Here is a 66,519-nt window from a genome sequence, read left to right as displayed (position 1 = left end):
GGGGGTGGTGCGATGCTCTGGGAGAGACAGGCCCAAGCCCTGCAAGATGACCGCTGATCTGGAAAGGTCTCTGGGTAGTAGACCAGACCCACAAGGTCAATGTAGTGCCAGGGCCTGAGAGCTCACCGGGTCTTATCTGCTCATCCCGCTATGGAGAACACAGATCGGGGAGGATATTCCCAAGGCCACACAGCCAGGGTCTGGGGCCGCAGAACAGCCTTGAGGTCAGGGCAGGCCCACCACATGGATTCCTCAGACCGTTCCTCACTAACCATCGGGAATGTTCCCTGCTGGAAGTTGCTGGAAGGTGGTTTCCAGAGCCTAAATGCTAAACGTAAACTACTGAACACACAGGGCATCGATCCAGTGACTTCATCTTCTATCGGGGCCAGTGGAATCATGGGACAGAGGCAGGGTGATTCAGAGGGAGGTGGCGGGGAGTAAGGCTGGGTGTCCTGTGCCTAGTGCAGTGCCTGACATGCAGCGGGAGTTCAATCGTGGCACTGAGTGAGTACAGTCGGGAAGGGCTAGATTGCTGCAGTGGGCACTCATGAAAGTGGAAAAGGGACACACTTAGGGGATCTGAAAGGACAAGATAGCCCATGGGGAGAATAAACACGGGGGTACCTCTCCCCCAGGAGGCAGAGGTAAGCCAAAAGCCCTCCCTGAACATCTCCGATGAATTCATTCCCCACAAATCCACTCTGGAGGGGACACTGGAGGTTTAGCCACACCCTGTACCTGAGGCTTGTGACAAAGGCCCAGGCGTGTCCTCCTGCCAAGTGCCCAGGGTTCCTTGCGGCCACTGCACTGGGTGGGCTCTCTTTCGCAGGTGTATCAAGATTCAAAGCCCCTGGCAAGTGCAGGTGGCTTTCCTTTGGGCCAGTGGGCCCCCTCTCAGAGCTGTGAGTTACTTGGAACAGCCACTAACGTTTAGGCGGGTCCATCTTCCCCGGCCTTGGCCTTGCATCACCTGGAATGTGCTCTAAGCTGTGGCCTCATCACTTAAACCCCGGGACATCTGTTTATCAGGAAGCTGGCAGGACCACCCTGTCAGGGCCTGTTGTCAGAATTCAGCTCTAATTTGGGGGACAGCAAAGTGGCCCTTCCCATTGTGGGCGTGGTCCCAACTCCACCCCGAAAAGCATAAGGTGCCCAGGGATGGGCTGCCTGCGTGGCTGGAAAGAGTTCTGCTGGCTGGAAGAGGAATTGCATGCAGTCACTCATTCCGGACTGGGGACTTAGGCGGGCCCCAGGGTGAGGCTTGAGGAACAGGGAGGGAGAGAGGGAGAGAAGAAAGGAGGGTGGGAGGGAGGGAAGGGCCCCATGAGCTATTCTGGGCTCCAGTCCTGGTGCCCCCAATGGAGAGTGGGCGCTGACTCTGAGCCGGGAGAAGAAGGCTTTTCCCACACTTGCCCCGGGAGCTTGGAATGAACTTTCTCAGCTCAAGGATTTTATTAACAAGCTGCCCAATTGGTTCCTTCATTCATGAGACAAACACTGAATGCCCACCTGGCGGGGTGCCAGGCACCAGGTATGCAAAGGTAAACCACAGCCCAGAAACTGGGTCTCTGTCCTTCTGGGAGCTTATAATGGGGAAGAAAACTTATTTCTCCCAAGTGTAGGTTTGCCAAGGTGCATGGATCTTTTAAATCAAGTTCCTCCTGTAGACTCAGATCAGGGGCAGCTGCCAGGCCCCACTCTGGGGACACGAGGCAGGGGCAGGTGGTGTGGCTTCCACCCTCCGTATGCTCTCCTGAGCCCTGGAAGGTTGAGGATGCCCTGGCCACCCTGCCACCTTGACCCTACACCCAGGAAGACGCCTTGGTGACACCCACGGCCGCCACCTCCCTTCCCCGAAGCTGTGTGGTGCTCCCCACCATTCCCCGGCTCCCCCTGGTCCCCTACAGGGAAATGCCATTTCATGCCTGCTCCCTCAGATGTGTGCCCGAGCCGCCACCACTGCTCAGCTGATGTCAGGGACACTGGAGAGAAGAGCTAAAAATAGCTCCGATTTGAAGCGCTGCTCTCAGGGGCTGAGCCGGCAGCTGACCCTCCACCTTCCCTCCTTGCTGAAGACATCTCAGCTGCAGGGTGTGTGTGTGGGGGGGGGGCGGCGTGAGGGAGAGCAGAGGGGCTCCCAGTGCCACCCAGGCAATGGAAGGTTCTAGAGTCATTCTCACTCTCAGAAAGAGCCCAGGGCTGTGTGGGTGCACAGTTCCTGCTGTGCCAGGCTTGGGGCCCCTCGAGCCAGCAGGCCTTGCATTGCGGGTGGTTTTAAGGGAGTCCGCGGGTGGGACGTGTGTGTGTGGACACACGGTGGACACAGCCGTGTGAGCATTTGGGTGCCTATGATGAATGGCCGGGACTGGGAGGACCACTGGCAGGTCCAGCCAGTTACTCCTGAGCTGTGAGTGTCTGACAGCCCTCATCAATGTGCTCCTCTCTTCTTAGCTGCCCAGAGAGGGACAGAAAACCTGTCCAGTTACAGTGTTGTCCTGCCGTGCTGGGAGCAGCCTGCCCGGCTCTGCCCGGTTACAGGTGGGGTCCCCTTTTCCAGGTGAGAAAGTCGGGGCTCACCTAGGCTTAGCAACCTGGGTGGCTCCCCACTGGCTCTGCGTCCAGGAATTCATTCTCTGCTCTCCCCACTGCCCTCTCTCACACCTGCTCCCTGCCCCCTGGATACACCTGATGGTTCTCCATTTCCAGACTTTCCTGGCATGTGCCCTCTGGCTGTCTTTTATTTATTTGGAAAGAGAGAGGGAGAGGCATCGACTTGTTGCTGCACTTATTCATGCGTTCATTGGTTGATTGTTGTATATGAATGGAACCCGCAACCTTGGCGTATCGAGACATTGCTCTAACCAACTGAGCCACCCGACCAGGGCTGCTCTGGCTGTCTTTGCTTATGTTGTCCCACTGCTTGCCACCAAGTCAGGGCCGGGGCAGCTGAGCTGGAAGAGCTGGAAGGATTTTGCTCTGTCCTGCTGCTAGCTCCTGCTCTGAGACCCCAGGGAACAGCCACGGGGTTCCTACCTGGCACAGAGCCAATGGCATGAAGGTAGGAGCACAGCCTTTTAGTCCCAGCAGCCTCGGAGCTCAGTGCCAGCACCCTCCCTGGGTGGCCTCTGGTGACCCAGCTCAGAAATCCTCAGCAGGTGACCAGCCCCAGAGTGGCAAGATTCCCGTAGCTGCCCATGCAGCCCGGGGCCCTCAACCCCTCCCACCCCTCCTTTGGGCCACTTTCTCCCACAGTCATTGCATGGCCGCGTGGCCCTGGACCCTTCCAGCCCTGAGGTGTGGTCAGAAATGGAAAGGACACGGAGGGAACTCCTCCACCCCTAGAAGGAGGGCCCAGACGAGAATGCAGATCTAGCAATGTCACAACAGCACGCAACCCCTTTATTGCTACCAGACCAGTGGATTCCCAGCAAACCAGGTGCAGGTGGAGGGAAGAACAGGGAGGGGCAGGAGGGGGGGCGGGGCTGGGGCTTCCCAGGTTCAGATATCAGTGAACTTTTTGGTGCTTTGGTGGAAACTAGCCCAGCTCCGCCCTTGGTATTGGGGGCAGTGCGTCCTCACTTTCCATCTGCCCCATGACTCCCAGGCCCCTGCTCGCTCTGAGGTGGCTCACAGCCTGCGAGAGTCCAGCCCTGATGCGGGTTCGGCTCTTCCTCTGTGCCCTGTGTCTGCTGTGGGGACAGTGAGGGGCCAGGAGCAGGCAGCCCTGGGGGCAGGAGGGGAGGCGGAGGCAGGGGACCACCCCCAGTGATCCAGGGCTGGCTATGACCTAGGGTGTGATCATGTGCCTCCAGGTTTGTGCAGGTGGCGCTTAGACGTGTGTAGCGGGTACATACATGTGGTTTGTATGTGTAGGTCTCTGTGGAGGATACAGTGTGTTGCCATTTAAGTGTATGAACTTCATGTGTAATTAGCATGTACACACCAGGGATATATAGTGTGCACATGTGTCATGAGTGGTGTTTGTGTGTTCCTGTAGGTGGTAGGTGTGTGTGATTGTGTGTATGCGTATGTGTGAGAGCGAGAGCGGATGTTCCAGGCCAACCAGGATAATGGTAGAGATGCCTCGATGTGGCCCCGAGGCACGGCTAGTTATATTTATTTACTTTTTATTTTTTTTAAATATTTTTCTTGATTTCAGAGAGGAAGGGAGAGATAGAAACGTCAGTAAGAGAATCATTGATCTGCTGCCTCCTGCAGGCCCCCCACTGGGGATCGAGCATGCAACCTGGGCATATGCCCTGACTGGGAATCAAACCGTGACTTCCTGGTTCATAGGTCAATGCTCAACCACTGAGTCATGCCGGCCAAGCACAGCAAGTTGTATTTAAAGAAAAAAAATATAAAGGCCTTTTTTTTTTTTTTTTTTTTTTGCAGCAATGAGGCCTTCAAGGGAATAACTGTTGTTGGTTTCAGAGGAAAAATATGTATTGCCTTTGAGGTCAGCTCTCTTGGTCTCTCCCTAAAGAGCTGGGGGTCAGGGAACAGCCTAGCTGTGCGGCCCACAGGCCTGCCTGCCCTGGCGGAGGCGCCGGGCTCTGGGACCACAGCCTGGCCAGCCCCGGGTGCCCGAGCACTGCTGACCAGCCCCAGCCCCATGGGGAGCAGAGGCTGTGCATGTGGTTTGTTCCAGCCTGGCCAGGGCAGCGTCTGCAGATGCCCACAAGGAGGGGACGCCTGGGTCCCTGAGCAGAACCCACCTCCCGCCGCCTCGCCGGGCCTGCTCTGCTCTGCACAGTGGGATGCAGGTGAAACCAGGGTCTGCATGGCCTTTACCCGGCACACGCCCAGCAGATTTCTAGTGGCCTCCTGGGGTTGTGTCCCCTCCCTGACTGGCATGTGGGCTCTGGAGGGACAGCCTTACCACAGTGCCCCACGCTGGCACTGCCCGGGTGGCCTGGACACCACAGAGAAAGGAAGCCTGGATGTTGAATAACTTAGAGCTGGAATCCAGGGTGAGTGCTCGCCAGGGCCAGGCCTGCTGGCCTCCTGCTCCTCTCTCAGGCTCCTCCCTCCCTCCTAGGGGGAGTTTGAAGAACCAAGGCCAGACTGGAGTCTCAGGGCCCTCTGAGGTGACCACCACTCCCTGGGCAGGGCGGGGCGGGGAGGTAGAAGAGCTCACAGCATTGGGTTTTGGAAGAAGACCACTCTGCTCATGTGGCTACCGGAGTAGATGGTGAGATCCCCAGCCCTCACCCTGGCAGTCCCCCCTCAGCAGTTGGTTTGGCCCTGGGATAGGGCTATGGGGCCAGCTGGACCTTAAATCCTGTAGCTGCTACCCATTCTTCCAGGCTCAGAGCAGCCCCACAGCCTGGGGTGTCATCAGGAGAGTCTTCTCGGAGGCTGGGTCCTCAGGGTCAGGCCCAAGGGGACTCTGGCCAGAGGAGAAGGAACAGGAAGGGGTGGTGAGGTAAGGAGTCTTATCACTTATTTGCTCAGGTTCCTCCTGCCTGCCTTCTTGCTGAGTTGGCCATTTTGAGAGTTCTGTATATATTCTGGGCACAAGGTCTTCATCAAAGATGTGATCTGCAAATATTTTCTCCCAGTCCGTAGCTTGTTTTTTTTTGTTGTTGTTTGTTTTGTTTTGTTTTTCATTCTCTTAACAATGTTACTTACAGAGCAAAAATTTTTAATGTTGATGGAAGCCAATTCGTCAATTTTTTTCTTGTATGGAGCATGCTTTTGCTGTCCTATTTCAGAACTCTTAGCCTAATGCAGAGTCATAAACATTTCCTCCTATGTTTACTCTTACAAGTTTTATAGCTTTACATTTTACTTTATGATACATTTTAAGTTAGTTGTTGCTTACGAATGACTAATTGTTCCTACATCATTTGTTGAAAACACATCTTTTCCCCATTGAATTATCTTTGCACTTTGTCAAAAGTCAGTTGATCATATATGTGTGGGCCTGTTTCTAGACACTGTATTCTGCTCCACTGATCTGTGCTTCTCTGTCTTTGCCAATACCACACCTTCTTAATTACTGTAGCTTTATAGTATGTTCTAAAATCAGAGAGTATGAGTTCTTTAAATTTATTCTCTTTTTTTTTCCCCAAAACTGTTTTGGCTGTTCTAGTTCTTTTGTCTTCCATATAAATTTTAGAGTCTTCTTGTCCATATCTGCAAAAAATAATTCTGCTGGAGTCTTTATGGAAATTGTGTTAAATCCATAGGTCAACGTGGGGAAAATCGTCATTATATTGTCACACTATGGATTCTTTCCATCCATGAATATGGCATATCTATCATTTAGACTTTCTTTTATTTCTCTTATTAGTATTTTGTAGCTTTAAAGTATAAATCCTGCACATTTTATTAGCTTTATTTCTGGGCATTTTATTTTTTGAGCTAATTTAAATGTTATATTTTTAATTTTTTAAAAAATTTTCAATTGTTCACTAGTAGTCTATAGAAATACATTTAATTTTTACATGCAGACCTGGTATCATGAGACTTTGCTGAACTTACTAACAGGTTCTATAAGCTTTTTTTTATTTCTTGGGATTTTATATTTAGACAATTGTGTCATTTACAAAGGGACATTTACTTCTTTGCAAAAGGTACATACTTTCTTTTTCTTGGCTTATTGCACTGGCTGGGACTTCTAGTATGTTGTCGAATAGGAGTGGTGAGAGTAGACATCATTGCCTTGTTCCTGATCTTAAGAGGAAATATTTCAGTCTTTTATTATTAATGATGATATTAACTGTGAGTTTTTGTAGCTGCTTTTCCTATTTGTCAGGTTAAAAAAGTTCTATTCCTAGTTTGCTGAGACGTTTTAAAAATCATGCATGGATGCTGATTTCTGTCAAATGCATACTTTCTGTATCAATTAATGTGATGTGTGATTTTTCTTATTAACATCATTGATTACATTGAATATCAAACCCACCTTCCATTCCCAAGAGAGTCCCTCATTGACTAAGCTGTATCATTCCTTCTGTATATCATTGGATTGGATTTGTTAACCTTGTGTTGAAGATTTTTACACCTATATTTATGAGGGCTATTGTCTACCTTTTTATTTTCTTATATGGTATTTGTCTGGCTTTGATATCAGAGTAATGCTGGCCTCATAAAATGAATGGGGAAGTATTCTTTCCCTTGTATTTTTCTGGAAAAAAAAAGTGTATAGAATTAGTGCTATTTCTATTTTACTTGTTTGGTAGATGTTACTACTTTTCCTAAAGGATTCTCTAAGCTTCAGTCCCCACAGTCTGGAATGAACCCTGTTTGGGGCTTTGAGGGTGGGTAGTTCTCTGCAATCAGAGGTTTCAAAATGCCATTTCTCAGAACTGTGTAAGAAGCAGCAGGGGACTGTAGGCCCCCAGAGCGAACCTATTCAGCCTCCTGCCCTTGCAGAAGTCACTCATTTCGCATCCCAGCCAGTGTCAGGCACAGCTGTAGCTAATTCCCAGTGGGGCAACTTAGTTTAGCCAAGACCTTCTCTGATTTGCCTGAACTATGATAGGCTGTGTGACTTTGGGGGAATCACTCAGCCTCTCTGAGCCTCAGTGGGAAAAAGGAGATGATGATTGTGTCTCCCTCTAAGTCAGTGGTTCTCAACCTTGGCTGCACATTAGAATCACCTGGGAATCTTTTTAAAATCCTGATTTCTGGGCAGAGGCCAGAAAAATTTGAGGCTCCCTGTCCCTCCGCGGGGCCATGATTACATACATTTATCCGTTGGGTGTGTCCTGGTGGCCTACTCGGGGTAAGGCAATTAATAGATGAGGAAAGGTGGTGGGGGAGGGGGGATTAGAGAGGTTGGGAGATGTTCCCCAGGGTAACACAGCCAATGACCGAGCTGGAAGAGAACCCAGGTATTCTGGGTGATTTGTGCTTTTCCACTGAACCAAATTCAGAGGAAGAGACCAGCGGTCCGCCTCTGAGAGGCATGTGGAGAGAGTTAAGAGCCCGGGCCCCAAAGCCAGATGCTGGGCTGGAAGCCCCGCTTAGCCACCGACGTAGCTGGGTAAATGGTCGCGCAGTTCTCCACCTCAGTGCTTCAGGTGCCCTCTGTAAAGTGAGGGTAACGGTGCGCCCACTTCCTCAGGCTATTGCCAGGATTAAATGAGTTACCAACTGCAGAAGGCCCAGAGCATGCCTGGCACATGGGAGAGCCGGGCAAACACCAGGTATTATCGCCGGTAAACATGCCAGGCTGTACGTGCGGCCCTGCAGAGCCACTCACTTACAGAAGGCGGAGGTTATAAATGCTGGCAAAGCTCAGAGGTCCTCCGGCCTGGCCCCTGAGGCGGGGGAACAGTCCAGGCCCAGCCCTGGGAGGGACTGGCCCAAGGTCGTGCAGACCCGAGACCAGCCTTCCTGAGTCCTCGCTCACGGATGACCCGCTGCCTGCCTGCTTTGAGACCCACGCATTTCACGATGTCACGATGCGATGCCCTAGGAGAGAGACAGTGTGTGTGACAGGCAGTGACAAATCCAGGGGGAGGAGAGTTGGGCGCCTTTCCTCCCGGACTACCTTCCTGGGGGAGGTGAGCTTGCTGGAACCTCCCAATTGAGAGTTAGGAGGAGCAGCAGCCCACCTTGTGTCTCCTGCCGATGCCACGCCTCCCCGTAGGGACTCAGCATGTCTGGGCCCGCCACTCCTTGCACCCCACGCTGCCGCAAAGGAGGGTGCTGAGCCTTGCTGGGGATGAGATCACCGCCTGGAGCAGTCTTCCTGCGTGGCTTAGGCTCCGGCGCCACCTTGTGGCCATAGGCCTGCACGGTCTTTGCACAGGGGCTGGTGCCCCAGAGGTCACTTAGACCCACTCTGAATTTTACACATACCTCTCAGTTGTCCACCGGGGACGCAAAGACAGCGGTTCTCAACCTGTGGGTCGCGATCCCTTTGGTGGTCGAACGACCCTTTCACAGGGGTCGCCTAAGACCATCCTGTATATCAGATATTTACATTACGATTCATAACAGTAGCAACATGACAATTATGAAGTAGCAACGAAAATAATGTTATGGTTGGGTCACAACATGAGGAACTGTATTTAAAGGGCCAGAAGGTTGAGGACCACTGACTTAAGAGAAGATGAGTTTTCAGGAGCCAGAAGGGGCAGAATAAGTAGAAGGCACTTGATCAGGAAATTCTAGACTGGACTCCAGGGTGGGAGGCTGTGTAAGCATGATTTCCAAATTAGGTTTCAGACTGATGCAATCTGGGCTCCCAACATCCCTTTGCTCATCAGCACTGGGGAGAGAAGCTCTGGTTTCTCCCACTCACACCCTTATTTATTTGCATACATTCCCCTGGATGCTCGCACAGAGGGAATTTGAGTTTGTTTCTCTGGTAGGCATTCTCATTGAGTCAGCATGTTCTGGGCTCATTGCCGTCCATTGCCCTCGCCAAGATGGGCAGAGGGGCTGGTAACTTGGGGCAAATGGGAGCTGGAGTGACAGGTCAGGGGCTGCTTTTGCCCTGGGAGGGCCGACCTAGGTGAATCTGAATGTTGCTGTTACTTGACCTGGGACCTGCCTACATAGGCTTGGCTGCCACATCATCATTTCTCCACCATGGTCCAGTTTTTGAGGCTAGGAGAGGAAGAGTCTGTGGTCTGAGAGTACCCCTGAGAGAGCATAGATCTGTGGTCTGGTCCCTGTGGGAGTCTGTGGCCCTTGGCATTGGGTATTGCAGGTGCTCATGTAGGTGGAGCTGAGTGTTGGATCACAGAAACCACATCTGACCTGTGAGGCCACAGGCACCAAGCCTCCGCGGGCACATGGCTGTGCTGGGTGCTGGTGCAGAACTTCTGGACTCGCAGCTCTGCCTCAGCCCCTCAGCCAGTACCTCCTTGTCCCTCCGCCCCCGCTCTGCCTTCCCAAGCCACCCTCAGATCTGCTCAATCTGACCCTTCCCTCCACCCTTGATGCAGTCTGACGTCCTCAGCTCCTTGTGACCTGTCTCCGTAACACCTGCCCGCCCTGCCCAGGTTTATTGTTGCCATCGCCTCTTCCAGTTGACCCTCTCCTTCAGGCCCCCACATTTTGGCACTGCTTTCCTCTCCTTTCCCACTTTCTCGTTCTTCCCCACATCCCTCTCTCTGTCTCTTTCTATGTCCCTTTCCATCTCTCTTTTTGCCTCTGCCTCTCTCCCTCTCTCTCTCTCTCTCTCTCTCTCTCTCTCTCTCTCTCTCTCTCTGCCCTGGGCAGGCACAGTAACCTCCGTGCCCTTTTCTGAGCCTCTTCCCTGCTCCCTTGATTTTGGGAACTTAGCAACTGAGGCCGAGAGAGAGGCCATGGCTCATGCGAAGTGCCACCGCTAGGAAGTGGCAGAACTTGGAACAGAACCAGAATGCGGTGCTTCATGTCACTCCCCAGCCTCAGTTCCCTGATGTGCTGAATGATAACCAGCCGGTCCCACAAGGCCTGGCAGGGACTCCGGAGGTGATGGGCCCAGAAACACCTGCCCTGGGCCTGGTGCACCTGCCCTTCTCCCAGCCCCTCCCCGGGCGCCCACTGCAGTCGTCCTCCCAGTGCCTGCACCTCCTGCCTCCCTGCCTTTGGTTTCCTGCAGACCTGTTTCTCCACGCACTCCTGGGAGTGTGTCTGCAGGGAAACAGGTGTCTGCCCCAGCTCCCCTGTGTGCGCCTTCAGAGATGCTGCGCCCGAGGGCTCTCAGGAATCCAGAAAGACAGACCGCCCATAGGTGTTGGGTGGGCGCCCATTGCCTGCGTGCTGGTTGTAGGCTTGGAGGGTTGCTTTGAGTTCCGAAGCGCATCCTGGGGGACCCCGGGGCACTGGGTCATCGTGGGGTCCAGTCCCTGGTTAGCTCTGGAGGGAGGCCCACCGTTTGGAAGTGGAGAGGAGCGTCCCTCGCAGTTTTAAATTATTTTACAAATGTCTGGTCGTGCGTCTTCGCCTCTGAAGCATGGGCTTCAGTAACATCGACGCAAGGTTCTTGGACAGCACCATCTCCCATTGCTCCCAGGGAAATACACAGCCCCTCTCAGCCACCAGCATTATGATCCCTCATAAGTTTGCTGCAAATGTGAGCATGGGCTGCCTCCGCTGTATGGTGACAGAGTGGTCCCACCAGGCTTCCTCAGTCTTCCTTCTGTATCTGTAGGCGCTGGGGACAGGGCATGGACAGGCAGGCTCATGTGCTCCTTGGAAAGGTGGGATAGAGGATGGGAGGGGAGGCTGGAGGGGCAGGCAGGGTCCCGTGAGCCAAGGGAGGAGCTGAGGGTTTGATTCTAAGCATTACAGGGGGTGACCTGATTGCATTTACGATCTGCAAGGAGCACTGTGTGAAGAGCAATGTTTCTGGGGCCAGAATTGGTGCTGGGATACCAGTGAGGACTTCACTTCGATTCAGGCAGGAGGGATAGTGGTGGGGACCAGACGGGTGGTGATGATGGGACAGAGAGAAGGGACAAGCCCACGGCCACAGGTGGGCACTGGCAATGCTCAGGCAGTGGGGACGATGCCAGGCATCAACCGTGTTCACAGCCTCAACGATTCAGGCTTGGCTGTGTAGGAGGCCCAATGATTACATTCCCTGCGATGGTCAGGGACCCATGTGTGGCTCCATCCAATTGGCTGTGGGCCCTGGTTTGTGGTTCGTGATCTTGATCCTGATTGGGCCACAAAACCATGCTTTCTGAAGCTGCTTTTTCCTGGCCCGGCCTCCGAGACCACTGGCCGACTTATTCCTTGGATATCCGCCCCCCCTCCCCGCCCCGCCCCTCTGCCCCCGGTGACTGTGGCTTGGAGACAGCTCCCAAAGTTTCAGGTAAAAGTGAGGCAGGGAGTTTTCTTACTGGACCCAGGATGTGCGCCCACCATCTTTATCTCCTTAACCACCCCCAAGTTCGACTCTTTTCCCATGTTAAAGAAGAGTAGCAAGACACAGAGTTGGAGTGATAGTCCAGGGTCCCATTAGCAAGCAACCAAGTTGGGGCTTGAACCTGCATCCTTTGCCCATGTCCTCTCCAATGGAGGGGTCAGTGCGTCTGTCTGCCTGTGCCCTGGCCACACCTGGACACAGCCTCAGGGTCTCCCTAGTGTGGAGGACACACGAGCTTTGCTGTCCAATGGCCTGGGGCCGACGCCAAGTTACTTCACCCGCCGACTGTGGGTCCCTGCCTGTTCCCACTCTGTGCTGTGTGGGGATTTCACCTGCCGATGGCCTGTGCCCTGCCATGGTACTGAGTAGGAGCTCCACAAATGCCACCCAAAGCCTTAGCACCATGTCCATGTCCGTGTCCGTGGGCTCAGAAGACCCCTAGAGCTGGGTCAAGTGTCTGGAAAACCTCAGAGCGAAGGAGAGACACCAACATAGTTGGCTCTGGTTTTGGGGGGCAGCATGGCCCTTCCAGAGTCCCACCCCCACCCACACTCTCTGTTCTGTTCATCTCTCTCGGCAGGTATATCCGCACCATGTATCTGGGGATCCAGAGCCAACGGCAGAAGGAACACCAGCGACGCTTCTACTGGGCTATGATGTATGAATATGCAGACGTCAACATGTTGCGCCTCCTGGAGACCTTCCTGGAGAGCGCCCCCCAACTGGTGCTACAGCTCTGCATAATGATCCAGGAGAACAGCGCCGAGACGCTGCCCTGTGAGTGCCCCGCCCCCAGAGCCGGAACCGTGGGCTGGGGCAGACCCCCATCCCATCTGGGGACCCCCTGGTGGCCATTTCCTATACACTCCGTGTCCCACAGACTCTGTGGGTGTCGCCCATTCTGATCCCTGAGTCCCTGGGATGCCCAGGCCCCCATGGGATGCTGACCCGACCCACATCAAATGCCTGAGTGGCACAGACCTTTCCCAAACACCTTTGCCCACCGCCCACGCCACTTTGTTGTAATGAGTAGAGCAGAGCCGGGGCCTCTCATGTCCCTGGAGCAGCAGAGGGAGGGCCCTGGTCCCCTTGGGCCATGCCTTCAGTGCTGGCCTGAGCTGTGTCCCTACATATGCAGGATGGGGAGCTGCCCAGAGACGGCTCGTGACGAAAAGACTAACTCTCCGCAGGCAGCGGTTTCAGACATTGTGAGGCTGTGGCTATTGCTTCAAATCAAAGCTCACGTAGAAGCCCCATTTATAAAACAGGCTCCGGTGGCTCTGTTCTAGTTAGATGGGGGCCAGGGCCCGGCACACTCCGACCCCTGGCCTTCTCTCCGGTCCCGGCCCCTGTGGCCCCAGGTGGTCTCCCAGGAGACCCGGGAGCCCCCAGCGCCCAGCCTGGACGGCACTGGTCGCCATGGCAGCAGGAAGTCTGAGGCCTGGTGAGGTGAGGCTTCCCCGGACAAGGGGGAGTCTCACCCCAGGTCTCGATGGTCAGACCGGCCTTGCTCCCCCATTGAGGGAGTCCTCGTGGGCCCTGGTGACAGCATGAGGTGCCCGGGCAGGCGTCCTTCCTGCTCATGAAGCCTCCACACCCACGGCCCCGAGCTCCCCAGGCCAGGGTGACATGCTCCAGGGGGCACATTGGCTGGGGGCTGGGCCGGGCCCCTTTCTTTCCCATCCGGGTCCTCCTTTTTCCAACCCTGTTTCAGTCTGAGACCGGCCCCCTCCCCCCCAATCCAAAATGCCCTTTGCTGTTTCAGTTTCAAATCTCCTTCCCCTACCCCACAGCCCAGGCAGCCAAGATGTCCTTCCAATGTTTGATCACATCCCAGCACCACAAATAGACAGGGCAGATGGCAGGGTGACGCAGGGGTGAGCTCCCAACAGGGCATTGGTCCCAGCCGGGGTCCTGGTCACCATGTGGACCCTGCAGTGACGTTGGAGATGGCCCTTCACCTTTCTGAGGCCTCCTTTCCTCTTTGGAATGAGCCAGAGGGTCGGGGGGCAGTCATCCCGGATGTTTAGGGGATGCAGTGATGTAATGCCCGTGGATCACTTTGAAACAGTCAGACTCCGCAGGAACCTTGGGGGTGTGCTTGTCACATCCAGGCCTGGCAGTGAGCGGCTGGGCAAGGTCCTAGGGAGTCCCACCCCACCTGTGGGCCATCCCTGCTGAGCGTGTCCTTTCTATGATAGTTTCTCAGACTATGAGCCTGGGCTGCACCTGAAATCCTGGAGAGGAAGCTCAAGGGACAGCAGATGTTGCTTCCTCTTGACCTGGGAGCCCAGTGGGGCCAAGGTCAGTGAAGATCAAGGGGCTGCTTGGCAGTGTGCCCCCAGCAGGGACCAGGGTGAGGAGCTGGAGTGGCAGGGTCGCGGGCTCTGGGGAACTCCCTGGCCCTTCACCCCATGCGCCCCTGCAGCTCAGAGGTCGGGTGAGCATTCGCCCACATTCGTTTGGTGTATGGAATAGGTATTTCTTGAAATAGTCTTTCGTGGCTCAATACATTTGGGAGCCACTGGCTAAACAAAGGTCAGGGCCTGTCTTTGCTGTTGGTTGTAAACCCCCAAACAGGGGGGATGGGGTCTGTGACATAAGCAGCGTTGATGGGAAGGAAGGAGCCGGGCACAGACGCGAGGGGCTTGGCGTTTTGCTCGTCCATCACTACCAGCCGTCTGTCATCACCGCACCATTTCGTTATGATAACAGGTGCCTTCCCTCTCTTTCCCCATTGGAGGCTGCATAGCATGTACGTGCTTTAAAGAAAATCAGTTCAAGCATTAGAAATTGGAGGAGGGGAGAGAATGTTGTGAACTTGAGAGGGACCCAATGGCCACACAGAAGGAATCTCCCAGCCCAGACACCTGGGAGCTCGGTGCGCGGCCCACTGGACAGGTGGCCAGCTCCCGCCCTGCTGCCCGATCACTGCCGGGCTCTGGGGAGGGATGGCCTTTCTGTTCCTTAGTTTCATCGTTTCTGAAATGAGGGTGATGTTAGCACCTACACAGAGGGCTGTTGTGAGCATTTAATGACATGGCAAGTGTCAGTGCCTCGTACGACATCTGGCTGTTTTGCTGTTGGTGGCAGTAGAGCTCGTACTGTAGACACACTGTGTGAACTGGACTGCAGCTTTGCCAGCAGGACCCATGCTGACTGGCCTTGCTTTCGTTGGCCTTTGGGGACACCTGTCCACCTTGTGCCGCTCATGCTAGTAGATGGTTAGAAAAATCACTATCACCTAGCAGGGGGTTTTCTGTTGATCTTGTCCAATGCCAGCCTCTCTAACGTTTGCCGTCTCTCCACCTTCTAGTCCTCACTTATTGCTGGCTTAACAGTGCAATAGTCAAGCCTGCAATGTGGATTGTGTCCAGTTTTCCCATAAATCAGACTCAAGTGAAAAACCCTATATAATAAAAGCCTAATATGCAATGTGCCAGGTTGTCCATTCAACCAATCAAAGTGTAATATGCTAATGATATGCTAAGGCAGTTCAACTGGTTGCTATGATGTGCACTGACCACCAGGGGGCAGACACTCAATGTAGGGTCTGCCCCCTGGTGGTCAAGTGAGCTCCCACAGGGGATGCGCTGCTCAGCCAGAAGCCGGGCACATGGCTAGCAAGAGCAGCAGCAGTGGTGGGAGCCTCTCCGCCTCCATGGTAGTGCTACTTCATAACTGTAATGTTGCTACTGTTATGAATCGTAATGTAAATATCTGATATACAGGATGGTCTTAGGCGACCCTGTGAAAGGGCTGTTCGACCGCCAAAGGGGTCGCAACCCACAGGTTGAGAACCCCTGGCTTAGACCCACTCCCCAGACATCACCCGAGGGCTCCCAGACTGCGAGAGGGTGCAGGCCAGGCTGAGGGCACCCCCCCCCAAGTGCACAAATTTGTGCACCAGGCCTCTAGTATAATAACAATAATGATAATGACCCATACAAATATTATGCTAGAGTCATTTGGGCATTTCAGCGGGGTCTTCCTTAAATCTGATGTCTTGGAATAAAGATAAAAATAGAGCAATAAAGGGAACATATACTAATGCACCATTTACACTGGTATGAGTCTCATGTCTGCTGGCAGCTCTGTCCTGGGCTAGACCCGGGCTTGGAAGGATGTCCGGAACTGTGGGCAGTCAGGCAGAGCCGCAGGCGAAGTCCACCTTGGCCATTTACCGACTTATGACACGGGGCAAGTTAACTTCCCAACTGGGTGTCTTCATGCGTGAAGTGGGCATAGTAACTGCTTTGGGAAGTATTGTAGAGGTCTCATGAGCTGCACATTTGCCTCTCCAGTACCTTGCCTGGCATATTATGGGTAGTTATGCAGTCTCTCATTCAACAAAGATGCATTAGATCAGGTGCCCTAAACATGCCATGGGCAACACAGAGCATGACAGACGTGGTCCATGCCCTCATGCATCTCCAATCTCTGGGGAGACAGAATGAAAACAATTAGAAAGAGGACATGTGGTAACTGCTTTGGAGCAGACAAATATGGTACTGAGACTGAAGGACACAGGGCGGGGCTCAGGGAAAGCCTCTCCAGACAGCTGGCATCTGAGCTGTGTGTCAATGAGGAGCCAAATCTAGGAAGAGAAGAAGAAGCAGCCTTCCAGGCAAAGGGAACAGCACATACAAAGGTCCTGAGGTAGAAAAAGCCCGGCTTGTTCTAAAAAATGTAAGGACCCAGCATGGCTGGAGGTGGGCAGTAGGGACGAGCTAGGGAGGAGAGAGGCAGGGGAGGACAGAGGGGCAGGCAGGAGCCTGGCCAGCCTGGGCGGGCTGAGCCCAGCAAGGAGCTCGGGTTTAAACCAAGCGCAGTGGGAAGGCTTACAAAGGAAAGCTATACAATCAGATTTGCTTTTAGAGAAGATTCCCTGTCCTGCTGTGCAGAGGGCAGAGCTGAGGCTGAGCTGGGAGGACCAGCTTAGCAGCTGCTGCTGCTGCTGCTGCTGGTGGAGGAGGTCCAGGCATGAGATGATGGGGTTGAGCGTTTCTGGGAAATGATGCTGGATGTGCAGATTTGATTGCGGCTCTGAAGAGTGAGTCAACAAGACTTAGCAGGGCTGGTGTGGGCCGTGAGAGAAGTGTGCATGCGGGGGTTTCTAACTGGCGTGTTGAGGTGGAGGAGGGGGAATCGGCAGGAGCACGAATAAAGGGTTAAGAGCTCTGTGACCTTTCCTTACTTTGGGGTTTCCTGATTCTTCCACTGAACATTGAGGGTGGGAGGGGAGGGGCACTCACTGCACCTACATAGCACCCAATTCTGCCTTTTTTGGTTAAGCCCACACTGAGTAGTTGCCCTACATGTGGGCTCCAATGACCACCTTCCCCTGGCATCACAGTACCACCATTTGTCAAGCACCTGCCATGGGCCTGATGTTGTGTTAGGAAGGGGTTTGCAAAGACGTCCCCTTCGGCAGTTTACGGTCTGGTGCAGCACATGTTAAATGTTTTGATGACTGTATGTACAGAGGAGGGAGTGACTGTTCCTGGGGGTGTGATGGAGGAGGTGACATTTGATCTGGGTTCTGATGGAGGAATAGGAGCTTTCCTGAAAGAGAAGGTTGGGAGGCTCTTCTGGCAGTGGAACCACAAGTGCCAAGGGACGGAGGCCTGAGAGAGCATGGAGTGGGCAAGGAGTGAATGCTTCTAGGTGCCTAGAGCACAGGGCATATTGCACTGAGTGTGGAAACCATGATGATGATGATGATGATGATGATGATGACAAAGACGATGATACTAGTAATGTTAGTTAAGACTTCTGGGGAGCTCAACTGTGTACCAGAGACTAGTTTAAGAAGTTTACATGGATTAACCCAGTAAAATCCCATAGCAACCCTATGAGTAGATGCTCTAATTATTCCCACTTTATAGATGATGAAACTGAGGTCCAGAGAGGTTAAGAGACAACCACAAGGCTTATAATTGACAGGGCTGGATCTTGACCTAGGCAGCCAGCTCCAGTGCCTGTGTCCTTAGCAAGGATGGCTGTGGGTGAGTCTCAAAGAGACAGACTTGTGTGGATTCAACAGGAACGGGTCACTGATGCAGGGAGGAAGCAGAAGTTGACATGCATTACAGATCTGTCATCTCCGGTGTCCACACGTGTGTGCATGTGCATGTGTACCCCGATGCAATTATACTGGTTAGTACAGCAGACGGTGCTTCTAGAATCTGCCCTGGGCTTGGCTTTCTGGAAATGTTCTGTCTCGGGAGCATCCGTGTGAGCCACTCTGCTCAGCGCACATGAGGAAGCCTTGCTGTGTGACTATCAGGCAGCGCCATCTGACCAGGAGGTGAGGGAATGGGCCTGAGACCCAGCTTCCCAGAACACCTCTTAGTGAGAAAGACACACAGGAGCTCATATGCTTTTGACTGGCCTTTCCTTGGGAACAGTCTCTATTCTGACCTTGGAGACTAGGAGAGCTTGGCCGGACACAGTGGATGGCCTACACAGTGAGTGAGGGGTTCGGGATTAAAATCCAGTGGCCCACATTTCCAGGGTGGCTCCCATCCCTCAGTCTCCTTAGATCTCTCTGGAAACCCTCTGAGAAAGCCCCAGGCAACCCCAGATATTCTCTCAGCCCAGCTTGCCCCTCACCCTCTCATCAGCTGGGGGGCAAGACTGGAAATCCCTGGGTGGGATCAGAAGCTCGAGACCCCCTCAGGCGCTGGGGCTGGGGCTTGAAGGTAGAGTCACCTCTGCTCCCAGCAGGGCGCCAGCTGGCCTGGTGCAGCCCAGCCCTGCTCAGGGACACGCGTGGGGCACATGCTTCTCCCAAGGGCAAGCGGTTCTCAGAGAGGACGGGAGCAGATTTCACTTGTTCTCAAAGTGGCGCTCCACCGTGCAACCTCTTACAGGTGCCTCCAAACCCTGCGAGCGGGCTTGGGCAACTGCTGAGAGAGGACGCCCAGAAAGGCACCCTTAGTATCCAAAAGCTTTACCCACCGACTTCAGTTTGCAAAAGGACTTGGACCTACAGAATCTTTAGAACTGGAGCGGTCGAGAGAGGCCATCTCGCCCACCCTCCTGGTTTAACATTTGGGAAGCTGAAGCACAGAGAAGCAAGTGAGCTGTTCAATGTCACACAGCCAGGAAGGCTCCTCTTTCTGCCGCACTGTGCCTGCAGCTGAGGCGGTAGCACAGCATCTACAGGATGTGGTTCAAACGCCAAGCCCTGCCCAGGTTACCCCCCCAGCCTATCCCCCACCCCCACACACACACCTGACCATCAATAACCGCGGATGTCTAGATCCAATGTCGTGAAGAAAGAGCATCTTTACTACGACAAGAAAGCATGAGGAAGTACTGAGCCCTGCCTTTAAATACCAACCTTCTTTTAAACAAGCGCCAGGCGCTAAGATTCAATTAGGGCTCTTGCTTTCTGTCTCTTTGGCATTAACCTCCCTGGTCATTTTCCTTCTTAACTTCAGTTGCGAGCTCCTTTCACACCCAAAGCCTTTCCAGTGACTCGGACCACAGCTGCTTTTTCTGGCAAAGCCCCGACTGACAGCACCCCAGCACTTAGGAAAGGCACGTGTGCCTTTGCCTCTCAGCTCCCATTAAGCGGAAGGTCTGTGTCTTTTGCCCCAGTGAGGATGAAAGGCCTCCCGCGTCCCATGGGAAGCCTCCACCCCACGTTAGTCTCCTGATCAGGTTTCCATGTGCAGAGCACAGCCTTCTGGGTCTAGCCCTTGGGAGCAGGGAAGGCCCAGGGGCTGCGTCTTCGCTGTTGGCTCAATTACACCGCCCTCCGCTCCTTCTCCCTGCAAAGGGAGACTTCCTCGTCTCTCCTCCTGGGAGCTTTTTTTCTTCTTATGTGAAAAGATGTTTTCTGTGTCTTTCCCCTGTGGACATTAGCTGCCACCCTATAAGTCTGGGACAGTTGATCATTTAGGATTTGGGTTACAATGAGGTGGAGCTGCCACCCAGAAAGCGATGGCGATCTGATTGTGTGGCCTGAAGGTGACAGATCTGTGCTCTACATGAGAGCCATGGATTCCCCACTGTTTCCTCCTGACCAAGAAGTAAGCTGTGTTATTAAATTGACCAACCCACTGCATCCAACAACCTCATCAACTTGTCTAGGCTTATTGGGCGTTTCTTATTTCCCATCCCTTCCCAGTGTTGGCCACAGCTCGATGGGATCCTAGAGGAGCAGAGCCCTTCTCCTGACCTCGCCCCTGCTGAGCTGGGGTTGCCCACCTTGGAGACCTATGTGGGGTTTCAGACCAAATCGGTACAAAGATCTCCCAGCCTTTGATCTCAACTTCCAAACTGCTCAGCACACGCCTGTGTCTTGGCTGGGAACAGATAAATGAAGGACAGGATGGGCAATCCCCCGTTCACCCCCTTCTCCTGGCTGTCTTGCATCTTTACCCAAAACTGAAATGAGGAGATGTGCACAAAGACACGCCTGCCTCCTCCAGCCAGCTCACAGACTAGGCCTGGCCTCTGCCGCCTCCCCGCCTCCCGGGCATGGCCTCTCTCCAGCTCTGTGTTCCTCTTCCTTCGAGGAGACACCCTTCTGCCCTCCAGTGAGACGTCTCCTTGGGTGTGTACATGGGGCCCTTCGCAGCCGGCTCCCACTCACAGCCCTGCTTCCGCTACTGGTGGCTTCACGACATTCACACCTTACGCGTTTAGGCAAAATTTTGCAAGGATTTTAGAGAGAGACCTAAATAAAGCCCTTCATGACGTCAATCAAGCCTGAATCTGCTGGTAATTCTGGGGCCTTTCATCGGAGGTTGCCCCTAACAACTGGTAAGAGAAAAAGAGAAGGAGGGTTCTTTTTCTTTTAAACTGTGGAAAGAACACTTCACATGAGATCTGCCCTCTTAACAAGTGTTTAAGTGCAAAAGAAACTGTAGTATGTACTTATACAAGGGAGAGTCCTTAAAGCTGCAGAAAAAACTATGGGAAGGACAAACTAAATCGATTTCATGACAGTTAGCGCAGACGAAACAGCAATTGTTCACCTGGAAATGTTTGTGCGTAAAATGCTGGAACAAAGAGGGACGCCGAGGCAGGCTTCCTGCGCCTGCACGGGCTGCCCACACAACCCCTGGGGGAGGCACTGGGATCTGCAAGGCCAGAGCCTGTGTATTAACTGTAATTGGGCCATTCCTTTGTTTATTCAATAACTATTTATTAAGCACCTATCATGTGCCCAGAATATAAAACAGATATTTTATTTTATATACAGGTTTCCCCTGCTATCCCAAAGTCCAATGTTTCTATAAAACGTTCTTAAGCTGAATGACATAGAGTGGAGAAGCCATTACCACTCATTTCCATGGGGGAGTTTTGAGCATCCCCAGGTAGCGGAGCACCACACTGTAGACCCACTAGGCGACACCTTCCGTTGCACGCGTTGCTGGGTGCGCACTCAAAGAGGCCGCTTTGCCACCAGCAGAACCAATAGTAACTGTGGCAGCTTTCAAGGTCCTTTCTCTCTGCATGCAAATAGTACGAATGGCGGGCAAGTTCAACACACACACACACACACACACACACACACACACACTGTGTCTATCTCGTTCGCTATCACTGACACCCTTAATTCCATCCACTTCTGCACTAAGTATAACGCCCTTTCGAGCTCTGTTAGGCTTTTCTGATCCCTTAGGTCCCATCTTGCTAACAGATGCACAAAGTAAATTGAGCTACAGCTCAGATGCTCACAGACACCATTCAGAGCTGTGGGCTGAATGCTGAGAGGCAGAGAGGCTGAGTGTGTGCCCGGGAAGAAGCTTGGCAGGGCTGCTCTCGCTGTCTGGGTGCACACTGCCTCACCATGGCTGGGCAAAACCAACACTGAACACTGTTTTTGCTTTTCACCTTTATTTTTATTTTTTTGGTGTGAAAATGAAAGTCCTTTTCCAATTTCTTTCTGTTCACAGAAACAGGTACTAATGTAGGTCTTTCATAAAAGCAAAGGGCGCAATGCCAGCTTTGGGAAATTGGGGGACACCTGTTGTAGAAAATGACCCAGCACTCTGGGGACAATGAAGCTGGGAAGAGGGGTGGGAGGGTGCAGAGCTGTGCCTGGCTTTCAACAGGGAGGCCAGGGACGGTTTCCCAGAGGTGAACTCTGAGCAAAGATGTGAAGATGGGAAGGAGCCAGCCCCACAGATTTCTGGAGGAGAGTGTGCCAGGAAGAGGTAACAGCCAAGGGCAAGGCCTGAGCTAAGAGTTTCTCAGTGTTTGAGGAGCAGCAGGGAGGCTGAGCTGAGTGTCCCTGGGCACTTCTATAGCTCAGCCCCGCCTTCCCGGGGGTCTTGCCAGCAGAGCCACTTTCCTCCTCCTCCTCCTCCAATCCTCCTCCTCCTCCACCTCCTCCTCCTCCTTCTTCTTCTTCTTCTTCTTCTTCTTCTTCTTCTTCTTCTTCTTCTTCTTCTTCTTCTTCTAAATATTTAAACAGCTTTATTGAAAAGCAATTTTCATACTGTACAATTCACGCATGTAAAGTATACAATTCAGTGGCTTTTAGGATATTCACACAATTGTACCGTTACTACAATCAATCTGAGAACATCTTCATTGTCCCACAAAAAAAACCTCATCCTGCAGAACTGCTCTCCTGTGAGCTCTGCCCCTACTTTCCCACACAGGGAGCTGGTGGCTGTAGGAGCGCTGTGCTAGAGAGTGGGGAGGGATGCTGGGCAAACCTCTCAAATCCCATCTTCTCTGGGCCTGGACAGGTGAGTGAGGGCAGGAGGAACTCCGGAAGCCCCTTTCAGGCAAACAATGACCCTAAGAGAAGAGTGGGGAAATCTCAGTGAAATCTGGGCAGCAGCGATCTTTAATTATTAGGTTGGATGTTCATGTCAGAGACAACCACAAACTCTAAGCCTCATGGGAACTTAGAGCTCCAGGAAAAACTGCAATGAAATGGTCTTCGAAAGATCTTCTCCATTCCTTAAGATGTCCAAGGAAAGAAAGGCCGCATGGTTCACAAATGATGTCTTCTCACGTCACCCATCTCTGGGTCAGGGAGGGAATGGGAGAGAACCAAACCTGAGGATGCCTGGCGGTGAGGCCCTATAGGCTGTTCCACTTCTGGGTGACTATGGGTGAGCGACCCTTTCTGAACCTCAACTTTTCACCCCATGAAACTTATGCCCCAGGACCCAATTACTTCTGGGCCCGATCACTTCTGGACCAATTGGAGGTGCTCAGTTGGTCAGGACAAGAGGAGTTCTAGGGGTGTGGCGTCCACTCCCCTGAAGCCAGAGGTAAAGACTGGGTCTGACGCTGACCCGAGGAGAGCTGAGTCCTGTATTATTTCCAGGCTGCCTTGCACGTCCAGTTCCCACGTGCCCACCGCTGCCAACCCTGGAGTTCAGCTGTCAAATCTGCCCAGCGTGGGGCCCATCACCACTTCTGCCACTGCTGGGGCCCCAACAGATCCTTCACCCCTCACCTTTCTTACTCTCCTGAGACCGTCGCCAGGAACAGAAGGTGCTGCCTCCTGTGCTGTGGTGTGGACAGCGCCAGGTGAGGCCCACCTGGACTCACACCCCGCTCTGCACTTCGTTGCTGCATCCACTGCACTCAGACAAGGCCCTTAACCTCTCGGAGCCTCAGGTCTTCTCAGTCGTAAACCACAGCTGGTTACTCCTGCCTCAGAAGGGTTTTGTGAAGAGTAAGTGACATGCATTGGTCCTTGGCCCAAAGAGGCACTCGGTTATGGTGGCTCGCATTTCACTCTCAACTGTCAAAGGCACACGTTGCCCAGCATCCTCAGGAAGGATCTGCTTTGGTGAAGTCATTTTACCTGGTGGGCTTTTCTCATCCAGGGCCACCCAGCCCTCAGAATTCAGGCTAAGGGGGCAAGGACCACTTCCAGGTCAGCCCCCACACAGTCCGTGCCAACCTCACCTGCTCAGCAGTCCTGCCTCCTTCCACCAGGCTGCTCACCTGAGCTGCCACATTGCTGAACAGTGGTGCCGCCCTGTCCAGAGCACAGCTGGCACTGCTGGGCTGTGAGTAGAGGCAGCGAGGCCACACCATCCACCGTGAAGATGATGGTTTTGGTTAACCCAGGGCTATCACCCTCAGGGACTCAGTGGCTTCAGGTAAAGCGACCCCAAACCAGTGCGGCTGGGAGAATTTCAGGGGTTTTGACGGCCACGTCATCTCTCACACCGTGGGAGACAGGACAAGCCTGACTCCAGCCTTTTAAAAAGATCTCTCAGCTTCTAATGACTACAACTTTCTGAGTTGCCTCCCACACAAAGCCTGCAGCCCACCCCTCCTCCATCACATTTCTGACAGGTCAGGCGACAGGAAGAGGGGGCTGCAGTGACCTTTGCTCTTTGCCTTGAGAGGCCTGATCTCAGTCCGCTCCATTTGCAGAATCTTAGACTCCCAGCAGGTGACTCCTCTTCCTACAAACATACTTACACAGGGGCCTGCAGGTGGGGTGGAGCTGGGAGCTCTCCTGGCCTTGGCCATAGGCCTGCTCCCCTCAGGGAAGTGCACAATTTCATGAGGGAATCATTTAGGGTAGGCTTTTGTTGAAACAAAATATTCTGTATAAGTCTGATGGTCAATGATAAAGCATTACACAAATCAAATGCGTCTGCATTGAGCACCTGCCGTGCATCAGGCTCTGAACCAGCCCCTGAGGGCACAGCGATGAATGGGGCAGGTGGGGCCTCTGCCCGCTGGGGCCAACATTTTAGTAAACAATAAGTAATACCAATTCAAATATAATTGAGTCATTTATATTATATATATAGAGAGAGTGTGAGTATATATATACATATTGTATGTATGTATATATATACAGGGTGTCCCTCCAAAAAGGTATACACATTTTAACAGCTGAGAGCTCCATTTCGAAAATGAAATGTATTTTAATAAACAGTACCTTTATAACTACTCAAAGTGTGTGTATACATTTTTTGGGATACCTATATTTGTAAATACACATATAATATAGTATAGTATAGTGGCCTGGAGGAGGGACAGAGAATACTAGTATAACATTAGCCACATCTCTGGAACTAGAGCAGCCATGGGCAAACTACGGCCCGTGGGCCGGATCCGGTTTGAAATGAATAAAACTAAAAAAAAAAAAAAAAAAGACCGCACCCTTTTATGTAATGATGTTTACTTTGAATTTATATTAGTTCACACAAACACTCCATCCATGCTTTTGTTCCGGCCCTCCGGTCCAGTTTAAGAACCCATTGTGGCCCTCGAGTCAAAAAGTTGGCCCACTCCTGAACTAGAGCATACTGTGTATAAATATTATAGTCATGTGCCACATAATGATGTTTTGGTCAACAGACAGTCCACATATAAGATGGTGGTCCAATAAAATTATAATGGACCTGAAAATGGCTATCACCTCATGACATCCTAGCTGTCATAACATTGTAGCATAACTTCTGTGTTTGTGGTGATCCTGGTGTAAGAAAACCCACTGTGCTTCCAGTCATATAAAAGTAACACATACAGTTATGTATAAGACATCTATACTAATAAGAGGGTAATATACAAATGGTCAGGATGCCATCACACGTAATGACCGAGCAGCAGGAGACTGCGTGCCCAGCAGGCGTAGGTAGGTGGGGACTTGCAGCATCGGGGAGGGGGGTGGGGCCCGACAGAGGCCTCCATGCGGCAAGGCCTGGGGGTCCCTCAGCTCCGCACGGCGCAGAGGCAGGACCCCCAGCTCCGGCCTACATCTTTGGGGCAATCCATCGAGGAGCCCCGATGGGTGGGCGCGGCCTACCTCTTTGGGGTGATGGATCGCGGGGCTCCCGCACTGTGACAGGGCACAGGTCCTTCCCCCTCCCCCGAGTGCACAAATTTTGTGCACCGGGCCACTAGTATATTGATAATGATAATAAATGGCTATGTTACTGGCTAATGTATTTACTGCACAATACTTTTTATTATTATTTTAGAGTGTTCTCTTTCTACTTCTAAAAAAGGTTTGCTGTACAACCATATGGCATGTTACATCGGCAGCAGCCTCATACATCCTGTGTCTACCGCGTCATTGATTGCATCATTTTCTCTTGTGCTTGATTTTTTGTCTTGTTGTTTTGTACAGTAACATGCTGTACAGGCTTGAAGCCTGGGAGCAACAGGCTCTACCATATAACCTAGGTGTGTAGTGGGCTAGACCATGTAGGTTTGTGAAAGTGCACTCTGTGATGTTCACACAATGACAAGATCCTCTTTCTCAGAATGCACCCCTATTGTTAAGCAGTGTGTGATCAATATGTGTATGTACACTATACATATTCTTTTTCTCTCTATATATTTGTATATTTTGTATGTAGTATAGTATGTCTATGTTTCAAAGATGTGCCTTTATGCTTTACATTCACAGTTCATCAAATCCTCCAAATCCACATTTATCCATGGTTCACAAACAATAAGCTAAGGCAGGTCTGTTTGTATCAGAGCCCATGTCCTTTCCAGGGTGTCTCACAGCCTCTGTTAAAATGTAGTCACTCTGGGAACATCAGGGCATTGAACTCGGTCAGCCATTTGCTGTAACATGAGAATGGGTTTATTGGAACATTCTAGGGATGGAAAACAGCCTTGTTGGTGTGTTCCAGGCCAGCCAGGACCCAGCATCCGTGAGGCTCGTGCCATGCCAGCTGAGTGGCTGACATTTGTTCTAGGATCTCTGAAGTGTGCCTTTACCCAGCCCGCTGTGAAGATGGCATTTTGATAGCTCTGACAGCATCTTAGAGAGAAGAGAGACGTGAAGCAGGGGCTGAATTTAGCTTTCTTCCTGCTGGGTCCTTTAAGTACTGGTGTTTGACCTTGACCCCGAGTGCCTTCGTACTGTCCACCACATGGGGAAGCACCAGGGTCCATCAGGAGGCAGAGGGAGGGAGGGAGAAATGTGAGCATGAGTCTTTATTGTGGTTTCCGTGGGAAGGAATGGGCAGGGCAGTGGAAGCAGGCGTAGAATGGGCTAGTTCAAATAGTTTGAGAGGCTCTGGGGCCCTGGGGCACTGGGCTGTCTAGTACCCGGGCCTGGGGTGACTAGAGCAGGAGGCTGGTGGCCTGGGAGAGTCAGAACCCAATAAAGGAGGTGGTTGGGGGTGCAGGCCCCGGATGGATTTGTTTGCAGGGGAAAGGCACCAGTGGCTGGCTATATCTATCAATTTGTAAACCCTGGGAGGGGTAGTCCCTCCAGAGTGATGTGGGGATCACATCCTATTCAAATACAAAATTGTGATGGAAATGGGTATGTCAGTACTTAGAAAAGACTATGCTCAAAAAAAAAAACTTAGAACAGTGATTTTCCAACTTTTTCATTTCACGGCACACAAACTAATTACTAACATTTTGCAGCACACCAAAAAATATCTTTTTTGCCGATCTGACCAAACGAATAGGTGTAATTTTGATTCATTCACACTGGATGGCTATTGTTGTGTTGGCTGTTGTCTTTTTTTTCCATTTGACAATCTAAGGAAAAGGAGGTCAGTCCTGACTAAATAGTCAGGTATTGCGTGTTTAAAAAATTCTTGTGGTGCACCCATGTGCCACAGCACACTGGTTGAAAATCCCTGCCGTAGACCTTAGTTACTGGGAACATATTTTCAGTGAAAGTTTTAAAGAGATTGGTTCTTACAGACTATGATTCTAACAGACAGCATTGGTTTGCCCAGAAGTACTGTGTCGGCATGAAGGAGAACCTTATGGGGCTCTTCTAATTTGCAATGATGCCCACCAAGCTTCTCAGAAAGGAGAGTTGGTCTGTTTAACAACTGGCTCTTAGCAGAATTGGGGGAATCCTGCTTTTGTAGCACTTGCCAATTTCTTTGGTATAAATATGGCCACCACACTTATTTTAAGGCTCCAACATGACATCAAACAGCCCACAGAATTCCTGCAAATGTAACAGTTGCACCTCACAAGACAGGAAGAGCCAGCCTCCGCACCGTGATCCTGTCTGGGGAGTGAGGTAATCCCAGGTTGCAGCATCAGCGTTCTTGCTTACTCCCTATGTAACCTTGGCCAAGTTATTTGAGTCTTTGATCCTGGCTCATAGATGGCATCCATGAGGCTTGTTTCTTTCCCCCTGGTTTCCTGCTTAGTAAAGTACCTTTATGCCATCACCTCTTGCTGTGTGCCTGGGTGGAGGTGAGGACAGGAGACAGACGGTGTTGCTTAAAGAGCCATGCACACAGCTGTGTTATCTTTTTTCTGGGAGCATTTCCAAGAAGAGACTGGGTTTTTTAAAAAATGTAGCAAGATAGGGGGAAGTTGACAGGTGGAAAGGGAAGAACTGCCCAAATTAAAGGAACTCAGTGTGGGGAAATACACAATGGGAATTTGAAAAGCAGATGGTAGAGTTTCCCCCAAACGGTAGCATCAATGGTAGGGAGGGAAGAGGTGAGGGTTGAAAGAGGGACATGCTGACCTTGACCTGCAGGTAGACAAATAGCCGTGTTTCTTGGTTTGGGGAATCTCTAGGGGACCAACCCAGTAGGGTCCAACATCCTACAAATTAGGTGAGCATGCGATGTCAGAACATAGCTGTGGCCACATTCAAGTTCAGTTTCCTCACCTGTGAAATGGGGATAATAGCTCAGCAGGGGGAGGATGCCAGACTGGGGCATAGCTAATGGTCAAGTTTGAAGAAGGACAGAGCAGGGTCCAAATGCCAAATGTCACACAGAGTTAGGAGTGCACTGAACCAATCCTCTTAATGCTGCACTTGGGAATTGGTTGACCAACTCAATGAGAACTCTCCAGGGGGTTGGAGGAGAGGTAGGAGAGTGAAGGGAGCAAGAAGATCACCTTTGAGAAATTTGGAGGAGAAGAGACAATGAGAGGTGGGGTTGCATTGGGAGAGGATGCAAGGTCCGGGGAGCTACTCTTTGTAAAATGGGAAGAACATGACTATGTGATGGGAAGAAGCCAGGGAGAGGGAACTGTGGGTCCCTGCACAGCTGGCTCTTCCCACCCCTGCCCTACCTGTGCTTAGCATCTATCCAATCCCTCTTCCTTAAGTGTTTTCCAACATGTGATTTAGTGAAGAGACTGAGCACTTTGTGGCAGAGGGTAGAAGAGGGCAGCTGATGACAGATCTAGGTGGGTACATCCCATTCTGCAAAACAGAGTCCTGCCATGGACCCCATCCACTTTCACTCAGAAGCAGTCTCGTAGTCATCTGTGGATACTCCCGTGGCTTCCCAGAGCACTCCTCAAATCACATGCTGTGGTCTCCCTCTGAGATGCTCTAGCATTTTGGTTTCTTTTCCCAGTCCCCTTTCTGGTGGTGTTTCGGGGGTCCCATATACTGGCCCCTCAATGCAGCCCTGGCCCATTCTGAGCCATGGTCCTGCCTTCTACTTCCCAAACCTCAGCCTCCCTATGTCACCCTGAAGGCTGGGCCCTCCTACTGTCTCTGAGCCCTCCCACTTCATCATAGCCTCTGGGTCTTTCACGTTATCTGTCCCTACCCTCCGATTTTAGAGTCCCGTCCTTTCTCAGATAACCTGTCTCTGTGCTTCTCACATGATGGGACAGCCACACTCACACTTTTTTGCTTTGTTTCCCAATTGGCAACAGTTCAACTGACAGTGACCCTTGGATATTGCAATGTCACCACCAAATTGGGTCTTCCCTGATGGCTACCCCTCTTCAGTAAGGAGTATCCAACTGCATGGTGTGGCCCCTTCTGCTCTGTTTTGTTGGTTATAGTTGTGGTCATTCCATTCCTGGAAACCTTAGATCCTAGGTTCAGTGATCAGAGCCTGAAGATTCCTCTCCCAAGCCTTTCTCAGGGGCGTGGCCCCCCAGGAGGCTCCAGCATAGTGACTCCTAGCTGCCTGGGCTGGACTCGGTCAGCTCAGTGGGCCAGCTCTAAGCCCCACCTCCTGGTCTGCACCGGGAAAAGTGAGCAAGCCATGAAGGTCACTGCCCAGAAGTTGTCACAGTCAAACGTGAAGTGTTTAACAATTTCCAGCCTGATCTTTGGAATGCAGAAAGTGATCGAGCTATAGCTGGAAGCAAATCATAAACGCTCCCAGGCCCATCCAAGAATTTCACTGGGGCCACAGGGCCACCAGGCTGCTTCCACAGCGGGTTCCCGTGAACTTGGGTCTTGGCCAGGGTAACGCATTGACTTCTGGGTTGACCTCAGGCAAGACAGAAAGCTTCCAAGTGAGCCACTGCAGAGAGGGAAAACCCCACACTTCCTCCCTCTGTAGTGGAATACACTGCAGGCCTTGGAAGATTAATCATTTCACAGAGGGAAAGTGATCTCAGTTAATTCTGTTGGCATCACCTCTTTCTTTGTGGCTTGAATGTTACTCCCCTGAAGAAAGTAGAATAGAATTCACATTTGGTTTTTAGTTCCATAATCAAGGGCTTCTATCAGATAGCCATGGGTACTGTACTTCTTGTCCACTCTTGGCAAAAGATTCAAACCCTCTGCACCCAGTGTGCCCAGACTTTCTTTCCTCTCCCCTCACCCAGACCCTTTCAAGGCAATGCCTGCAGGGCCCGTTAGTACAGTGGTGACTTTCAAGGCCACTGGAGCCTGAATTTGAATCCTGATTCAACTTCTTGACAGATGTATACTTTTTGAAAATCATCTTGTTTCTTCATATAAAAAAGGACACTGTATTAGTTTGCCAGGGCTACTGTAACAAAATACCACAGGCTGGGTAAACACCAGATATTTATTTTCTCACAGTTCTAAAGGCTGGAAGTCCAAAATCAAGGTGTTGGCAGGTTTGGTTTCTCCTGAGGGCTCTCACCTTGGCTCGTAGATAGCCGTCTTCCCAGTCAGCTTTGGTAGAATTTCCCTCTGATTACAAGGGTCAGTAGAACCTCTGAGACATATTATTATCCACATCAAGAAATGAGTTCACAAAGAGAGGGGTGACGTCACAGAGATGTTTAAAAGGGACTCTCCAAGGATGCTCCAGTGTTGGTAATAAGCCTAGTATAGACTATTAAGATGATTGCACATCCCTGCCTCCAGAAACCTACAGCCCAAGTCATGTGACTCCTAAGGGGACCTATTTCCCTCTCTGCACCAATCCAACAGACAACATGAACAGAGGAGGCTGACAGGTGAGGGTAACCACTGTGACATGGTTGCAGAGCATGCATGCCCTCACCAGATGCTGTGGAAATGCCCTGTGTGTACAAAGGGCAAGGCAGGACACCAAAGTACCCTGTTCAGAACTTTCCAGAAAACTAAGTGGAAAGTCATTAGGCGTTTTCAAGATTGGCTTCTATGGAGAACTTAACCATCCAGGATTTTTCTATGGTTATAGTAACATATTGGTTTTTGTTTTCACCCTATCCTGTTCTGCAAGCTGCAAACCAGAGCATCTCCTTGAAATGGAAGGGAAGGGCTGTGTGAGATGGGTCAGTGCAGGGAGGGTGTAAAATGACAAAGGACTTTGATTCTTCATTGAGGTTTGGAGATGAATGGAGAGATGGGCAAGGACCTGGGAAAGATGAACAGAAGCCTGGTGCTCTGGGGCAGTTTACTTAGTCTCTTGATGAATGGGCTCCTAGATCTGACCTTTGAGCTTAAGAGAAAATGACGAGGAAACATTGATTTCAACTTGGAAGAATGTTGTGGGGAATTGTGCTCTGGTGCGAGGGTGGGAAATGTGGTAAGTAGATGTTGTCTGTGGAACACTATTCAGGACCTCAGTTGGTTTGGCTGCATTTAGTTTTGAAATGTTGGAAGAACGGAAAAGCAGAAGAGATGCTAGATGGACTGAGTGAAGATAACACTTGCGGGAGCCAGGTGGTGATGATCTTGCTTAAGAGGAGATTGTATGATTATATCTGACCAGAGATTGCTTGCTCATGGGTGGGTCTGGAGAAACTCTATTAACTATTTGTGTGTAGTTTGATTTAGTTACTCATATCAAATAAGCAGTATTATAAATAAAATTGCCCTTGGTGATTCCAGTATCACTAGAGATCAGATACATTCACTTGCCTGTTGAGGAGAAATGCAGGGAATGCCATGCAGGGCCTTGGAAACCAAGCTGGTGGGGGAAAGGCATCCTCATACTATGAGTTTTACCGCTGCTAGGTCAGGATGGGACCTCGTAAGATCTCAGAGAACATGCAGCAGTGGTTTGTTGGAGAAAGCAACAAGGATCGTGGGGAGGCCAAGAGAGAAGAATGAGTGAGAAAGGCAGCCAGCGAAACAGACAGACTACCCCAGAGTCCTTGATCAGGGTGTCCTTAGGGAACGGATGAGGGAGGGAGAAGCTAAGTGGAAGAAGGTTCAGTGAAGGGCTCCTTGAGGCCTGAGTGAACTGATGAAAAGGCAAAAGGGTGACTCCAGTGCCTTCCCGCAGGAGAAGGGTGTGGATCTGGAGGCAGAGAGTAAGCTGTCAGCCTTGACAATGGGTGATCCCTTCTATGAGTTTCTCTGAGAGCATGAGCTCCTGGTGACAAGGACACCATCCCCTGCCACACATCTGTGTGTAACAAGGATCCCGTGAACTTGGAATTCCTTAAAATGGAACACATGTGGGCCCATCACAGCAGATGCAATGAGGCACCACAGGGGCCCCAGTTCTCAACCCCCTTGGCAAAGCATGTCAGCCTCAGCTTCACTCTTGAGCAGTGAATCTCCAGGAGTTCTGGGCTGGGTTGTGGAAACTGAAACTAGATTTTCAAAAGCTGTCAGCTTAGGGAGCAGCTGTGACCTCCAAGTTCGGTTCCTGATTTTGTGTTTCTTTCTCCCTCCTCCTTTAGATCTCGGTGTGTGTGGGCGTCTCCTCAGCTGGCAGCCCTGCTGTGCCCTGCAGTTGACATCCAAGGTTTTGACTGTGTGGGTTTGTGTCTTTCCGGCAGGTGTCTCCTCTGTGACTTCCCTGATGTCCCTGGCTTGGGTGCTAGCCTCCTATCACAAGCTGCTGCGGGACTCCAGGGACGACAAGAAGAGTATGAGCTACAGAGGGGCCCTCATCCACCTCTTCTGGCGCCTCTTCACCATCTCATCCAGAGTTATCTCTTTTGCCCTCTTTGCTTCCATCTTCCAGCTCTACTTCGGGATCTTCGTGGTGGTTCACTGGTGCGCCATGGCCTTCTGGATCATCCATGGCGGAACAGACTTCTGCATGTCCAAGTGGGAGGAGATCCTCTTCAACATGGTGGTAGGGATTGTGTACATTTTCTGCTGGTTTAACGTCAAGGAAGGGCGGACTCGATATCGAATGTTTGCATATTACACGATAGTCTTGACCGAGAATGCTGCCTTGACGTTCCTTTGGTATTTTTACAGAAACCCGGAGACCACTGACTTCTATGCGGTGCCAGCACTGTGTTGTGTCTTTATTAGCTTTGTGGCTGGGATCGCACTGATGCTCTTATATTATGGTGTGCTGCATCCCATGGGGCCACGAGCTAAGATCTTTGCCAGCTCCTGTTGTGCCGAGCTGCTCTGGGGCATCCCTTTGCCCCCCGATGTTGAGCCCATGGCGCCTCAGACCCCTGGGTACCGGGGGACCCAGGTCACGCCTACCAGAGCCGTAACGGAACAACAGGAGGATCTCACGGCTGACACTTGCTTGCCCGTTTTCCAAGTGAGACCCATGGGGCCCTCCACCCCGTCGGGGCGTCCTTACCACCCAGAAGGGCCCCTCATTAAGATTGACATGCCAAGGAAGAGATACCCAGCTTGGGATGCTCATTTTGTAGACAGGAGGTTGAGAAGGACTATTAACATTCTGCAGTATGTCACCCCCACCGCGGTAGGCATTCGGTATCGAGATGGACCGCTCCTTTATGAGTTGCTACAGTACGAGTCTTCACTCTAAGAGCGTCTTGACCCAAGTTGAGAAGGGGACCTTAAGTTGGTTTGCGGTTCACACCGCTTGCAAGAAATATAACCCTCCCTTCTCCCAATACACAAAATCACAACCACCACCACCATCACCACCTCCACCACCACCGCTACAAAAAAAAGAAAATAATACGTCACAACCCCTTCAGATAAGCTTTCTTTCCAGTCGCTGTATGTATACAAAGATATTCTCTATGTTTTGTAAGTAAAAACAAAAAGAAGACCTTTCTTTTGTTTTTTACACATAAGAAACAGTATTGAAAATCCCACACTATTGTTCATAGGGTGGAGAAGGAGGAGCTGTCTCCACTCCAAAAGAAAAAAAAATGTTTTATACCTTACACCAAGTGTAGATCATTTATGGGATTGGTGCTGATTGAAAGAACAAAACAAACAAAACAAAACAAAATAAAACAAACACAAACAAACAAACAAACCTTCAACTGCCTTATGCCCTTAGGTGCTGAGTTTCATTAAGTACTGTCACGTTTTTCTCACGCAAAACTCTCTGGTGGTTTTGGCACCAAGAGAGGGGAAATTAAACTATCAAACAAAACAAATCCAGAAACGAAAACGAAAACCAACCAACAAATAAAACACAAAGCAATTATTCTTCCTATCTGACTATTTGTATTGAAGAAAACAAATTCACCAAAAGCAAAGGCATAGAAACCCCAGTTTCTGTTCCGTTTCACTCCTTGCTCTCCCGTCCCTGTCCCCAGCTTAACAGCACCTTCTAGGAGCCAAATGGCCATTTGGAACTCAAATGGCTGGGAAAGTTCCTTGAAGGTTGATCTTGTGCCATTAACCATTCACCTAGTTCGGATCACATTTGTTTCCTGGTGAAAAGCAAAACAGAATAAAACAAACAAACAAAAAACCCACCCCAATCATTCAATGAGAACAGGAAAATCTAAAGCAAATTAAAGATTTCCATCTATCTAATCAAAGAAAATCAGTAATAATAAAACTCAGCATAGTAGCAAAAAGAACAACATCAATTTAAAGGCACAATACTTAATCAGTGACTGGCAAAAAATGATTTTGGTCTGTCCTTTTAAGGCCGTGAAAGGTATACATTTATCACACATGACATTGTGTAAGGCCTCTTCTGTTTCCATTTGGTGGGAAGCCTTAAATTGATCTGGAAAGAATTCTTCATTTTTCATTTGTGTTTTTTAAAAATATTAACACAGAGGAAAATTAGATTATATATATATATAAAAAAACACCACCATGTCAAATTGAATAACTGACCCATTTCAAAGACTGTTTGGTGCTTCTGTCTTTCACCATTGTGGTTGGCTGAAACTCATTCAGCTCACTTGGTGCATCTGGGGTGAGTGGGAAATTGTGTGTGTGTGTGTGTGTGTGTGTGTGTGTGTGTGTGTGTCCACAGCACACGTATATTTGTGTGTATGTGTCTGCTGCAAGGTCTTGCCAGAAATGTGGAAAACTGCTCTAAGGCAGACTCTGGGTATGCTAAGGTGGAGTGTAAGAGGGCTAGGGAGGGGGGAGCAGGAAGGAGGGGGTGGTGCTGGAATATGAGCCCCTGTCTGGATGGCGAGACTCACACCAGCAGCATATTCTGGGTCTTAGATGCCGTGTCATTTGGGTGAAGATTTATTATTTTTCTCATTGTACCAAATTGAATTTTGAGAGGTGTTGCAATATGTTCAACCATTTTTAAATGTTATTTTTCAAAGTATTGCTCCTGTAAGGAATATTCTGTTCTAGGACATCGTTTCAATCCCATTGTATCTCTACTTGGGCACCAAAAAAAAAAAAAAAAAAAAGGAAAAAACAGTTTAAAAGAAGCATTACTTGTCAAATAAAAGGACTCTTCAAGTACTGAAGTGATATATAAATATATATATATATACACACACACACTATTTTTTAGCAAATACTCTTAGTCTTTGTTGTGTGTAGCTGCGATTTTTTTTTTAAATTTCCAGATATAACTGTTTAGGGTGCAAGACCTCACATTGAACTATTCTTAAGAGAAGTTCAAACTCTGAGGAATTGTTTGTTTGTTTTTATGTTGGTGGGTTTTTTAAAAAGAAATTATTATTCAAAGAGGCTTCTCCTTCTTACCTTCACTGTTTATCTAAAGATTTTTTAAAAATAAGTTTTAAATTTTAGTTAGTTGTAAATCTGGATGTTCCTTTCTTTGTCCAGATCTCTTCGATTTCCTTTATTGGTATTAAACTTTGCAGTGCTTTCCTGTCCCCCTCCCTGACTCGGTTGCCCCTGGGGTGCTCCCCCTGTGGGAAGGAGGGGTGGGAGGAGAGGTGCAGAGAGCCTATGGGCCCGGGACCCACCCACTAGGAAGCACACTGCACAGAGCACACCAGGCCTTGGTGCAGACCAGCCACGTGGGCCTGTCTGTGCCCACCCCAGGCCCCTGGGCCACCCAGTGGTTAATTGGGAGTTCCAGTCTGGCTGGAGGTGCTTTTCCTTTGGACTCTGCTTCCCTACTGAGGGCTTAGCTCGCCGCTTACTCTGCTGAGGCTGGAGGACGGGAGGCCATGTGAGAGGAGCCATCTGGGCTCACTGGGTCCCAGCTCTTGTCTGCCTCAGTTCTGGGGCTCCTGTGCCTGGAGCCTTGGGGACATCTGTCACTAGAGCAACCCTTGGCGCTGTCCCCCGTGCATCCCTTTGGGACCTGTGCCACGTTGGCTTGTTTGTCTTTTTTTGGATTTATTTCCTTTCTCTTTCTCTTTCTCTTTCATTTCAACACATTGCAGCTCTATTTTTCTACTGCACATCCTGTGTGTGTGTGTGTGTGTGTGTGTGTGTGTGTGTGTGTGTTTATGTTTACATGCAAATGAGAAAATGGCTCACATTTGTTGACCTGGAGCACCTAAAGTTGGGGTGATAACTTCCAACTCAGGGAGGACCCTCTGGGGCTGTAGCCACTGGGAACAAATGAGTAGATGACAGGACCTTTCCCAAATCCTTTCTTTCAGACTTTGTTGGATCGGCCTCTACAAGACTCAGGCAGGAAGGCACACTTGTCCCGTGAAATGTCATTTCCCACACCCTTCGTCATGCCAGCTCCTTTCCTAATGATGCAAATGAAAACATGCCTCTGAGAGCAGCATCTGGGTTGTAAAGAACCAGAAGGAGGAAGAAAAGTCAGGAAAGAAGTAGCAAACGCAGGAGGGAGGGAAGGAAGGAAACATACAGGGAATGGCCAGGTAGACTTTGCATCTATCTTCTCAGTATCATCAGCCCCTACCAATCCCCATGTCTTTAGCCACCAGGAAACCCTCTCCATTGGTCCCAGACTTCACCTCCCCATGAGTGTGCTTCCCCTAGTTGGGGGCTGGCCCTGGGTGGCAGTGTGGGAATCCACACTCTCAGTGCTCTGAGTTCACCCTGGGAAGTGGGTCTTCCTACCCAGAAGACTTTGGTCCTGAAAAACCCAGCTCCTCCAGGCCACTCCACTGGGAATCTGCCTTTAGTCTGCCACCTGCCTGAGCCCCGATAAACCCCTTAAGGGTGATGAGGTGCTGCTCATATAGCCCCAGGTACTCCCTAGGGCCTTCGTCGGCCAACTGCGGCTCGCGAGCCACATGCGGCTCTTTGCCCCCTTGAGTGTGGCTCTTCCTAAGCCTTAGGAGTACCCTAATTAAGTTAATAACAACGTACCTACCTACATAGTTTAAGTTTAAAAAATTTGGCTCTCAAAAGAAATTTCAATCGTTGTACTGTTGATATTTGGCTCCGTTGACTAATGAGTTTGCCGACCACTGCCCTAGGGGGATGCCTATGATATTCTTTTTTAAAAAAAAAAATCTTTGGACCTACTTTTTGCCCAGGAATTTCTGCTGAAAATAAATGAGCTCTCAATATTTGGTTCTGGTAGCAGATAAGCACACTGTACTGGGAGCTACAGAACAAACTAGGAAGCTGTGCCCCTTACTGCCACCCCCTGCCTCCCCAGCAAAGATGCCCCCAACTGCACAGAAGATTGGTTCTTTTCAGTCTCAGAAATACAGTAGCATCTCTAACACCTGGCTGGTTTTGTAGCATCGTTTCTGCAAGCTCTGTTTCTCCCTTGCTCAGCAAATCAGTTTCTTCTCTGGGCCTCATGTCTCTTAAGACCATGGTGAGGGGAGCTCAGAGGGTTCAAATTCATCACATGAGCCCCCACTGAGCTTACTCATGTCAAGAGTTTCTTGTTATCTGAAATACATTCCTCTACTGTCTTCAGAAGGTTCCACTTGCTCTCCACAGAGGCACCATGGCTGCTGTGGGAATAGGCCCCATCTCTCTTGATTGCACACACTGACAAAATGTCCCTTTCAGTCACAGAAGACAACATTTCCTTGTGGCCCTGGGGACTCCTCCACACCTGCCAGCTTCCCCACGCTCAACATCTCAGAGCACAAAGTCACCCAATACACTATGGCCTCATGGCCTAACCTGTCCCCTCAGTAGCCATGGCCCCTTTGAGTCTCAGGGTGGTTTCAAAGAGTGTAAATACTTGTCTGGATTGTGATCATGAAGGTGAGTCTATTGGCCATATGGCATCTCATGTCACAGGCATCAGACCCTGTCCCAGCAGGGGCCTTATTCTCGGGGAGAAAAATGTGTGGGGTTTTTAAAAGCACCAAATGATATCATTTTCTCCCTTCTTCCTCTACTTTTACTCTCTCCCATATGGTCATAGGGGCAGGAGAAGAGGTTTCTGATGCTGATCTTGTTGGAGAACCTCTAAGCAGGCATGACTTCACTCCTATGTATCCATCGAAACCCCCTGCAGCATTCACTTGCCTGATTGAGGAAGCACACTTCCCCTTTATCTCCTCTGCTCCCTGCTCCTGGGGCGGGGGCTCTATAACGAGCCCCAAGCCCTGGTGCCCCAGCCCCTAGCAAACTTTTCTTTTTCCGGTACCCAGAAACGGATGTAAGAGGAGGACAGCAAGGGCAGGCTCAGAGCCTTTGGGCCGGAGGAAGGGTATCAGGTCCTAAAAGAGAACAGGGCGGGGCCATTCACGCCCTCCCGCTCCTGGCTCTCTCTAATGGGGTAGATACACACCATGGCATTTTTCTTTGCCAAAGAAAGTGGCTCCTTACTCAAAGTGAGCCCTCTCAGGCCCCTGAGGTGTGATGGTAGCAGCCCTGGGCGGTAGGTAGCCTTCACGAGGAGAGGAGCATGCCTTAGATACACTCATTTGATTTTCTTATCAAGAAGCTAGTATTCGTTATTTCTTTGCCAAACTGAAAATATATATATTAAAATAACACTACCAGATTTGGTTGGGGGAAGGGATTTAAATATGGAGACTGTGAAGAGTTCACTGCCATTAATTTCACCTGGATTCAAGTGAGATTCCCAGTGTAGCCTAGAAAGCTGCCAGGAGGATCTTGATGAGTCGGAGGGAGACCAGGAAGAGACCCTGCTGGAGTGGCCCGATCAGCCTTCCTTTCGTTCTCAAACATTTCCCGATGACCAGAGTCTCTCAGGCAGCCCTCTGCGGGCAGGAAGCACACTCCGCTACCCTGTAGGCAGTGAATGTAAACCAGCATCGGCTCCTCTTCTTAAGGTCCAGGTGTGAATGAAAGGAACAAAACGGGAAATCTTTCAGGGTTAACCATCTGAGTCATTATCTCCTAAAACGGACCCCTCAGAGCAGTGGCACTCCGCTCCCATGCACAGCGCAACGTGGAGATGGCAGTGGTTAGCCTATCACAGGCTACAGAGCCCTAAGCTTGTAAGAGGACTGTCCCCAGAGCATCCTAAATCCATGTGTGCCTGTCCCAGTTTCAAAACTTGTGAAATGGCAACTCCGCCCTCTCAGAGATTTTTTTCCGAAGCCCCTCACTGGGGAAAAAGATGATGCATCACCTAAGTTCCTGCACTGGCAACATAAGCCTCATTCTCACCCATCCATAGCTATCTGAAAGGTTTTCTTTCTTGCTTAAAACACTGCATCTGTGCTATTGGCCAAATATCAAAAGACAAGGGCACTGCCTTGATCTGCCTGCAGCTTTATTCCCCTGCCTGCCCGGTTCTGTCTGTCTTACTTGACTCTCCCGGGCACCATCTGCTTCTTCCCTCCTCCTGGGAAAGGAGCTGTGCCTTCTTGCTCCCTGTACCTTTCCTTGCACTGCCTGGCAGGAAGTGGCTGAGATGTGCCGGAGCCAAAGGTTGGGAGTGCTATTAATGGCAGCTCCTGAGGGCAGCAGACGGACAACCATAGGTGTTCCCTCTACACACGGCCAACACCTTGTGTCAAGGGCTAAGAATAGACCAAATCGGAAATGAGCAGGCAGGACCTCAGGGGCACCTGCCCTGGCCTGCCCCATCCCATGCAGGACAATATGCAAGCCCCCGTAGGAGATGCCTGCCCTTGCCAATCCCTATTTTGAATCACAAGATCTCACACCAGAAACGGAATTCAATCAGCTCGTCCATGCTCATCCAGGAAGGACTATTCCTAAAATGTATCCTCAAACCAGGGAAGACAAAGAAATCATTTGCCTTGGGAAGAGTGCCAATGGCTAACCCAGAAAACATCCCTCTAGAAGCAGCCTTCCGCCATGTGTCATGGGGGATACAGACAACTGGTCGCCTAGGAGATGAACTCCCTTGGTCTGTTTTTCCATCCTCAATGTAGTAGCTCTGAGGTCCTCAGGCCAGAGTGGGGTTAGAAGATTTCTTTTAGCTGTAGACTTCCTAGAGACTCTTCTTCAGACCCAGAAAGATCAGGAAATAGCACAGGCTGATTCAGAGTCCCCCACTGTGATCATGGATTCTTCACCTCTCGGTGCCTTGGTTTCTCCATCTGTAAAGTAGAGAGAAAGAAGGCCAACTTCTTCTTTCTCTCTTGCTCAGGGATGCTGTGAGGATTCAGTCATTATTGCCTGTAGTGAAGGCATCATATAAGGAAGGGTGGTGATCTCGTTACTTGGGAAGTAGAACCATAGAAGAATAGGGTGTTCTCCAGATGCCACACCTGGAACCCCAGAGGGTGAGCAGTGGAGCAAGACAGGGAGAATGCTCACACACCCATGGTTCTTAAATATTTCACATCACTGTGAACCCAGTACAGTGGTACTCGCTCAGGCAACCGAAGGTCACCTAGCTCAAGCCGGCCACTTGTAACTCTAAAACCAAATGTCCCGATGTTTATTTTTCCTAAAGTATCAGAAAATATACGGAAGGACCCATTTGAAAACTGGTATTTGCTGAGCTTTGGGCAGACAAGAGAATGGGTGAACAGGGAGTATTTGGAGATTGTTTTTAAGGTGGTTGAAAGCTCTTTAGGAAATATCTCTGACTTTTGTTCTTCCTTACAATGTTTTTCAACCTTGAGGCTCACCTCATCGAATGGACTCTCCTTCTCTTTGCCTCTCTGCAGAGTACAGAAACAAAACTGTGTGTGTTTTTTTAATAAAACAAAAAAGTCTCGTCAGCCAAACTGCGGGTCCCAATGGTGGGTCTTCATCATTCCCTGGTGTGCTTTGAGTGGAGACTGCAGGCAAAGGTTCAGAGACAAACAGGGGCTGGGGAACATCACTAAGGGGTTTTCTTTAAATTGGGGTATTTTTTTTCCTCATCATTTGAATTGGAAACATTTAGTTGAGTTTCTTTTTCCTTTTTTCTTTTTTTTCTTTTTCCTATGGTTTGACTGTTTTCAATTCAACTACCAAGATACCCTTTGAGGAAGAAAACAGACCCATCCTAAGAAGCTTTGTGCTCTTCTTAAGACCTACACCAGAGTGAGGGCAGGTGGGAGCAGTGAAGCGCGCTAGCGCTCCAGGAGGGCCCGCTGCAGCACTGGTTTTCCATTGGCTTTGAGAACCTTCTTGGAAGGGAAAATTCTAGAAGCTTCAAATCTGGCTCTGAGCTCTGACCCTTTCCTTGGGGTTCAGGTGTATTCCAATGTAAAAATCCTCACACACACACACACACACACACACACACACGTCCCATTTTGAGACTGTCCCAAAGGAACAGGTAACTCACCTAGATAGGTCCCAGTTGTTGCTACAAATTCTTCTGCTCCTTGACTATGGGGCCCTGACAAGAGCTCCTTTCCCACCTGCTCTGACTCTGTTTGCCAAGATTAATATTACTGTTTTGACAGCACAAGGGACCAGATATAGTTTGGAACTCAATAATGACTTCTGTTTGATCTTGTATCTCTGATTGTTCTGTGGATAGGCCAGATCCTGCTTGGCTTATTTATTTTCACTAGGTGTTTCTGATGGTAACCAGAAGGAAGACATAAATGAGACCTCAGGCTTGGCTCTCCGTTCTCGCCGGCACCGCTTTTTTGACTAGGATGGATGGTGAATGAACTGTACGGCATTTATGACCGAGAAGATGGACATGTGGAGCCACCGAGGACAGAAGGACTCAGTAGATGGGTAGGAAGAATGATAAAGAAGAGGAGGGCTTCCAGAAGTATGTGGGGGCAAACATATGTGCGACCATCTAATCATTACTTCCTACGCTCTCTGGGGCAGAAATAGCAAAGCATGTTCTTTGCAAACAGAGGAAATGGATTTTACTGAGTGACCGATTTAAGCATTATTGTTTTACTAAAGGGCAAGAGGAAGCATCTAAAGCAAGGAAAGGCACGTTCTCATGAAGTGGTCATGTTCTTGGGAGTAATGAATTCAGGCCTCTATCTTTCTGCAGACCCAAGTCAAGTCGCACTCTCGGGACCAGTTTACTGTTCTGTAAAGAAGGAAAGAGTATTGCTTACTTACCTCACAGGGGTGTTGTGAGGATGAGGTGGTGACTGTCTGGGAAAGTACTTTGAGGGTAAAAGTATATGGTTGTCAGGTTTGCTTCCTATTTAAAATCCTTTTAAGCATTAGCTGAGCACCTGCTGTGTGCAAAGCACCATGCTAGGTGCTGTGGAGGAGGGGATGGTGATCTAACTCCTCTTCTCTTTTTTGATTAATGTATATTTTTAAATGACTACAAGAGGACAGAATAACATCTATGTTAATATGGGTCAAGAAATATGTTCTCTGCCCCAGAAAGTTATTCTCTGTCTTCCTTCCCATATATTGGGCAAAAAAAAGGAAGGACTTGAACATCAGAGGATGTTATTCTGAGAAGCAAATACATATTGGTTGCTCTTCTTCCTTTGAGAGAAAATGAAGGCAAATAGCAGTGAGCATGTCCTGTGACCAGCAGATATGGTTCTATGATTTCCATCATTCCTCCTGGGCTCCGCTTCAGTTTTGCATAGCCTTCATCTTCTCTCTCCAGACCCAGAGAATGGTTATAATGGTTTGCTTATGCTGTGCTAGAACAGCTGGGTACTTTTTGGTTGGTTTATGTCCTTGGAGAGTCTGGTTCTCTGTTGTTTGCTGCAACGTCTTGGCTTCCAAAGACAGGGGTCTTTACTAGGAAAAGAAAAATCAGAACATGTGGCTATTTTATTTATTTATATATATATTTTTGGTGGTGGAGTTTTCAATTTCTTAGCTGCCTAACTTTAACACAAAGCCTTTTTAAATTTCTCATTTGTTTTTCTATGTGCAAAGTTCTTGCCTTCCCAAACACACGCAAAGAATCAGGTCTGAATTCTAAAACAGAGCGCATCTCAAATTCTTTGTCAAGTGCTGGGCCCAAGGTTCACTAGTTTCTACAAAGAGCCAAACCACCTGCTGAGCTAAGCAGGTGGGAATTCCAGCCCCAAATCGAAGCTTCCTGGAGGTGCCCCCAGAGCCTTGTAGCTGTTGGGATGCTCATTCGGTATTAGGAGGGCCCTCTCCCTGAATCCTTTGCAATCTATGTGCCACAGAAGGAGCATCCACGGAGCTCAGTGGGGGCTTCCTCCGCGTTTTAAAACCAGAGTGAACCCACTTGTTATTTTGCAAATATGAGGCCAGCCTTCAGGGAAAGAAGAGAATTACTTTCTTTTCCTTTCAGAGGGAAGAAGGGACAAAGAGAAAGAGAAGGTGATTTGGTGTGAATATGGCTCTGTTGTTGCTGAGAAAAGATGTGGGACTCAGTGGTCCATTGTGGTCCTCTCCACCTTAGACACAGGACTGGAAGGACCCTTGAGAGTTTCTTTAGGACCCCAAGGTAGTAAGTATGGAGGTTTGATGTCCTTCCCTTGAACCCAGGACCTGAGGACGGGATGTCTTCAGCTTTGGTGCTGCCTGGCCCAGACCATTCTGTGCTTCTCAGCCACTCCTCTGCCCTTCTCTAGCCTGCGCTCATGACCGCTGCAACCTTGGCATTGATTCCAAAAGACCCGCTTCTATAGGCCAGCCATAGGCACACTGCTTCCGGCAGGGGTGTTTGTCAAACTCAGCCCCTTCCGCCTTTTCACTTGCCTGGATGCCACTGTTGCTGCATGCTTCCGCCAACACATCATCAGCTCCCAGAAGCTGTCACTCCACACGCCTCTGAGCAGTGGCCTCAGTCTCTCCACCGGTCCAGCCGCCCAGTGTCAAGGACAGGTGCCCTGCCCTCTCTTCCTTTAGTAAATGCATATGCCTTTACAAGGTGTGGCCCTGGCTCCTGAGGGAGACCTATGGGGATGGGGGGCAGGAGAGAGGGGCAGATCTGTTAACTTCAGCAGTTGGGGACACTCACTGATAACTTATGAGGCCAACATGGGCCTCCAAGTGAAAATACCAAGTTTTCACAGACCCTGGGCGATCAGGGCATTATGTTACCAACACACAGAAAGCCCCTGTGTGGTGTAATATCCCACAGCACCGGGGCGCCCCTGCAGCCCTGCCCTGGAGGCTAACCTACTGCACCTCCTCATTATGAGGACTTCATTTGTATTCATTTGAAATTATAATGATTATGAATGGGATAGAGAGGGAGGGGAGAGAGAGAGAGAGAGAACAGTGAAAACCACATAAGCTATGCGGTGATCTGACATTTTGAGATTATCAGGAATTGTGTAGAACTGGGGCGGCCAATAACAGTACATGACCATATAACTGCATTTTAAGCTTATCCATCACATCTGGATACATAAATGTGCCAATCTTGGGCATTTATATGTATATATACAGTGTGTTTAAATTTGTATATATATACACACACTTATATGTGTATATATACTATATACACACACACACACACGTATATATATGTATGTATCTTTTTCTTAAAGGGCTTAAAAAATTGATGGAACAGAGAATTATGATGTTTAGGGCTCTTGCTGGACTTGAAATAGCCCTAGCCTAGCTGGTCATGTCTTTCTCCCAGGCCTGGCCATGAAGACTCCCTGGAGCTGGCATATGTCTTCACCCCTTCATCCCATGTGGGACGGGAAGCCAGTGGAGGGTTGTGCTGGGATTGTGTGAGTCTCCAGTTTCCTCAGCAGGCTCGCAGAGCAGCCCGGAGTCTCTGGGCAGCGGCTCTCCACTTTCTGGAATTCTAATCACACGTTGTCACTGGAGCAGGGAGCAGAGGATGCGTACAAAGGGAAGGTGGGAAGCTACCGCGAGGTCAGCTCTGTGGCAGATGTCCAGGATCTGTGGCCGGTGAAACCCTAGCCTGAGGGGTCCTGCCCTGCGTTATCATAGCTGCAGGTGCTGGGACTCTGGCCCTGGGAAAGGGAGTGTGACCCCCTTCTGGGGACTCTAACAGATGGGAGACACTTCAGAGCAATCGCTTTGTGGGACAGACCAATTTTCATGCCGTGCCACGTACCTCCCTGTGGCAGTGACGGCCATGACAAGTCCGACAGACAGACTGGGAAGAAACAGGTGTCCACTCGGGTTCCCTCCCGCCTGGTGACAGCAGTCAGGTGGCCCAAAGAGCCAGGGAATTGGGTTAGGGGTTACCTGGAGGGACAAGGTACTAATGGAACTCAGTGCTTTGAGCCACAAGCCTTTCCTGACCTGCATCCCATTGTGAGGCTCCTCCTTTGACTGGGAGGGCAAGGGGAGCCACCTGCGACAATGGGAGCCATGTCCTAAAATGTTTGGGATCTAGATGTGGGCTGGTAAGACAGTCACTGTGTTAGGTGGGAGAAAACAGAGCCCCTAGAAACCTTTCCAAGCCCCTCTCCACAGGAGCAGCCTTTGGGGTCCCCTTCCCTAACCTGTCCCACGTGCATGTCTGTGTCTGCAGCCCCTGGTGGTGCGGCACATGGCCAGCTGCTGCAGAGGGTCATGCCAGGAGCATGTGGGACACCTACCTTCTCCCCTCTGTTGATGTCCCTTATCCCCAGTGCCAATCCCCAGTGTCTACTAGTTCCATTGTCTGTTTCCTGGCAGGGACTCTTTTGTGACAAGACATGTTTATAAGAAACCCATTTTTCTATGAGTATTACAGAAAACATCTCCTTGGGCTACAAGGAGAGGAACTTGGGGATAGGACATGGGAAAATGAGAGTACAACCTGGAAGGGCCATGGTGCACCCCTGCCTTCCTATGTGGCTTTTTTTTTTCACTTGAAAAAAATCACAGATTTGTTACAGAAGAAAATATACAGGTAGGAAAAGAAGGAAAGAAAGGAGGAACGGAGGGAGGGAGGAAGGGAGAGCGAGAGGAGAGGACAAAGAGAGGAGGGAAGAAAGGAATGAGGAGGAGAACCCTCTGGTGCCTCACTGACACCTCTTGGCGTCTGTGGGTTGTTAACCTGTGGTTTCCTGTTCAAAGCAGCAGGTTGTACTCCTGCAGCTGGGCAGAGCTTCTCAGCATTTCCTCACATGTGTGCCCGAGGACGGGCCACAGAATCCCGCTCTGACCTCACTGACATCCCCTGGAGAGATGTTTGGGGCCTTCCCGTGTGCTCACTGTCACTGGCTCTCCCAATCTGTCTGCCTTGTGAGGGGAGCAGCCTGCAGGGTCGGAAGGCTGGAATCCAAGCTCTTTACTCAACATGATGGTTATTTTTTAAGATATTTTCTTACCTTTGTTTATTTTTTCTGGGATACGTTCCCTACCAGTCATTCTTCCCATTTTAACCCAATAAAACTGATGACACTGCTAAGTGACTCTTTATAGAGCAAAACTATTTGAAACTCTCAGGTAATTCAGTCTTGAGTGCATAAAATTTGTAATTTCCCCTAAAGGGCTAATAAAATATTCTCGTTGCTTCTATCTACTCTGAGCATTAGCTGTGTCTGAGAAACTGGCTTCTTGTATGTGAATGCGAAGGTTTAAAAGAAGCACTCCTAAACGCCACTAGTTTTGAGATTCCAGCTATCCCCACCCCCACCCCCTGAACAAATGACCAGGCATGCATCCATCAAAGGAAAGTTCTAGAACTTGGCAGTTCTGAGCTAAAGGTGTGTGCCCTTGTCCCTCGCTGTCCATTCAATGAGGTGAGAGTTTGCTGTAGGGGCTCCAGTCACCCACAGGAGACTCACCCTGGTGTCTAGCTGGGAATCTTTCCTTCCCTTTTCCCTTGTATCTGATCTTCGTCAGCAGCCCTTCTGTTCTGAGCAGCAGCTGTGTGAGTAGAACATAGTTTCCAAAGTTTGATGATGTAAAAGATAATTCGCAGTGGACTATAGGCTGAGCCCTCCTGAACATGTAGGCTTATGGCCACCTGTTATCGACCAAATTCTCAACCTAAGGGAATGTCAGTGAGCCTAGTTCTAACCCCATCTCTCAGGAGCAGCTCTATGGGCAATGACTTAGCCAAAGATGGTGGCAGGAAGGCCAGAAGGGACCCTTGTGCTTTCTCACAACTGACCTGCACAGGTACTGCTTATGTGAAACCTGTGCTACAGGCAAGGGGAGCCCTTATGCATTTGGCTGAGGACATAAACTACATAACTAAGAAACCCCCTTGAATGGAAAAAGAAGCTCTTATTTTTAAAATATAATTCCGCTTAACTGAACATTTATTATATGCAAAACATAGCCCCTGCCATGTGCGATGCAGTAAGGGAGGGAAAATGTTGAATGAAAATTTGAAAGGCTGAGAATGATGACCCCACTTGTCATAACAGGATAGTGTAAAGACTCCTGGTAGGAAATCAGTAATTCTGAGCTCTGGCCCAACACTATGTGACCTTGGACCAATTATTTAGCCTCTCTAGTCATCTTTGTTTCCAAAATGTCCCTTTTGATCTAACCTTCTCTGGCCACCATGGCTTGGCTAAAAACAAGAACTCCAGTGGAAGGCAGCATGTGATACAGGCGTCCAGCAGAGGGAGCTCTTGACTCTGAAAACAAGGGAAACCCTTTGGAGGACGGAGCCTGTGAGCAGAGCCCTGGCAGTATTTCCCTTCTCCAGTGCTAGGAACCAGTGCCACGGTTGCACCTTCCACTTGGTCTCATTGAGGGAGCAGTAATAATGACAGATGTGGATTTCTCCTCTCTCTGCCATCTCCCTTGGCCAGCAGCAGCCAGAGGAGCTGGGGAGGAAGGCGAGGGGAGCCAGCCCTCTCCGTCCAGCCGCTCAGAACTGCACTTGCCCATCTAGACTCCACCCACTCTGGTTGCTGGGACTGCGGTCAGGACACCGTGACCTTCGGTCAGCAGAGAGGCAGAGGCTTTGCGCCATCAATACATTTCCTGCCCAGAAGGAAGTTGTAGGAAGTCCTGGGAGGAACAAACGGGCAGAGGCCGGTCTCCTAAATCCGTGGGCAGACACAGACTCCCAAATGCCCAAGTCTGCCAGGACAGGAGGCATACGGGTGAAAAATAACGTAAGAGGAGACCAAGTGCAGGGACAGGGACAGATGGGGTATCCATAGGGCTTTGCTCTGTCCCCCTGAAGGTGCTAGAGAAGGCCTTGGCAAATGAGGACTCTTCCGACGGAAGTCTTCTGTTTGCCCCTGCTGTCCACGTCCCCAGAGTAGGTTTGGATACATAATTCGGGTTTTTGGAAAGAGGTAGGAACAATTCATTTTTCTTCACATTGAAATGGGAGTATCATTTTTGGTATTGATAAACGTCAGAAATTGAAAAACAATTTAAGCTAAAAAACCCACAAGCAAACAAACAAATACCAGTTTGAGGAACCGGACGGAAAAAAAAGAATTCCATTTAAATAGTACACACAGAGGCTGCTTGTTCAGACTACCCCTGTGACCAGGCCCTGTGCTTAGTCGGAGCATTGACCAAAGTCTGGGAAGAGGGTCCCTGCAGTGAGTTATTTTGATCCTGGCCTCAGGCCTCCCGATCCTGTCTCCATGGACAGTCAGTACCGGGAGCCTTCCAGATCACACCAGCAGGGCCAGTTGGCTTTTCTTTTTCTAACCAGGATGAGGGAAGGGAAATGGCTGGTGGGGAGAACTCCACACCCCTCACCCATACAGGCTCCCCATTCCCATGAGGAGTGTGGCTCCCTGCCAGGAACAAGAAACATAGGAAGGGCTATTTCAAGGCCAGCAAGCAACTAGTGAAAATTGGAATGCCATCTCGCATCTGCTGTGCGGTCCTGGCTGCCCCCATCCTCCCCTGGTTGTCAGTAGCACATGTCATTCTTGGTGCTCCGAACGGCCAAGGACTTCCAGTTTCCTTGGCCAGACTCTAAGGATGGTGTCATAGTGATTCCCAGCCAACTCTCATGGTTCTCAGCTATGTGGACAGATGTGGACATCTGTCTGTCCTCATTACTCTAGACCCGGTGCTATTTGTGGCTAATGGTGCCTACAGATGTCATTCCTGCATTTCCTCTTTCTTTTCCAACCGCAATGCCCCCACGGAATCACATGAGAAGGACAGACTTCCACGCAGAACTTGCCTTCGCACAGGATTTTTGTTCATCGTCTCCCTTTCTTAGGAGGGCTTGGTTCCCAAAGGCCGGGTCCCCCTTTTTCTTTTTTAAGAACGGAAATGTGTTCCCTTTCCAGTAGCCAAAAAGAAATTGCAGTAAGAAGAGCCACATCCACCTCTTCCTTCCCTCTCTCCCTGTGGATCAGAAATGGACAGGTGTACATGGGACAGGACCCTTTTTGAATCAGTGGCCCTGGCTAGAGATGGAAGGCTTTCAGTTCCCCCACCACGGTGAGGTCAGGGCGGCGACAGCAGGCAATTTAACTTCTCGAAACCTTGTGGTGCCTTTTCCTGTGGTGCTTCTCTCGTGTGACCCCCGTCGAGGCGGCCACTTGCAGCAAACAGCAAGGCCAGCACTTTCGCGTGGGGTCATGTGCCAGTGCAGTCAAGGACTTCCGTGTAAACGTGTATAAATAGGTACAGAGGTAGAGACCTCTCTAGCGCTGTATAATTATGGGATGGAGGTTCTGATGCAGATTTGGTGGGAATGGATCGGTCCTCTGCCAACACAGGCACTACTCGACGGGAACCAACCGCTCTGTGCAGTTTCAACTCCCGGGCAGGGCGCCGGCACCCAAGATGGTTACCCCTGTGACGCGTTGTCTCCTTTCTTGTGAAAGTTGCTGTCTCCATGGAATATTGGACAAGGGAGCATCGAGCAGCTTCTTTTGAACTTCCTTTGGTGCTGATATTTTTTTAAAAATTTGTTTGTTTTGCTTCCTCATCAGCGGCCAAATAAACTGCTTTTGCAAAATCTCAATTCACCGGTCCAAGGTGATGAGAGGGATAGTTTGGGGCTAAGAGGCTAGAGGTTGGGCATCCCTGCCTCTGTGTCTTAGCCCAGACTGTGTCCTCTGTGACCTGCTGACCTGCATCCGTCTCCTGACTCAGTCTCCCCATCTAAAATGGACATCCTGCTATTCCTTACCTCATGGGGGGAGGGTTAACTCAAAGGGACTCATTGGCAGCACGGAAACACTAAGTGATCATTAACTTGGGGACAGCAACTTGACCTGTGTTGATGGGTTTGTTTGTATGTTGCTGATTTTAACCCGGGGTGTGGCTGTGTGCCCCCCTGCTCCGCCATCTCCACCGCGCTGTGTGTCCTCCTTTGGCAATACCTTTGAAAAGTGTGGAACAGACTGAGATTGGCCTGAGGTGCTGGGTAGTGCTAACTTCTCCCAAGGGAACAACATCACTAATACTGTCTAAGGTGCTAGAATCAAACCTCATTTTATAAACTTTGGTTCTTAGAGAAAAACAAAAACATGCAGAATTCTTTCTGTGAAGCCTTACTGTAGATTGTTATAGCCAATTGTTTATCCAAAAAGAGAGAGAATAGAAAATAAAGATCAGATGCAGTGATTCTGTATAAATGTAACTAAAAGAGCTTTGCTATTTCCTATATTAATGTAAACTATCATATATATGTATGTGTATATACATATATACATATATATATGCTTGAGGCAGATGGGAAGAATGGAAAAAGTGAAGTATGTTAATCTTTCTTTTAATTTTCAGTTGGTTCACAACCTTGAGGATGTGAGCACAAGAGGTTTACAGTAGGATGGAATAAAGGATGCCCAGTGTAGGAAATGATAGGAAATTATTCGTATTTCTGTTCTGTTCTATGTTATTCAAAGGAGTTGGCTGAATGAGAGGAAAGGGAAATTAATTAAAATGTAGATGTGCTTTATAAATGTTCTGAGCGTTCATGTTACATTTGGCGTTGTTTCCCCCCTCAGTCTAAGGTTTCTCAACAGCACTGTCAGTGTGTCTGCTGCCTAAGGTGTTAACAAATATGTTTACCTCAAGAATGTTCAAAAAAAGAGGCAGTTGTTTTTCCCCCATCTCTTCAAAATTGTAAACCCCCTCTCTCCTACCAAAATGGGAGGCATTTCCACAGAAGTTTAATAAGAAAACAGAACCATTTCTGGTGCTTTCCTCGACGCCCCCATTCTCACCTGCCCCCTTTCATGGCTAAAGAAGGAAAAAATCATCCAAGACACAAGTTTTGACAAGAAATGGGGCGAGACTGTAGCAAAAGTGTATCAGTGAATGCAAACGTTGCCAGAACAAGTGGTGAGGGGTCATTGTAAAGTATGGCTATGCCATTCATGTGTAGCGCTAGCGTGTATGTGTGTGTGTGTGTGTGTGTGTGTGTGTGTGTGTGTGTGTACTGTATATATGCTTCCCTGTCTGAAATGCTCGGTGGACAGAGAAAAAGATGGTAAACAGAAATGAACAGAGAAAAATATATATCAAATGCTATTTTATCAGATGATGCACTTGTTCACCTTGATAGAAGCCACTGTTTCACAACTATGCAATCTTCCAGTCTCTCTTCCCTCCCTCCTTCACCTCAGATCTCCACCCCGCTCACAGATTTTCCTTTGTCCAAGAACCACCACACCCAGCCCCTGGTTCAAGGTGAGCATGCTACAGTGATTCTCTTCCTAAATCGAAGAGCTCCCGAGAAAAGCTTCTCCTTTTCTTTCGGTTTCCATGAATTTGATTCGATGTAACCCTGTTTGGTTCCCTAAGTGAACAGATGTGTATTTCTCCATTTCGGTTCCATGTTTACAACTTGTTTTCACCTTTTTTTGACTCAAAATATTTATTTTTCTTTATAAAGTGTACTTTTATACGATATGTTTTGGGGATGTGTTGACTTAAGGCAAGATCAAAAAAAAATTTGGCTTAAGTGGAACAATGAGCATGTGACCTCTGGGGTTGGGGGTTGGGCAAGAATATGGGCCCTGGTCCTGGGTAAAGACCCTGGCGGGGACCTCACGTACTCTGGGAAGGATCTGACCCAGGTGTTTATTTCCTTATTTGTAGTCATCTATATGGAGTAACCTATCCTCAGAGGGTGAACTAATATTTTCTACCTTAGCTTTATAGCTTTCTGCCAAGTGCATCCTTTCCACCTATTCTCCCTGCTCTGCCCAGGGCCAAATCCTTGTTCTTTACCTTTGCCCAGCTTCACGCTAATATGCCTCTTCCCCTGCCAGCCACCGATGGCAACTTGCCTGAGTGGGATTATTGCATCTGCTGCTTTTATTTTGAAAGTTCGATATAAAGAGAATCTTCAAGAGCCTGCATCAAAGTGCTCAGGAAGTCGGCCCTCAGGTTGCACCCCATTTGAAGAGTGTATCTGATATACACCCTTGGCTCGAAAGCAAAATGATGGATTCTAGGGCATTTATAAACAACCCCGGAGCCACTGTGGCCGAGCACACCTTCACAAGGTTTCAGAAAGTAGTTGCTGGAACAAAGAGAGATCGTGGGGTTAGACAAAGCACAAACTAGGCAGGGGGTGCCCTGCGCGCAGAAGGCAGCTTCTCAACTTCTCTGGTTGTCTGCACAAGGCTGAGTTTTGCACACGGCGTACAAATCTTGCACAAGGTCCCAAGCCCTTCGAGCCAGTTTTTAAAAAATAAATTCAGACACTGCCGAACTGCTCCAGCACAATACGTTTCCAGTCCATGGATGGTGGGAGCTTGGATGCAATTCCTTTGGGATGGAAAAGGAAGTAGCCCTTTGACAAGAATGCGTTTTCTCGTGGGCCTCATTCCTGCCTCCCCCATCCTGCACAGACTCTTAGCTACTCAGGGGCTCTTCATGAAGTGCTGTTCCTTTGCTTTTTGTCCTGTTCCATAGGTCATGCCTGCTCAGACCCATCCCAGGAATTTATCATTCATCCTTTCTTTCTCCTCCTGTAAGGGGGTCCTCTTACCCTTGGAGGTAGTGTTTTGGAGACGTTAGGCCTTCATGGGCTCTGGTCCTGCCTACACAAACCCAGGAGTCTTATCCTGAAGCCAACTTGTCTTTACGGCTCCGAAAACATCAAGGGAATCAGTTCCAAGACATCACAAGACTTTGCAACTCCTGGGCCTCCATAAAAAGTGGCTGGGGACTAGAGGTGTCCTCTCAGAGCTGCCAGGGTCTGGCCCATGACCCCACTCTTCTCTGGCCTGCCCATCAGGCTCAGGTCCTCAGACAGCTTTGGGGATCCAGGGACTTTGGGTATCTGTGAGGTTCAGAGTTTGGGGCAAAATGAAGAGGGGCCAAAGAGTGGAAGTGGTCTAGATCTTCGCTCTTCTCCCAGGGCTGAGTCAGGGCATCCTATACTAATTCTGGGGCTATGGCAACCTGCTCCCCTGCGGCTGTGGCATTATTGAGTCCCACCACAAATCTAGACCCAGGGAAGATGCCAGGCCTGAGACCTGACAGTTCATTGGCAGCACAAACAGAGCCTTTGCTGAGGAAAGTCTTCCGCATCAGAATGGATGGGTCCCGTTGTGGTAGCTTTGTTAGGTGACTTCTTGCCATCCATTGGCACCTGAGATCCCCTTAGGGCCCATAGGTGTATAGCTGTGAATAACTGGGCCAGATAAGTCAGGTGCAACCCAGAGCTCCCCCAGGCTGGCTGCTTCTAAAGGAGTCCCAGCAGAGCTGCTGTGTTTCCTCCTAAGGGTGGAAGAGTTCCTTTAGAGGAGAGAAGTATTTAGGATTACTGGAGTTTCAGGAATGTCGGATGTCAGAGTAAGTCCAGCGTGACCTGGGCAGGTGATACCAGCCACGATGAAGCAGATGCCCCTTTTGGGAGGGCAGGAGAACTCAGATTCAGCTGACATTAATTGAGTGCCAGTGATATGAAGCTCTGTCCCAGTTGCCTTCCTACAAATGGTCTCATCTAAATCCTTTCAGTAATCTTGCAACAAGAAATCTCACCCCATTTTACCAATGAGGAATCTGAGGCCCAGGAAACCTCTGTGATTGCACAGGGTCCTGTGGTTCGTCGGGTACACCTGGGGGGCCAGACCTGGATATTTGGCCCCACTCTCCAAGGTCAAGGCTCTCCCCATGCCTCCCCCAATGGCTCCCAATGACCAGGTGACTCAGGTAGCTCCGAGTGCCTGCCCGGCAGGGACTGCTTGGACTATGGAATCCCTGGCACACTTGTTTCCCTGCAGAAGGCCATGGAGGCTAAGACAAAAGTGGCAGGATGTAGGGGACTAAATGTTTATGAAATAAGGTGTCCCCAAGGAAGAGGACACCTGCTGCCCACAGGTCACCTGACCATGACCTGTTGGGTGTGAGTTCCTAAAGAGCTCCATGGAACCTTGCTCTGAGCATTTGAGGTGTCTGTTTGGCTGTCCTGAGAACTCTGTGTCTCCTTTCTGTGGGTTAGTTGTGTGTGATCTTGAAAGGTCAGGGGACTTTAGATAGGTGGGTTATTTCTCTAAGGATCCATTGAAAGAGTTGAAAGTTGGAGTTAGGACAAATTCAGAAATGGATGCTTCCCAGAAGATAATGGCTATGACATGGTAGAGAGGAGTAATTCTGGGCAAGGCAGGAAACCCCACATGCTGGACTAGAGGGAAGGCAGCCTGGGAACCCACACCCTGCTTCCGTCCCCACCTTTCCTGGGGCAGTCACTTGCCTTTGGTGAGCCTCAGTTTCCCCATCTGTAAAACAGAGGGATGAGCCTGGTGACCTCTGTGACTGACCCATACCGGAGAGATAATACCCAGATGCATTTGATGAAAAATGCATGTGATGAAAGTTTTGACAACCGAACTGATAAATTTGGATTTCGGATGATAAACTGTTGGGAGCCACTGAAAAATTCCTAAGCCAGGGAATGATATGACCACCATCAAACTATTATGCTTAAGAAAGTGATATTCACTGTTATGTGAACTGGTTAAAGGAAAATAAAAACAACACCCAACATAAATGAGAGAAGAGAACAGACCGTGAAAACGCAGGTTAAAGAGAGGTGGGGAAGGGGCACAGTGACCCCAATAGTTTCTCTACAGTCAGCCTCATGCTTTACACATTTGCAACAATTATATTAGCTTAATGCCTACTGGGCAGCCTCTGATTGAGCACGTGCACGTGCCCACACTCACGCTATCCTATGCCTGCCACAGTCACAGCAGTTATCCTTGGAGAAAACCCCCCAGTCCTTGAGCACAAGGAACAGTGGGATCTCAGGGTTTGAAGGGGACTCGGACATCACCTAAGTTCTGCTCATTCTCATAGTCACAGACAAAAAGAGAGCAAGCTTGTTCTCCAAGGCCACCCAGGGAAAAGCGCCTTGCCTGCACCCACTCTTCAACGGGCTGTGGTCAGAGTCCTCCCTCATGGTCCCTTCTCTTGTCATCCGCCTGCTGCAATCTAGACGGATTCCCTTTGCTCTGGGTCTCCCAGGGGACAGAGATCTAGTCTCTGCATGAGTGACCTTTGGGATACTCAGAAGTGCTCTCAGCCTTGCCTTGTGCGGGAACTCCTGTAGAGCTAGAGTGATGGTAGAAAGCTCCCCGTAGCTTTGCCTCCTGAACTGAAGTGCTCAAGACCCATCACAACCCTGACCCTGAACTTCTGGCCCAACCAGGCTGTGGGCAGCTGCCCAGCTTTGCTGAGATCTCAGTTTTTACACAGACTCAAATGAATTGGTTTTAGTTTCTTTCCCACTGGGCCCTGCTTCTGTGTATTTCCTCTTTAATGGTTTACGTTCAAAATTCAAATGGGAGTTTTCACTCACCATACATCTGGGAGGGCTGGAGGAGGCCTCTGAGGATTGCTTTGAGGTGGGGGTGGGGTGGGATATAGGGTCTTCAAAGCTCTTATTACACTGTAGACATCTTCCCCAAACCATGTTCTTGTTGCATTTTTCTATAAATGCAATTCACCCTGGATAGTGGCCTCCACGTGTCAGGTGTTCTGCTAGGCACTGGAAACACAAAGGGGAAAGGTGGCCTCTTGGGGCATTACAGTCTCTCGGGGAGACAGTCCACAGACAGGCCCGCTTCAAGCTTCCCCAACGTGCACTTTGCTCATGCACCAGTCTCCTCGCCCAGGCAGTGGCCTGTCCGTTCCCTCCCCATTCTGCCATCATCCCAGACTCACCATGCATTCCACCAGGACCCCTCTGTCTGCCCTCTTTCCTGAGGATGACCTGGCCTGCAGCTGATCCCAGCTCTTTCTCAGTGGAGCCAAGCCTACCAAACGCAGGATCATGTCCAGAGTTAAACAATCCAAGGAGTTTGGTTCAGGTCCACTTTTAGTTCCATCAGCATCTCTGAGTCTTGTTTCCTCCATGTTTTTCTCTAGGGTCTCCTCTTCGAGTCACTGGTGACAAACCCAAGTTACTCCTTCGCTTTCTAGTTGGAGCCCCTTCGGTGTCCATGGTCCATCTGCACCGGCCAGGGCTGAGCCTTCCTTGGTTGGTCATTTCATGGCTCTGTTCTCCCAGCTGCTGCCTCCACCAGCCAAGTTGCTCTCCTGGTCCCTTCTCTTGTCATTCTCCTTTCATCCTAGACATCAGACTAGGGGGACATTGGTCTCTGTGGCAGATACCACTGCCTGACACTGCATTTTACAGTGAAAATGCATTTACAGTTAAAATTGAGGCTGAACATGGCCTTCTCGGTGATCTTTTCAGCTCTCCATTGGAAGGCTGACAGTGGAAATGACACAGGGAAAGGGATGATCCCAATGTTCCAAACCAGTTGGTGCTCACCCACTGGGAGAGCAGATGGTCCTAGAAAGGTAAAGTCGTGCCAGGGACTTCACAGCTCAGCTGATTTCCAGCCATTTCCAGGCATGTTTCAAGGGCCCTCCAAGGCTAGTGGTCCCTGGTATAGTGGCTGCAGAGGTGGAGGTTACTTTAGGGAAAAGGAAGAAACCCTGCTCCTTTATTAACATCTGGCCACGGAGCTCCTAAGGTTGCCCCAACCCCTCCAGCAGGAAAACAAAGAAGTACCCTATGGGACAGGTTACTCCTAATTACATAGGTGAAGATTACATTCCCCCCCGCTGGGTACAAAAACAAAAACAAAAACTTTATTTCACCAGAGTTTGCAATTGAACACATCTGAATCCCTGATTTTTCAAAGAAAAAAAAATTTCTTTCCATTTGGAAGCAGGTATTTTTTTTTTAAAGGGGCTTATTTTTGGATTTGAGATCATTGGGCTTCTTGCCCCATGAATCAATGCTTGCTGCTGTGTTGAAAATGCATACATTGGTGACCACAGTATTAAGCCAAATTTAAACTCTTTAGTCTCCTCCATCTGTAAGTGTTATGTATCTACCTCATTATGATTTTTTTGGTTTCCTGTGCTTTCGTGTTGTGTACAATGTCAGAGGTGAAATGTAGATAAAAAAATATATATATAAAAATATATATTTTTGCTTTGCAATAAAGTTCAAAGCTATAACACAGAATATTCATGAAATGTCATAGCCTTTTATTGTGCTCTATCTTCTTGGTTGTGAATTGCCCTGGGAGCCCTTTTGCCTATTCACTGGAGTCAATATGGTTGTGTTTGTCATTTGAGGAATTATCCTAATTATGTTAACTGTACTTTTTTCAACACATTGAGTAAGACACTAGGATTCTTGAACATCTCTTGGTTCCAAAGGTGCTTTATTTCTGTGGACTCAAGTGATCACATGGAAGTGTCTCTGCAGACTTGAATCTTCCAGGAGAGAAAAAAAAGATTGATCTCAATGCCTTTGGGCTTAGAACAAAAGGTTGTGTGTAGGGGGAAAAAGGAAACATTGGTTTGGCTTTGACTTTTTGAAACTTTCGATATTGATTTATGTCCGGCTTTCGTTCTTTTTTTTTTTTTTCAATTTCAATTTCTTGGCATGGAATATGGTACTCACTGACTCCCTAGCATTCTCGTCTGATTTGAGCTACTTTTGACTTTGCCATTTTCTCTAGGTTGATTTTATGTGTTATGCTATTTGGTGGTGAACTACCCTGTGCCCAGCTCCCACATCTTCTCTAAATCTTCTGGGACTCTCTTCCATACCATGTGTTAAGAGAGATGGTGACTTGGAAATATTTGTAGTCTACAAGACAGCAATGCCATAAAGACTCAAGGTTTTCGGATGAATCCTGACCAATGACAGGACCGGGTGAAGGGAATCTTGAATAGAAGTTACAAGGTGGATTGTCGGCGATTGATTTCTTTTTTCTGTGTGTTTGAATCGAATTACTTTAACTAAGCACACCCTGGTCGTGACACCTACTATTTTGTTTGATTCAACAACCCTTATTTTGCTGTGTCTTTTGCCAAAACTTGTTAAGACATTTCTCAAACTCATTAACTGTGTTTTAAATGAGATTTTAAGAGGTCTGTACATTAGAGGAAAAGATCTTTAAAATGATACTTCAGAGAAACTCTGTATGTATGTCGTTACTCCCAACCTCCAGAGAGCTAGGGAAAAGTAGTAATCAATGGTGGGGAGACCCATTTCTCCAACTGGCAAGTTTTCCCTTAAAATACCTACCATAACTACAAAAAGAAAAGAAAAATGCTTAAGATTCAATTTCATAATATATCCATTTTTGTCTCCTTTATTTTCTTCTAATGATCATAAAGAATTGCTAGTGTATATTAATAACAGACATTTTAACTTGTATTTGGGAGGTTTGCTTTGCTCTTTAACAATGCTGACCCAGCATTTCAAAAAGCACTGGGTAGGTTACACTTTGCCTGCTCTCAGCCGTTTCTCTCTTTTTATGGTATAATGGTCTGTCTATGAATTGAAATGAAGATAAAATGTGTACTGAAGATGGAACACACTGGTGTTGATTTTAAGTGGGGAAATCTAAATATATATATATACATATATATGTATATACATATACATATATATGTAGGTGAGTGGGAATATATGATAAATCTCACACACACGCGCGCGCACACACACACACACACACACACACACTCACTACAATGACAATATGCTTCCAACATTGGTTTTTGATTCTGAGGAATTTGCCACCTCACTGAGCTTCCCCAGATCCCAATATTTCTTTGGGATAAATACATGCTTGAAGAAGAATGTTTTGCTTTGTTTTTTTAGGCACTAGAAAGCACAATTCTTATTAGTCCCTGTTCTTTGGGTGAGATAGATATTGTAGATTCAGAAGAGCCAGTTTCCAGGTGGGTTTTTGTGGGATTCTTGCTTGTATCATCACCTTCCAACCTGCCCAATGCCAAGAGAAAATTAGTTACAGAGCCACCTACAAGCTCATGTCTTTGCTCCCTCTTTCCATTCATCTCAGCCCCCAACTTTCCCACAGGGGAGGCTTTGTGTATGGAGACCCTTCTGCAATTGAAATATTGGGCTGACTGCTCTCTCCATGCAGGCTCTGGGCCATTTCCACACTTCTATTACCCTTCCTGGATTCCCACACCCATTGTACCCGCAAATCACCAGGGCACAGATAACTAGGAGATTTTCAGGGTGAACAGAAGGAAGCTCTTGTTGCATCTGGAGTAGAGGCATTTTAGGTGTACGTGTTGATAGCCCCTAGTACTAGGTTTAATCTGTTTCTTATACTGGAAGGATCAAATGGACCAATCTCTAAAGGTAAACCTAGAAGGCAGACCAGCCATTTTTGTCCATGTAGTGGCCTACTGCTGGCTCAGGAGCAAAGCTCCCTTGGTTGAGAGGGAATCCCTGACATCAGGAGAAAGGGTGTTGAGCCTCCTCTCATTGTGAAAAGGTATCTTTTTCTATCTGTCCAGAGACCATGTCTACTCAGAACGAATTGGTCTTTGGCCTTGACTGTTGTTGGGTTTTTGTGGGAAGTTTTTGCACCACTGTGAGGAAGCTGTGGTATTTCTTGTTACTAAGCTGGAGGTTTCTCTGTCTCCTTTGAAGGGTGAAGGCCCTGTCCTGGCATGTGATCATTCTAGATAGGTGTTCTCAGTCCCATTCATTGTTAATTGCTCTTGAACTTCTGGGGGGAATCTCTATTTGGAATCTGTTCCTGACCCCCTACCTGCTTTCTGGGTGCCCTGCTTCAAGACAAGAACAAATTCCATTCCTGGGGAAACTCTGAGATCAGAAGCAGGAGATATATGGTATTTCAATAGGATGTGGCAAATGATACAAGAATTTCTCTCCTGAATTTGAGCTGTGGTACAGCCATTGTAGAGACTTTTGACCTTGGACCTCTCAGGCCGGGTCTGCCATGCACTGACCCTCCTTGGAAGAACAAGGTGGCAGATGATGAATTATTTTTATTATTCCTACTTCAAATTGAGTCAGTCACTTGGCTATCAAATATTTATTGAACACCTACTGTGTCAAGTGCAGGGCTAGAACTGTAGAGGCTCTAAAGATGATACAGTCCCGAGGAATTAAATATGAGAGGTGAGAAATGTGCATAAATAACTATAATACAGGAAAAATGGAGCCCTAAGCGAGGTGCATGATGCTAAGCACACCCAAAACAGGAAGCAATACTTTTAAGTGGAGGTATAAAGGAAGACTTTAAAAAGACTGGCATTCCAGCTGGGTTTTGAAGGATACATAGGATGCATGAAGATGGGTGAATTGGGTTGACCATACCTACAGTCATGTCACATCATTCATTCACTTAAGGTGTTGATTGCTTTCTGATGAGAAAGCAAGGCAATTTCCAGCATCACATACTTAAGCCATACTGTCATTCACTGTCTGTTAACATTCACCCAACCTTATTGAAAGAATAAGTCTTTCAAGCTACAATCAGTTTCCCCTCTTTTGGTGATCCAGAGAATGCTCCCCCTTGTGGATAACCACTCCATCTTCACAGACTTTGCAGACTATTAGAGCTGGGCTGGTGTTCATGGTCATGCTTTGGCTCAAAGTTCAGTTCCCTGAAGTTTTGTTGTGCCTCACTCCCATTCCCCTGGTCCTCCCTGCATCTTGGAAGTCAGGAGGAAGGAGGTCCTAAAATAGTGGTGATTTGTATATCTCCATCAGTGAGAGTAAATCAGAGGATGGGAAGGCGTCAGTTGGCCATTCCAGGTTCAATTTCAGAGACCACTGAGTTCTCAGGGGCAAAGGGGAGGAAGACTTGAATAATGAATGGAATTTCTTAAAGCCCAAAGCTGCCTAAGAGACACAAAGGAGCCCAGTCTCTGTTTCTTAATAAGGTTTAGTTCAACCATGGTCAGGCTGACCTTCATGAATATTTAAGACCATTGCAGCCTCCCAGAGCAAGTCAAGCCCTGCAGACCTCAGTCAGCCCTGAACACTCTTTGTAGCAGCTTAGCAGGTGGTCACTATGAGTACAATATATTCTAACGGGCACTCTTTTGGAGATTTGGGGGAGAGTCCCGATTTCTCCTATAATTAGTACAGTGGTCCCAGGCCTTTTCAGAGACTGTGAAAAGAGTATATAGAAAAGGATGCCAAAAATTTTTTTCTGACCCTTTCCCCAATGCCCTCCCAATTTCCTCAGCCCTTTCACACATTGTCCCACACATTCTTCAACCTAATTTGATGCAGGGCAAGCAGGAGAACCCACCCATATTTCCCATTTAAAGTGTGGCCTGGCCTTTGCAATAGACTCAGATTCTCAGCATGTCTATGTGGAAATGCAGGGAGTGCTAGTTCTGAGCATCAGAACCTACTAATACAACAAATAGGCTTGGCCTCCCAATTGGAATCCCTCAGATACCTCCATTTGCTTCATTATAGTCATTCTCTCTTTAACCTCCATAAAATGTGCCTATTGTTGCCAATTCATGGCATGGAATCTTTTCAGAATGGGAGGAATGGTGAGTGCCTGCATCCCTTATGCCAACAAACTAACCATATCAACTCAGCGTCCATTCAGAAAAAGTGAGCTTCTATTTTGCACAAGTCATTTTTAGCTCCCAGCTTCCAATGATTAAATGTTGAGCATTTCCTTTACCTCACACCAGCTGTGGTTCTCTGAGCCTGACTGCCTCTGCACCCCAAGCTGATGGTGATTCCCAGGCATTCACAGGCTCCCATGTACATCATACTCTACCTTGTCTGCTTAAGGATGTGTTGCCTAAAGCATCATTCATCTCAGACTTAGCTTATAATTACTCAGCACTTGCTTCAGGCCAGTTTGCTCTGTTCTTTTCTGTATAATTTCTTATTTAGGTTATCTAACTTATTTTTTGTAGTAACCCTATTTTCTATAGGGATTTAATATAGATCTTTATTTCAAAGAGGAGGAAAATGAGACTGATTTGCCCAATTTCCCTTGATTACTGAAAGACAAAACCATGGTACAGGCTCAGATGTCTTGATTGAAACTCCCCTGCCTTTACCATCACACTTGACCATGCATCCTCCCTTCGTTTACATTGGTGGGGACATCTTACCTTCCTTTTCTTCCTGCTGCCTAATTGAGAGTTCACGTCTAAATTTCGTATATTTATGTAGGCCGGCAGTAGCCCCAAATGGCTTGACCTGTGTAAACTACTCACATTGAGATGGCCTAAGAGCAGGAGCCCTAAGGTGTCAGCTTGAGTCCCACAAATGGACAAGAAGCTCTTTACCTGATTTCCAGTGATTTTCTCTGGGGAAAAAAAGCACATATCTTATGAGAACTTAATTTTTAAGTCAATTATTGTTTCTCTGATTTGTCCCAGGAGGCTCTTTGGGTAGGATCCATCCATGTGGTAGAGAAGGAACCAGGACATTGATTGACATCATTGTTTGGGGGAGCTCAAGGTATTAAAAAGAAACCAAACAGCAAAGTTCTGCATCTAACAAGAGTTACTGACTCCACATGACTGACCTGAATTACTGGGAGAACTCTGGCTCTAACTTTGTCCCAGGAAACTTGTAAGGACCTTGCTTTGCCTGACGCCAGCTGTCAAAGCCGAGGCAATTTCTCCCAATGTTAAAGGAGATCTTCTCCCTTGAGAACCAAAGGCTCAGTCAGACTCTTGAACTCATCATGCCCAGTCCATTTTCATCCTGTTCATTAATTTAATCTTCTTACTTTACTCATTATTCAACCAGAGAATCTTCTAGGCACTTGACTAGACCGTGTCCTCAAGCAATTCACAGTCTGGTAAAGGAGCTAAAACCTTTACATCAAGGGTTGAAACTATCAGTTCAGATATAGGTCTTTGAGTTCAAAGGAAGAGGAGATTACATGGGATATTGTGAGCTCTCCTGTGTTTCTGAAGGACTGCTGAGCATTCTTCACGGATAGCATACCCTCACTTTAGGACCATAACACAATGTGTCCCCTAAAGAGTGTCCTCTCTTTTCCCTAAAAGTAACCCCCAATGTGCACCAATATCTTAGCAGCCATTTTTAGCAAATACTTCTTGCAAGATCACAGGAGCCTTCTCAAAAGCAATGGTCTCTTAGAAAATATGGCTTAACCAGAAAGAAAGGGAGAGAGAAAGGAGAGTAATGGGCAGATTCCTCTCTCCTTCAGATAGATTGCTCTAGAAAGAAAGCATGGTGACCTCCATCTGGAGACTTATGTAAAGTCTCAGGAATTTAGGAATGGACTCTGTCTTAGTCAGTTCAGGCTTCTATAACAAAATACCATAGACCAAATGATTTAAACAACAATTATTTCTCACAGTTTTGAAGGCTGGGAAGTCCAAGATCAAGGGGACAGCAAATTTGGTGTTTAGTGAGAGGTCTCTTCCTGGCTTGTACATGGATGCCTTCTTGCTATATCCTCAAATGTGAAAAGAGAGAGAGCTCTGGTCTTTTCTTCTTATAAGGGAACTAATCCCATTATGGGGACTACACCCTCGTGACCTTATCTAAGCCCAATTATCTCTCAAGGACCCCACCTCTAAATACCATCACACTGGGGATTTTGGCTTCAACATGAATTTGGGGGGACACAAACATAGCAGACCCCTTTACTGTCTTGCCTCCTGGAGACATGAAAGTCCTGAAGCCCAGCATCCCTACATCCTTCTTAGCTATTGTTTTTAACCATCATTTCTTTATGTCCTCAGAACACATGCCTCCATCCTGAGTTTGTAGACTTACAGAGTTACAGGTTAGGCAATAAGCTATGAACATATACATTGGTTACAGAGAATAAAAGATAAGGACATTCTCTTAGGAGCAGCCAAGAGAGAAATGGGGCACAATAGTATGACATGGGGTAAACACAGCCTTGTATCAGTCAAAAAACCTCCAAAGGTTCCCTATAAAATGAGAATTCCTGCACCAATCCCTGAAGAACACTGCTATAAGGCCTCTGTAGGCCAACAATGAAATTTTAATTCCCCCTAAGAAAAATTCTCATGGTGAATGTTGAGATATGTCTTGAGGTGATGAGTTATCAAAAGAGTTTCTGAAGTCAAGACATATCACATCTATTGTATTCATCACTTTTCCAAAACACTACATGCTAACCTCCAAGTAAGTTTTATGGCTACAGATTATGTCAATAGGTGGTAGTTTTAAATCCTCACTGTTTCACAGTGATGAGAATTAGTGGTGTTTTAATCTTTAAGAAATATTACTGTTCCTTCGTCTCCTAGTTCAGTTCAGCAAACTGGACCACTAAAAGTTCACCAGTGGTTTATCTAGCACTTTTCTCTAGGCATGGCTGAGTGACAGCATGGAAGCTGTCCTGTTGCATCACAGAACCATAAAGAACTGGCCTCCACACCTGCTCCCCTCCAAGCCAGGTCACGACCCTCTGAAATCCAGGTGCAGCAGCAGGAGCACTGGATCCATCACCAACCCATACACCAGCTCAAGCATGGTTAACTTTTCTGCAACCTGAAGATGACACTCCCCAAAGTCCCTTCCCATCCTACATTTTTGTCATCAGTACATCTAGTCATCCAACATAACATCTATAGAGCTCTGAGTTGTTTCCAGACTGTGAACTTTGAACCACTAAGAGAAAAAAAGTTATCTCCTCGCCTTTGAACCCATCTTAATTTTATGAGCGTAAGAACCCAGGGAGATCTTCCTTAAATCAAAGATAAACATCTCCTAAGTTAATTCAACTATAGTTTGTTCTTGCTTTCAAAGAAAACATGAAGCCAATTTTTCACCATCCTAATAAGCATACTCAAAATATAGATCTTGAAGGTAATTTTTTTTTGCTTCCTAGTCTAACCTCTTTTTTGTTGTTGCTGTCCAGCAGTTTAAGTGTATTGTGATAAAGACTAGAGTACCTGCTCCCCATGAGATGATAATCAACCATAGTAGATGTACAGAGAGTTTTAACCAAAAAAGAGAAAAAAAATGTGTAGGGGAAGCCCATATTTCCTCCAATGGCCAGATTATAACCAAATAATTTAGCGCCAACTGGGCTCATAGCACCCCACTCTATTTCAAAAACAGGAAAGCTTTCCAACATGGCAAAGGAATTTGTTTCTTCCCTTTCTCAGGGTGTAGGTGTGAGTAAAGGGTTTGTTCACCTATGCAGGTCCTTTGTGTGAGGCAGGTGGATCCAACCACCTGGCCACATCCCAGAGGAATGGGAGAGGGTGCTACCCACACTTATGCAGCCCTGGCGGATTCCAGGCCCTAGATAACACCCCCTGGCTGTCTAAATAGTCCCTTTTAAACCTGGGAAGAGTTTGCCCCACACCGTTAGGAGGCACTCAGAGGGACTAAATTAGGGGGGCAGTCAAATGGGTCAGAGTGGTTTTTGTGGGTTTGGGCACCAGGAAGGGGCTAGAGAGGGGCTGTGTGAGGAGCTCAGTGTGGCCTCCACAGCATTCTGGCTTGATGTCAAGGTGGCCAACCCCCATGCTCCCCTCCTTCCCCTGAACACAGAGAGGACTCCTGAGGCTCTCCAGTGCATCTTGCCCACCTCCTAACCCATCCCAGACTAGTTGGCTTTACGAATCTCAAAAGAGGATGACTCCCTGTTCACCCTTGCTTTCTCTTCATGTCCCACAGCATGGTTGGGAAGACTGTTACCTGGTCACTTCATTTAGCCACATTGCTCTCTTCCAGCCTCTTGCCCACTCCCAAAGCAATGGCTCTTAAGGAATGATGGCGCTTTTTCTCAGATGTACTCTGGGGTTCCTGACTCTATTCTCGCCATCCTTGGCAGAATCCGCGGCTCTGAGAGGCACAATGGCCTCGACAAGGGCCATCCTTTTGCCAGATGTAGGTTCCCCAGTCCCTGCCCGCTCTGGGCCTCCAGTTCTGGTTTAATAGTTCCGTTTTCCCCTCCTGGGGGTGATCTAGATGGCACAATGGGCCGTGAGCTTCATCCTCGTTTCCGGGATGGGGAGCCAAAGCACAAAGCAGCATTGCCCAAAGGGGCTCCCACTGAAACACTGCTCTTTATTTTTAAGAACAATGGGAAAGCTCAGTGAGATGGGAAGACTCCCTTCAGATACTCCACCCTTCAGCTCCAGATTT

At 48.8% G+C, this 66,519-nt stretch overlaps 1 protein-coding gene and 1 long non-coding RNA gene across 2 annotated transcripts; one reads left to right on the top strand and one right to left on the bottom strand.

Annotated features, from left to right (window-relative positions):
* The first annotated feature begins 11,464 nt into the window (after positions 1-11,464).
* On the top strand, positions 11,465-34,654 carry XKR6 (X-linked Kx blood group related 6). Its single transcript, XM_006774775.2, has 3 exons — positions 11,465-11,514; positions 12,408-12,604; positions 32,675-34,654. The coding sequence occupies exons 1-3, from the start codon at positions 11,465-11,467 to the stop codon at positions 33,637-33,639; spliced, it is 1,212 nt and encodes a 403-aa protein (XP_006774838.2). The 3' UTR covers positions 33,640-34,654.
* A 9,332-nt stretch (positions 34,655-43,986) lies between these two features.
* On the bottom strand, positions 43,987-57,548 carry LOC107184829. The gene is made up of 3 exons (XR_001515737.1): positions 56,277-57,548; positions 46,991-47,072; positions 43,987-44,183 (listed from the first exon to the last, which is right to left on the bottom strand). It is a non-coding gene; the product is annotated as an uncharacterized LOC107184829 (long non-coding RNA).
* Between the last annotated feature and the right edge of the window lie 8,971 nt (positions 57,549-66,519).

The sequence above is a fragment of the Myotis davidii genome, unplaced genomic scaffold, assembly GCF_000327345.1.
Source record: "Myotis davidii unplaced genomic scaffold, ASM32734v1 scaffold524, whole genome shotgun sequence".
In the NCBI taxonomy this organism is placed as follows: domain Eukaryota; kingdom Metazoa; phylum Chordata; class Mammalia; order Chiroptera; family Vespertilionidae; genus Myotis; species Myotis davidii.
This window is presented reverse-complemented; position numbering and strand designations above follow the sequence as displayed.

Excerpts from the sequence above, each read along its gene's own strand:
- XKR6 (XM_006774775.2), top strand. The coding sequence starts at position 11,465 with ATGCCAGGCATCAACCGTGTTCACAGCCTCAACGATTCAGGCTTGGCT. Across the intron at positions 11,515-12,407 it reads AACGATTCAGGCTTGGCTGT|GTATATCCGCACCATGTATC; the intron begins GTAGGAGGCCCA and ends CTCTCTCGGCAG. Across the intron at positions 12,605-32,674 it reads CAGCGCCGAGACGCTGCCCT|GTGTCTCCTCTGTGACTTCC; the intron begins GTGAGTGCCCCG and ends TCTTTCCGGCAG.